Source organism: Vicia villosa, linkage group LG3, assembly GCF_029867415.1.
Source record: "Vicia villosa cultivar HV-30 ecotype Madison, WI linkage group LG3, Vvil1.0, whole genome shotgun sequence".
NCBI classification, from domain to species: domain Eukaryota; kingdom Viridiplantae; phylum Streptophyta; class Magnoliopsida; order Fabales; family Fabaceae; genus Vicia; species Vicia villosa.
The window spans coordinates 45,901,745-45,973,833 of record NC_081182.1 but is presented as its reverse complement, the minus strand read 5'-3'; the positions used below and the strand labels follow the sequence as shown (position 1 = coordinate 45,973,833).

General features: G+C 35.0%; 3 protein-coding genes and 1 long non-coding RNA gene across 8 annotated transcripts; 2 read left to right on the top strand and 2 right to left on the bottom strand.

Moving 5' to 3' along the window:
- Positions 1-5,263: 5,263 nt before the first annotated feature.
- LOC131661257 (uncharacterized) lies at positions 5,264-12,685 on the top strand. 5 transcript variants are annotated; one of them, XM_058930722.1, is made up of 16 exons: positions 5,264-5,677; positions 6,437-6,487; positions 6,566-6,802; positions 7,049-7,147; positions 7,243-7,298; positions 7,393-7,501; positions 7,860-8,039; positions 8,341-8,610; positions 9,540-9,752; positions 9,836-10,039; positions 10,134-10,244; positions 10,919-11,176; positions 11,282-11,380; positions 11,671-12,158; positions 12,279-12,311; positions 12,419-12,685. In XM_058930722.1, coding segments are annotated over exons 1-16 (2,532 nt in total). In that variant the 5' UTR covers positions 5,264-5,554; the 3' UTR covers positions 12,420-12,685. The 5 variants fall into 5 exon arrangements, with proteins under 5 accessions (XP_058786705.1, XP_058786706.1, XP_058786704.1 ...); XM_058930723.1 differs by having other exon boundaries at positions 5,265-5,677; positions 6,572-6,802; positions 7,390-7,501; XM_058930721.1 differs by having other exon boundaries at positions 5,265-5,677; positions 7,390-7,501.
- Positions 12,686-20,496: 7,811 nt separating this feature from the next.
- Positions 20,497-21,634, top strand: LOC131655610 (uncharacterized). Its single transcript, XR_009299832.1, has 3 exons — positions 20,497-20,574; positions 21,152-21,226; positions 21,302-21,634. It is a non-coding gene; the product is annotated as an uncharacterized LOC131655610 (long non-coding RNA).
- Positions 21,635-45,717: 24,083 nt separating this feature from the next.
- Positions 45,718-47,973, bottom strand: LOC131655609 (transcription termination factor MTERF8, chloroplastic-like). Its single transcript, XM_058925445.1, has 2 exons — positions 47,649-47,973; positions 45,718-47,569 (listed from the first exon to the last, which is right to left on the bottom strand). Exons 1-2 carry the CDS (start codon positions 47,869-47,871, stop codon positions 46,500-46,502), a joined length of 1,293 nt encoding a protein of 430 aa, XP_058781428.1. The 5' UTR covers positions 47,872-47,973; the 3' UTR covers positions 45,718-46,499.
- Positions 47,974-49,185: 1,212 nt separating this feature from the next.
- Positions 49,186-52,019, bottom strand: LOC131655608 (GRF1-interacting factor 3-like). Its single transcript, XM_058925444.1, has 4 exons — positions 51,856-52,019; positions 51,349-51,425; positions 49,743-49,836; positions 49,186-49,660 (listed from the first exon to the last, which is right to left on the bottom strand). The coding sequence occupies exons 1-4, from the start codon at positions 51,907-51,909 to the stop codon at positions 49,316-49,318; spliced, it is 570 nt and encodes a 189-aa protein (XP_058781427.1). The 5' UTR covers positions 51,910-52,019; the 3' UTR covers positions 49,186-49,315.
- Positions 52,020-72,089: the final 20,070 nt, after the last annotated feature.

The following is a 72,089-nucleotide window of genomic DNA, read 5'->3' as shown; positions in this document are numbered from 1 at the left end:
AAAGTTATCATCCTTGCAATGGGACTGGTCCAGAATTCCCGTATGCAGAATTTTCCAAAAATCAGCATCAGACCCAAATATTAAAATGCACTTTTCTTCCTCTTCACAAATTTCCTGAAGACAAATCTTATATGCAAACTATAGGGAATTTCGTAAGCTTTTCAAAAAGTCCAGAATCGCTTCAATCAGAATCACGAGTAAAAAGTTATGCCCCTTTTACTGACAGTTGTTCCATAATTGCAAAAATCAGAATTTGAGGTTGATGGACATAAGTTCCATCTATCTCTCTTGCTTCCAAGATCTACCAACATCCTTTCTTCATTCAAGACGCTCCAACTTGTCAAACAACTAAAATCTTAAATCCATGCTACCTCGGAAAACAACACAACTTAAACAATACTTGCACTGTAGCCAACTGCAGCACACCAACATCTTACAACTAAATAGATCCGAGAAGCACCGCTTCTCCCCCACTTAGCTTCGAGCCAACTCCTGCAACCAACAACTAGAAAATAAACAAGTACCGATAGTGTTTCACACACTTGTCGCATACAAAAGGATAAATAATATTAGACAACACTGGCCGGACAGACCGACCTGCTCTGATACCAATTGTAACACCCCAAATCTACCCAACGAATATTTAATAAAATCAGAGTGCGGAAATTCAACATACAATTGGGATGTCACATTCAACGTAAAACAACAAACAACTTAATCACATATATCATAGATACATAGCACATAACTTGGATGAACCGATAAAACCTGTTTACTCTTTTAAAAAAATAAAAACAACTTTTATTAATAATAATATCAATTATTCAACTTCACTTCGCATAATATTTTTATTAAACTAAAACAACTTCACCAACATCATATTACTTCATAAATTCCACTTAAAAGTTAACAACGTATAGTTATAACAACAATTAAAAGACAATCGTTCATCCCCCCGAGTGCTACGTATCAGAGCAAGACCCAACTCGAACTAACGGCAACTAAAGACTTCATAAAATCACTTCAAACTCCCACCGCTATCTTGAGTACCTATCCATTTCTCATGGTAGGGAAACATCATTCAGAAGGGGTGAGATATCCAACAATATAAACAAGCGTATGATAAATAATATATTAGGATTAAATCATACAAAATTATCACTTCACAGTCATAAAACTATAAATCACTTCACATCGCAAAAATCAACTCATGTCATTTCAAATGAGACACAACTGTGCATATGCATGTGGTACCCAGGGCTTCAGCCCCCATCGCCAATTGCCAGTTAAACAGAGGCATCAAGGCATAAGCCTTCGTCGCTAATTTGCCAATCCAGGCCGTCGCCAAAATATGCAATGTATGCAACTCGATAATGCACATCACACAACATACAACATAAACAACAAATCCTCGTCGCCAGGCATAAGCCTATATCACCAATTCATTTACCAATAATTAGTGGTAAATATCGTCACTGAAACATCCTGCAACTTCGCATAAAACAACAAAATATAGCAACATACACATCACTGATAAATCCCAAAGAAAATAGCAGCCCATCATATTCAACATAATGCACGAAACAACTAATATACAACAACGTCATAATAATTTCATACTCATTCAACACTCTAACAAAATATTTTATTAACTTATTCTATACTCTTAACTCGCGAAAATTTATAATAATTAATAATTATAACTCGACAGAGTTTCCAAGAACTCTAAATAATTCTATAATAATCTCTACAACTCTAAAGTGCCAAAAAAAATACTCTACTGACAACATCTAGCAATTTTCTGCAACTAATTCCTCAATAATAATAATTATAAACCCTAGGTTAATTTTCCACCACCATTGATTGAACTTTTATAACCTTATTCACCAACGTCAATCAATTTCAACATTCAACAATACAATCACAACACACGAAACAGAGGCAATCATACAACCATAACCCTCACATATCATTCATCATAATCCTGTTTATAGAGCTAGAACCCCACCCTTACCTTGGATATGGGATTGCTCTACTCTCCCGGTTGCCATAGCTTATGTCGCTGCTTCCAACTTTTCTCCGAAAATCTTTTCTAACAACGTGCAGAGACGCACCAAAAACCTCTACGAGTCTGGAACATTGTGTCTAAGAACCGCGACGATCCAACGGTTGGATTGGGAGAAACGTCCGTTTTACTAAGGTGTCTCACTGCAGAAACTTGCTGCGAAAATTGGACTTGCTTTTCTCTTCCGCCATGGCTCTCTTCTTCACCTCTCCTCCAAACCCTATTCCTCTTTGTGTTATGATAGCTCTTCCTTCTTCCAATTCTAAATCCAACATAATAAGGTTATTTTATTTAATCACTTAAATAACTTAATTGGGCCTAAGTGACATACCCCCTCCTTACTTCACAACAACTTAAATTAACCCCAAAGTTATTTTTAAGCTCATTAATAAAATAACACTTCAACTTTATTTCACCAAATTAATCCGATTAATTACCATGCCAACTTAATAAAATAATTCCGACTTCGTTGATAAAATTCGAATTAAATAAAAATATTCCAATATTAATAATAATACTATTTCTACTATTATTTCTTCAACGAAATCAACTTTATTAATTCTCCGACTAACCGAATAAAATCCGACTTTAACTTAATAATCCAAATACGCTTCCCAAAATAATACCGACAATTCTGATTGATCCACAAACTTCGATTAAATCCAATGATTAAATTCTTAAATAATTTAATTAACTAATTAATTAAATTCGGGGCGTTACACGGTGGAGTTGAGCGGCACACGGTGGACCTTCGCAAAGGTGTGGTGGTGAATTGAGATCACAGAGGGGTGGCTCGTCTGGCGGTCGGAGCTGTGTGATTGTGTTGCTTTTGTTGAATTTCGCAGGTGGTGATTCGTTGTTGCTGTGCGTCTGAGGCTGAATCGGTGCTGCAATTTGCGTGTAGCTGGTGCGGAACAATGATATTGATGCGATTTGCAGGTGGATATGCCAGTGATACCGGAGGTGCGTTTTGCTCTGATTCGGTGGTAGTACTGCTGAAGACGCGATTCAGCTTTGAACGAAGATCGTTGTTATGCGTTCGCGGAGGCGGCTGGGATCGTTGTTCGTTGTTGATGATGTTGTATTACGAATCGGTGATGATGATTGGTGGCATGAGAAAGGTTGAAGGGTGTGTTGAAGTTTTTGCCGCATCAATGGTGAACGATGTTGATGCAACGATGCTGGTGAATTTTCTTGCCCATTTTTCTTGCAACAATCACAACAAAAATTTAAACAGAGCCAAGAATTCAAGCAAAAACAAACCATTAATATGAAATTGAAAAGAGATGAAATTAAACGAACACATTCAACGGAGGCAGTGATTTCAGGAGCGGTTTCGTTTTGCGCCCTTCAGCGTTGTGTCTTTTCGTGGGAGCGAGGATGGTGACGATTCACTTCTGTTCTTCATCTGCTTCCTTTTTTTGATTGAGGACTTCAGTGAACCTGATCCAATATTTCATGGTTTTCCGGGCAGACTTGATATGGTGATGAAACTTGGCTATTGGCCGTAATGATCGTGCGTGTTCTTTGGAAAGGTTTTGTGTATGAAAAAAAGTGGGAGTAAGGGTTACTGTACCTGTCGTCAGTCCGTGAAATTGTTAGTTTATATAGGAAAAATAAATTAGGTTAATGAAAAATAAAATATGGACCCTAGTTAAAATAACTCAAAGCCCAAAGATCAAAACAAATAAAATAAATAACAAAGATTAAATTAAAGATATTCAAAGTTTAAACAATAAAAAAGTCTCTTTTTGTGAGAAACTAAAAGTAAAGTAAAAACAAATGTTAGTGGCTAGGATTCAAACCTGAGACCTCTCACCTATAAGCCTTACATTTTTTACCAATCGTGCCAACTTATTTATTCGAAACTAAATGGCATTTAAAAATATATGAACGTTATGCAATTAATTGTTATTTAAAAGATACGAATAGTTTAAAGTAAACCATCGTATATTTTACATAAGCAAGATTAATTAATGTCAAGGCGTCAGTAACAATAGACCAAAATCTTCGTAAAGACCAAGCTTATAATAATGTGGGCAAATTTTGGGGTATGATAATTAGTGAAATCTTTTGCAGGGTCACATAACTCACCCCTACACGGTATATGAAGAAGACAAGAATTATCGTCCAAAGTAATGGCCATCTTGCCAAATGTCATATGAAACGACGATGTTTCTGGATGCCATCTATCTATAAAGTGATATTAGATTTTGATCTATCCTCGACAAAGTAGTTCTTTGGAGAGAGGATAAACTAGAGTCAGTAAACCAAGACTCTATCACTGGTGGGAGACTATGTGGAACCATCCTATCAATTTGTTGCCAAGTGCAACAACCTTTAATTCTTTCTTCAGATGTCTCTCCTAAAAAGAATTTATAGCTTTGATGTTATAAAATATAAGTACTTACAATTAAAAATGATTCACCAGAAGAGACATGACCCTAATACCTCACTAGAAGAGACATATCAGTCGATTATCCGAGGAACCCCAGCTGTTGCGGTCTAGCCTTAAGAGCAACCTTCTGAAGTCCCTTTCCATCCCTTACCGCCTGTTGACGTTGTCGTCCTTCCCTTCCTCGCATACTCTAGTCGCTCAGGCCCCCTCTTCTGCGAACCACTAAAAAAAATAACAAAATGAGAACCGGATAACATATGAGAAAATTATCCTAAAAAAACATAACCAAAGAACACAAACATAAGTTATCCCGTTTGAGTGTTTGTAAATCATAAAACCTTTAGCTAAGTTATTAGGTTGGTAAAATTAATCGAATTAAAACCGGATAACTTACTTGTAAGGTATTCAGTGTGTGTGAATTATGAGCTAGAAGTCTTATCTCCTTATTCTTCGGTTTGAGAGTTGGATGGTTCGAAAAAATAATTGTTATAATCTCTGGCTTTTTGCTCTCGCGGTGCAAGAAAATGAAATGGAAAAAAGTGAAAAAAATTTATAATCTTGGTATTTATGCAGGTATATTTTGATCCAAACTTATAATTTATAGGTGTAGAGGAATAATTGATGGGTTATCGGGTAAAATTTTCTTCAATTGACATTACAAGATTAAACAAAGGCCCAAAGAAAAAACTAATACTACAAAAGAAGGTATGATACACGCGCTAACAGGTAGCGTGAATCGATAATACGACATGTAATGTAAGTATGGAGTGAAAATGCCCTATATAACGTTGTTCACACCGTGCCGGTCGAAATTCGCCATAGCCAATCATCTTTCTCTTGTCCGGTTCTCATCACCCTCAACACTCTCTTCGTCTCTCAAAAACCCTTTTTTCGCATTCCATTTGCCTCACTCCTAATTCCTCACTCATTCCCCTAATCGCAATCGTTTTTCTACTTTAGAGCTTTTTTTTTTCATTTCTCTCAATTTCTAGGGTTAGGGATTTCTTATTTTCCATTTCTATTTATTTTTCCTTTTTTCTACTCGGTGTTTTCTTCACTAACGTGAGGGCACCGTCGACTGTTCTTTTTCAATGGAGGCCACGGCTGCCGCAGCCGCTGCTCGCGGCGTATCGCTTCAGTTGCAGACTCCGCCTCGGAAAGAATGGCGCGCTGTTGCTGAACATCATCATTCCGCGAGAAACCCTGACGGAGAGGTACGGATTTCACGCGGAAACACTTCACATTGTTTTTTTAGTGTTGTTTGGAGTGTCAGAGAAACGCGCGTTTTTCAAATTTCTGGGTGTTGTTTAGACATTGATTTGGGATTAGGGTTTATCGTTTATTTAGGAGTTTAGTGGCATTTGATCCGACCAATGGTTTTAAGTTTAGGTCTTTCTTGAGTTTTCTTAATGTTTGGACACTTCAGCTTCTGTAAAAACCCGGTGTGTGCCTAGGTGGATATTATGATTCTATAGCTGTGGGGTTCAGCTGTGTTTGGAGCTAAGATTTTACTTTGCTGACTTTAATTCCTGTTGGGTTCAGCTGTGTTTTATCTTTCCATGATTGAACCCGAAATGTCATTGAAATTGGAATGTGTATCTAATTTCAAGTGAATAGACATGATTCTTTCAATCATGATCAAAGCAAAAGGGGATTTTATAGGAAATAGGAATCTTTTTGATCATATGATCCTGGACATTTGAACAATTTCAAGTTGAATGTAGTCTGATTGCCAATTTTAGGTTGAATGTACTTCAATTTCAGACTCTTGTGGTTGAAGTTTAAGGTTGCCTTGCCACCTCATAGGTTTTGAACTAATGGTTTCATTTTGGAGTTAAGTTGTTAGTATTTTAAGGCTCTGAATATTTGATAGCTTATTACTGTGTCATTGGAAGTGTTTAAGGGTGCGTTAAATTTTTGTTGCTGTTAAATGTAATGTGTTTGGTTGATAAAAAACATTTTCTGAGGTGCAGGAGTTAGAAAACCCAAAACTAGGGCAATCAGACGAGAGAACCATATATGAGGTAAGGTGATGGTGTGAGAAGCTAGTTTTTAGTTAAGGAATTTATATCCTGAAGTTAATCTCTTACTGTTTTTTCAAGGTGCAGCAAGGAAGAGAGCCCGTGGATGTTGACTTTTGTTCGATAACAATGGATGGATCATTAGACAATGATATTTTACAGCAACAGATCCATACTGTTGTTAGACAAAGGCATGAAATACTGCAGATGGAGATTGAACTAAAAGCTCAAATTATTGCCAGATCTGAGATGATGGAAATGCGAAGCTCCTTTGATGCTCAACTCAAGGAGCATGCTAACAATGCCAACAAGTTCCAGGTGTGTATTCAAACATGACCGGGGGACTAGAAATTTGTTTCCTAAGGTGTTGCCAGATGACGATTAGACTATCTATCAGATGCTTTGTTGTATACTTAAATATAACACTTTGGGGACTATAACAATTTTATACACATAATAGTTTGGTGTAGCAAATGTAACTGTATTTTGATTATGCTTAATATTTGGCCCTCCCACTGGTTAAGAATTGTTGGTAGCTTTTAAACTTTTTTTCTGGCCTTTCAGGAGCAACTTTTAGAAAGGGAACGAGCAATTCATGAACTGGAAAGGAAAATGGAAGAGAAAGACAGAGAGCTGCATAATATTAAGTTAGATAATGAAGCGGTATGCTGAATGCTTCTTACTTCTATTATTTTAATCTTCTGGATCTTATTGAAATATTTTGATTGCATGCTAATTTTCTTCAATTATTCCATCAGGCATGGGCAAAACAAGACCTTCTCCGTGAGCAAAACAAAGAATTAGCATCTTTCAGGTTTTTCTTTTGTCCAAATTTATTTATGTGATGCTTTAAGTTTTGCTTTTATACTCTGCTACTTGCTTAATTGGGCAAATCCTTTTTGCAGAAGGGAGCGCGATCACTCAGAAGCTGAAAGAGCTCAACATATACAACAAATACATGATCTGCAAGAACATATTCAAGAAAAAGATAGACAACTTATTGAGTTGCAGGAACAAGTAGGCCGCTTATATTTATATTTATATTTATGTGTATAATTTATTTCCAAAATGTTAGGCGCCAAAGAATTGAACATCGAAAAGAACTATTTTATTGAAATACTAAAGAATGCATGTGAAGGTCAGTAGGGGGATCTCCTTCACAATAGATTCACTACTCTATTCAGTGTTTACAATATTTGCAATGATGATCTCTATCCTGTATTCTCCTGTTTATACAAATGCTCTCTAACAAAGTCAATAACTAACTGACTATAACATCCGTAACTAATTCTCCTTTATTCTATGTATCCTATCACATAAAAATTTATTTATGGTTTATTCGCTTACGGGGCCTGCTGATGTTTCTTCCTTTCAGAATAGGGTTGCTCAGGAGACAATTATGTTTAAAGAGGAACAGGTTAGAGAGGCCCAAGCATGGATAGCCCGTGTCCGTGAGATGGATGTTTTCCAGTCAACAACGAACCAGTCATTACAGGCTGAATTGCGAGAGCGCAATGAACAATATAGTCAGCTATGGATGGGTTTTCAGAGACAGGTTGATGATATACATTTCTTTTATGCTACAAGGATAAAGTTTCCTTTTTGTATTCCCACTATTATTTTGCGTTCTTATGTATGTGTCTCGGTTTGCACCGTTTTGAATTAGATATTCACCATTTAATTTATAGTTGTGATTTAGTTTTGTAGATTCTTTGATTTATTTTCAAAGAATTTGAATTGTTGTATGCTTTATAGGCATGTTTTGTATCTTAAAAGTATGTTATGTTAATTTTGGCCATTTACTAAAAGTAATGGTATATGCTGCTTGACTTCATACTCGATTTTGGTGGTGATAGTACGCAGAGATGGAGAGAGTCCATTTGCATACTATTCAGCAGTTACAGATTGAGCTAGCAGATGCAAGAGAGAGAACCGGAACTTACAATGATGACTCCCGAATCTCCCAAATAAGTTCAAAAAGTAATGTAGCTCAGTATGGGCAAGAAAATGGAAACCAACTTGACTTGAATGGAGGCAATGCTTCAGGTGGAAATACTGGTCTCATTACAAATGAGAACTCAGATAATGGTCCCCCATTTTCAACTTCAGGCAATCCGTCAGTTCAGGTAGGTGCTTCAATAAATGAATGATAGAGAAACAACTAATCATATTACTTTGTTTTATTCCCAGAAATTTTATTTGCTACATGTCTTATATGCCAGGTCATGCATTTTAAACTTTGCAAATTTTTTAAGATGTCATTTGAGATCATCCTATGATTTAGCTTATAAATGTCTGTTATGTAAAGTGTCATGTTGATTTTCATCACGTATCAAAGCACAAGAGTAGTTTGTAAATATTCTCATGTATCAAATTTAAGGGAATCTGCTCTTCTAAAATTAGGATCTTTTGAAAAAAGTGAGATGTTAACGCCATTAATTGAAAGTTTAGATCTAAACAATTCATGTATAGGCACTCAATTTCATTTGTTGATATTTCCATAAATAGCTTTCACTCTCACTTTTGCCTCTTTAAGTGAAACCTCATTTTTTAGTAGCTAAATATGGTCGTATGTGTTGTTTTGCTGTCTTGGTTTGGTGAATTGAAAATTCTGTACCCAGGCAAGGAAATTTAAGGTAAAATTGTTACGTTTTCAATGCAAACAATTGAAAAATACCCAATATGTAACGGTTTGATTTGAAGATTGATATAGATATCAAACAGACCTCAAACAGGAATATTGAATCTTTTGGTTGACAGATAGTACTGAAAGTTGCATGTGCCCAATGCTTGAAAGTTATGGTATCTTGTTCTTTTAGTACGGATCTGGATGCTAATTAATATATTTATATTTATATAGATACAAATAGCAGAATCAGCCCTATTAATAATTTTTTATGAAATACATCAAACATTGTACCCATATTATTAGGTGGTTATACCTTTTGGCTTTACTCCATGCCCTTGTACTTGTTATAATCGATGCCTTTCTCTGATGTAAAATGTGATAGATTGTTGTAATCCATGCTTTCACTTTGTGGTTATTTATTTCTAGAGTGATCATGTTCACGGTGTCGCCATTGCTCCTTCTCCTTTGATTGTCCCCCACTCATACCTCCCACCTGGTCAAGTTACTGCATTGCATCCATATGTTATGCATCAACAAGGAGTGCCAAATTCTGTTGCATCACATGTCCCTCAGTCTCATGTTGGACATTTTCATCCAATGCCCACAATGTCACATCTGCAACAGTGGCAAAATCAACAGGTATCTACTGTTAAATATAAATAAGTTCCTGTATTATTTTTTTTAAGTTTTTGTTGATTTAGAATTTACACTTGTTTCTACAGGCTGTTTCAGAGGGTTTGCAGGTATCCATTCAGGACAATCCTACGTCATCCCAAGCTGATCAAAATTTGACCAGATCAGATGCAAAGTTTAATTATGAAGTGCCTGTTAATGGGCAAATACTTCCTAGAGACTACTTAGATGCTCATGTCCCCAAAGGCGAGGAAGCACAAACTGTGGTTTCATCATCCACCGGGGAGACACAGGTTTTATGACTAATGATTCATTTTTTACTTAGAATTATTTCTCTCAATATTTGTCTATAACATTGATGAATAATTGAATTTTTATGTTCTTCAGTCGGTTGATAAAGATCAACTTATTGCTTCCCAACAAAGCTTACAGCAGATTTCTTCTCACTTCTCTGAGGCGTTAAGATTGAACTCTTTTAAACCAAATGGTGAAATGAAGGTTTGTTTGGAATTTCCTCCCTGTTTAAGGCTTTACCTGTATTCCTTTATTTGATATACTAAGTTCATTTTGGGGGAGGTGGGGGTGTCAATGCTACTCTATTTGAGTGATAGTTATTTTGGGTTTTGCACTAGCTTAAAAATTCTAAGCTCATTGTAAATTTTTAAAGATGTCGAGATTTTTTTGGTTTTACATAGCTTCTAGAGAGTTTTGATGCTTTAGACGCATATTCAGGAAGCAGCACAATATTTTTGAAGTATTAGGCTATGTTTTGAAGTCAGTAAAAAGGGCATATCCACCTTTGATTTTATTCAATACGCTTTCTTTACCCATTAGCATTCTAATGTGAATTTACCCTTACTCTCTTTAAAGATAAAATCACTTGAAAGGAACATTTTACCGTTTTTTAAGTGCCTTTAAGGAAGTTATTGAGCACGTTTTTTTGCTGCTGGGTATAAAGCAATTATAGTAATTCTCTTACTGCTGAGAGAGGGTCGAAGCTAACAATTCTCTTTAAAGATAAAATCACTTGAAAGGAACATTTTACCGTTTTTTAAGTGCCTTTAAGGAAGTTATTGAGCACGTTTTTTTGCTGCTGGGTATAAAGCAATTATAGTAATTCTCTTACTGCTGAGAGAGGGTCGAAGCTAACAATTTTCTTTCCACATAAGCAGAATCCAGTGACACTATCAAATGATGGACCTGCGACTCAAGTATTATTAACTGAGCAAGGAAGTTCTGCTGCAAATGCACCATCTGTTGGTGAAATGATTCAGAATAATTCTGATACGGTCTTGTCTGAAGCATTGGCTTCTACTGGGCAGACAACCATTCCTAAGGTTCCAGAGACTGCTCTGCTTGATGAAAGGTCATTGTTAGCATGTATTGTCCGTACTATTCCAGCTGCTGGCCGTATTCGAATTAGTTCAACGGTTAGTGTTTTGTGGGTTTAAGTATGAAACTTCTGGCTTTCTATGAAAGATGGCTTTTCCCCTGCTTACCCTATGTGATTGATTTGGTTTATATTTTAAAAACAGCTCCCTAATAGACTGGGCAAAATGCTTGCACCTCTACATTGGCATGATTACAAAAGAAAATATGGGAAGCTGGAAGATTTTGTTACTAGCCATCCTGAAGTAAGTTTTAAGAGATACAATTTGGACAGATATAGTTTTTACAGTGGTATGCCACCAAATGTATTTGGCCATAATTTTATACAAATCTACTAGATTAAAAGCTGATTATTGGATGCAATAAAGTGGTGGGAACCACTCATCCATCCCTGACCACTGCATGCCAAATTGTTGTGTATATTTTTGGTTGTCTAGTGATTTTCATTCAGTTATCTGCTCGTTCAACTTCACATTGCTCACTAGCAACATATTTCCATTAGAGCCTAATAGGTTTTCCCCCCTAATCATTTCAGTTATTTTTGATTGAGGGAGACTTTATTCAACTCCGCGAAGGGGCGCATAAAATGATAGCTGCAACCGCTGCAGTTGCTAAAGTTGCTGCAGCTGCTGCTGCATCTTCTCCTTATTCTTCGTATATGCCCACTGTAGCAGTTACACCAATGGCTCAATCTCACCGCCTAAAGAAATCTCCTTCAACTGACTCCAAAATGATCAAAACTGAAAAGGCACTTCAGGAATATACTGTCTTCTCTTCAAATATGAGTGACGACCCTTCTAAATTACCAGTAAATCAGTATCAACAAACCAATGGTGCACACTTCAGCATTGCCGGAGGTCTTTCAAATGTCAAAATTTTGAGTAAACCCAAGGATCCTCGTGAAATGAATGGCCCTGAAAATAGCGCGGTTCAGCCTTCTGCACAATTATCTGTTGGAAATGGGGGAAGCCTTGACAGACCAAGTATGATCAGTGCCCAAAATTCAGGTCCAGCAAATGGGAGGTTAGTTTCACATTTTATTTCTTCAACAACAGATTCGGGTTAACATTGTCTATTTAAAGATGTTATGATGATTATAGTTACATGAATAAGCAAATCATACTTAACTTTTTCTTCCAACAGGCCAACTGCTGCAGTGTACCCTTCTCGAAGATAGTGAGTCTTTTACTACCATTTGCTTAGTATTTAGTTTACTTAAAATATAGTTGATCAGTTCATGCTACACTTATTAATTTCGCCATGCTTTTGCTGTTTATATACAGGGAAGGGAGAGGGACATAGATTATCCTGTTACCAAGGAGGATGGAAACATATATGGTCCTGTTTTGTGGGAGAATTTCTTAAGCATTACCAGAGAGTACCCCAAGCAAATTATGATTATATTATGCAGTAATTTATTTCTCCCCTTAAGTTTTAATTCGGTGTGCTTCCGATGATTTGAGCCTCATGTTTTGATATTATGCATGCATTGCATCTTTTAACTGATTTTTTGTGAATGCTTGAAAGATTAATCAACGTAATTATCATCATTTCATGCTTACAAGAGAATATCATTTTCAGTTTGCCAGCACTCCATTTGTGAATGCTTGAAAGATGATTAATCACCATAAGTATCATGTTCAGTTTGACAGCACTCCATTTGTGTCTTTTAACTGATATTAGTTAAGTGGTCTTTGTTTAGCAAGGAGGGGTTAATTTATTAATTCGAATCCTGGTTTCATGTTCAAGGATATTTAAATATCTCAAAAATATATTTCAACATTTCATGTTTACAAGAGAATTGATGCTAATGGTTGAATTTTAAGTGATAAAAATTCATGTTTTTGGAGAAATTTTATTTTTATTAAGGAAATATTTGATTTTGAATGTTTTAATTTGTTCGATAATTGAAAAAATGCATTTACCTGAACCTACTTTGCTTCCTCAATGCTGTACCTGAAACTACATCTTTTCAAATTTGTTTATTTGTTTACATTCCAATAGGAGTACAATACATGAGTACAATGAGTGTACTTTGTTAGTCAAATTACTCTTTCAACTTGGCATGCTATGTTGGAACACTTGTCTGACCAAGTAGTGAACTGTCAAATTGTCCTCTACCAAAATTTCCATCCTTTGTCTTTTAATTGTCAAGAATCATCGTTATCTTTTGATTTAACTCACTGTGATGCCTGGGATTCTTTTAGAAAAACTAATCTATCTATGATGTTTGCCATTGTTTAATAACAAGTAATGATGTTGATTAAATTGTACGAACTCAGTTTTACAGTTATCAAAGAAACTCACAATAATATTACAAGAAAATTACAATTGACTACTTTTATACAAAATAAAGGGGGCGATAAGCCAGTTTAATGCTGTCTAAACAACCCCCAACAAAACTGTGGTAGAAAGGAGGCATAAACGTCTCTAAAATGTTTCAAGAGAATTGTTGTTCTAGTTCAAAGTTCTTTTTATATAGTTATTACTTTAATATTTTGAGAACATACACTTAATTTTATATTTGTTCCTATAAGAGTAGAGTAACACTTTGAAGGTCAAACCATTTTTATAAGAGTAGAAAAGAGTGGGATGCAGGTGGGTATACAAAATTAAATATAGAAATAACGGGTATTTAGATAAACACAAAACTAGATTACTTGCCTAAGGGTTCACTTAACTGGAAGGTGTTGTTTATTCTCTAGATACTTTTTCTCCTGTGGACAAACTTACCAGTGAAACAATTCCACTATTTATTGTTGCACAAGAATAAAGCTGTTTTGTCCAGTTACACATCAATAACATTTTCCTTAATGGGAAATTATATGAAGAGGTTTATATACAACTTCTTAAGGGACATCTAATGAAGGGGAGAACTTGGTATGCAAGCTTAACAGGTTCTTATGAGTTGAGAAAATGACTTTTAATCCTTCGAGTCATCAACACTCAAAATACGCAGATGTCGTTAACATGTACAATTCTTCTTTTTGAAACTTGTTCATTTTAAGTCTTCTCAACAATTTAATGATTCTTTCGTCATCAACACTCAAAACACGCAGACATCGTTGACATGTACAATCCTTCTTTTTGAAACTTGTTCATTTTAAGTCTTCTCAACAATTTAATGATCCTTTCGTCACGATTTTGTCCAGACCTCTATATGAATTTCATGCGTTTAAGTGTGGAATGATAGACATATATCTTCTAATATCTTGTAATTTGAGTGGGAGTATTATAGATTTGTATAAGTTAGTCGTTGATTAATTTTCAATTAAATTCATTTCATCCATTATTTTGTATAATCATATAATTTTAAAAAAAATATATTCACTTAATCCATTATCTCATATTTCGTTACAATTTTTCACTAATACAAACCCAAGATTTAAATAAAAATTACGAACCCAAGAGTTAAATAAAAATTATGATTAAGGAAATCATATATTGGAAAATCTTACATGAATCATTCAGACAATCAAAGAAAAAAAATCTATAGTCAATACAGAAATATACTACTTTATTATTTTTTAAAGTATATCCTACCCATAATTAGCATAATATGTAGACATGTATATTTTCCTTATTTACGAAATTAAAGCGTGCATAAAATTTGTCTTGTTTACAGAATCATATTGTGCATTAAAAACTTTCTTGTCTATTATTAAAAAAAATAGTTTTGTTTTATTATTCTTTTCTTAAATGATCCAAATAAAACATTAATATCCTACCAACTTTTAAATTCAAAGTCTAATTAAGAGTTATATGGATAAGAGTATGAGAATCTCCAATGGGAGAATTTACTTTTGGTTGCTTGAACTATTTTTTTTAAGGATCGATTGTCACATTACATTTAAGTAATATTTAAGCAATTTAAATCAATTTTACTCCAATGATAATTTAAATAAGTAATCTATATGTGGTCCAATCAATTTATAAACCCAACCAATTGACAAGATTAATATTATTTAATGCTAAACAACTTACATTTTAGATTGCTTCATGTTAGAGATATGCAAAATATCTCTATTGTTTGTAGTGTGTATGATAAGGGTAGTGTGTATGGTAAGGGTATGAGTATCTGCTCTTAATGTAACAATGTATGATGGAAAAATAATTTCAGAATGTAAAACTCTCTATTATGCAATTCTACAAATTCTAATATGGTATCAGAAGTGGTTCAGATCTAAACCACACTTTCCCTCATCTTCTTCTTCTTCTTCTTCTTCTCTGCCAAACCAAAACCCTAAGCTCCTCTCACCTCAACCATGGCTGACTCTGGTTCCCAAACAGGCGCTCGAGATTCGTCTCACAACTCACAATCGAATTTCTTCAATCCCAGTTCCAACAACGCCTATGGACCGAAACTCTCCATTCAACTGAAAGACAACAACTATCTGCTCTGGAATCAACAGGTTGAAGTGTGATCTTGACTCAAAAGATGCACAAGTTCGTCGTTAATCCTCAAATTCCGGCAAAATTCAAGACTGATCAAGATTGAATGCAGAACATTGTCTCTGCGGAGTACGAGTCTTGGATTGTTCAAGATCAAGCCTTGTTCATCTGGCTTCTCTCAACAATTTCTGAATCGGTGCTCCCGCGAGTGCTTTCTTGCAAGCATTCATAGGGAATCTGGGACAAAATTCACAAGTTCTTCAATGCTCAAATGCGATCTAGGGTTCGTCAGCTAAGAGTGGAACTCAAATCCACCAAGAAAGGCAACAACTCAATCACTGAATTCGTGCTCCGAATCAAAGCGATTGCTAACTCTCTTCTTGCGGTTGGTGATGCTATTTCAGAGCAGGATCAAATTGATTCCATCCTCAATAGATTACCAGAAGAATATAATCCATTCGTCAAGCAAATGTATGGGAGTCCTGATACTCTCTCTATGCGATGTGGAAGCATTGCTATATGTGCAAGAAGCACAACTAGACAAATTTTGCCAAGAACTAGCTATGGCACAAATCTCTGCAAATGTAGCACACACTGGTGGCTCCCAAGGCACTTTCAACCAGGCAAGAGGCAGAGGACGCGGCTTCCGAGGTCGAGGTCGTGGTAGAGGACGTCTCACTCAAGGCAATAGAGCTATGTGCCAACTATGTGGGAAACATGGTCATGTGGTGATGAATTGCTGGCACAAGTTTGATGAATCGTTCAGCCCTCATAACTCTCAGGCTCAAACTAGTGAAGCTCAAAAGAGTAAAGTATCTACAGGTGAAGGATCCTCTAAGTCAGACTCTGCAGCAATGGCTATGACAGTGACTGCACAACAACCAATGACATACACTCAGGAGTACTCACTACCATCTGACCTAGACTCTCAGGCATGGTTTGTCGATTTAGGTGCTTCTCATCACCTTACTCCATTATCATCTTGTTTACATAATAGCAAACCCTACACAGGAAAGTGCCAAGTTCATGTAGGAAATGGCCAAAGTCTACACATAAAAATATAGGCACATCTTACCTTAAGAATAAACTTGTGCTAACTGATATCTTACATTTCCTGCTATTACTAAAAACTTACTGTCAGTCTCAAAGTTCTCAATTGATAATCGTGTCCCATTTGAATTTGTGTCTAACAAGTGTTATGTCAAATCCCAGGGTTCTAAGGAAGTCCTTCTTGAAGGTTTTCTGGAATCCAATGGACTCTACTGCTTCCCAAATATCCTCTTGAATAAGAACAAGTCTGATGTTCATTCCATTAGCCAAAAAAATTCATCTGTTGTTTCAAATTCCAATAGTGTAGCCAATTCTGATGTATTGTGGCACTGTGGACTTGGTCATGTCAATTTCAATACTGTCAAAAGCGTTCTTAAAGTTTGTAATATACCTATACATAATAAGACTTCTAATGAATTTTGTAAACCATGTTGTTTGGGAAAGTCTCATAGACTACACTCTCCCTTGTCACTGAACAGTTATAACAAACCCTTTGAGCTTGTGTATACTGATCTTTGGGGTCCTTCCCCAATTTACTTCTTCATCTGGTTTCAACTATTACATAGCCTTTGTGGATGCTAATACCAGGTATACCTAGTTCTATTTACTTTAGCAAAAATTTGATGCTATGAATGCCTTCAAAATGTTTTCTCAATATGTGCACACACAGTTCCATACTAATGTTAAAGCTGTACAATCTGACTATGGTGGTGAGTTTAGACCTTTCACAAAATACCTCACCAGCCTTGGCATAAATCACAGACTAACATGCCCACATAGCTCACACCAAAATGGATCTGTTGAGAGAAAACACAAAGCCATAGTTGAAATGGGCTTAACATTACTTGCCCATGCTCACATACCACTCCAATACTGGGATCACAATTTTATGACAAGTATATACTTGATGAATAAGCTTCCTACCACTGCATTGTCTAATAATATATCACCTTTCCAAGCTCTATATGCCAAGACACCTGACTACAAGTCCCTAAGAGTTTTTGGTTGTTCTTGCTTTCCTCTGTTAAGACCTTACAACAAACACAAGTTGGAACTTAGAAGCGCAGAGTGTGTATACCTAGGACCCTCACCACAACATAAAGGTTATAAATGCCTTAGTCCAACTGGAAGAATCTATGTGTCTAAAGATGTGGTCTTTAATGAAAGTTGTCTTCCCTTTCCAACTTTATTTGGTGACAAATCTGTCTCAGCTCAGGGCGTGGTACATAGGTCCTTGTCTTGTCCATCATATGTGTCTCCTAATCCTGGCACAGCTAGTACAACTAGTGAAGGCCCCACCAGTACAACTAGTGAAGGCCCCACCAATACAACAACCTTTACCTCAGTCACCATCTATTCCTCTTGAAAATGACAACACTCCTACTCCTCTAAACATCCAGGTTGAGTTTGTCTCCACCTCTCATATTGAACAAAATAATGCTCCAACATTAACAAACTCCCCTCCTTCATCATCCCCATGACAGGTTCAAATGAGTCTCTCTCTATGTCTTTTCACAGTCTACCACCACCTGCTTCTCCTCCACAAAATACCCATCCTATGCTAACAAGAGCAAATACTGGACACTCTAAACCTAAAGCCCTTACAACACAAATAGAACCAACAACTGTCAAACAAGCCCTGTTGAAACCTGAGTGGGTGCAAGCCATGAAAACTGAATATAATGCTCTCATGGCTAATCATACCTGGAGTCTCACTAAACTCCCCCTCATAGACAGGCTGTGGGTTGTAAATGGGTGTTCAAAGTGAAGGAAAACCCAGATGGAAGTATCAATAAGTACAAAGCCAGGCTGGTAGCCAAAGGCTTTCATCAACAACCAGATTTTGATTTCACTGAAACATTCTCACCAGTGGTCAAACCTACCACAATCAGGATTATCTTAAGCTTGGCTATTACTTATGAGCATACAACAAGCTGACATCAATAATGCCTTATTGAATGGCACACTTCAACAGGATGTCTATATGGTGCAACCTCCTGGATTTACTCATGAAAACAAGGAATTGGTATGCAAACTTCACAAAGCCCTCTATGGGCTCAAACAGGCCCCTAGGGCTTGGTATGACAAGCTGACACAAGCTCTCATGAAGTTTGGATTTCTTCACTCCAGGTGTGATCATTCCCTCTTTGTGTATTCCAAGCAAGGTATTACACTATATGCTCTAGTCTATGTTGATGACATTCTGGTTACTGGCTCTTCAGCAAAATTAATACAGGATCTCATTGACAAACTCCATAAATCCTTCTGCTCTCACGAAGCTTGGCACTCCATAGTACTTCCTGGGCATAGAGTTTATCCATCAGAATAATGGCTCCCTGGTTTTAACTCAAAGAAAGTGCATCAAGGATGTTCTTGCTAGAGCTAACATGGCTCAAGCAAATGGTGTACCAACACGAATGCTTAGCACATGCAAGCTGAGTAAACATGGTTCTCCACAGTTCTCTGATCCTTCCTTATACAGGTCAATTGTAGGAGCACTGCAATATGTCACTCTCACCAGGCCAGATATCTCCTATAGTGTAAACAAGGCTTGCCAGTTCATGTCAGCTCCTCTGGATACTCATTGGGCTGCTATTCGCAGAATTCTCAGGTACTTGAGTGGCACCATCTCTCATGGCATTGTATTCTCTCCTTTTGTTATGAATCAGAAGCTCTCTTTAAGGGCCTACAGTGATTCAGACTGGGCCAGTGACCCTGATGATCGCAGGTCCACGTCTGACTCATGTATTTTTCTTGGTTCTAATCTGGTTGCGTGGAGTTCCAAGAAACAAATTTTTGTGGCAAGATTGAGCACAGAAGCAGAATATCGAGCTCTTGCTCACACAACCGCTGAATTGGTTTGGATAGAATTCTTGCTGACTGAATTACAAATTCCCTTTCATCCACCTACCCTATTGTGTGACAATTTAAGTGCTGTTTTGTTATCACACAACCCGATTCTCCATGCTCGCACCAAACCCGTTAAACTCGACATTCACTTTGTTCATGAACGTGTTGTGGCTAAGCAATTGTTAATTCAACATGTCCCAACATTTGCACAACTGGCAGTCACACTTACAAAACCCCTTGGGACTGCTACTTTCCAATACCTCAGGTGCAAGCTCAAGGTGTTCCCCCCTTGATCTTGAGGGGGCGTGTTAGAGATATGCAGAATATCTCTCTATTGTTTGTAGTGTGTATGATAAGGGTAGTGTGTATGGTAAGGGTAGAGATAGCAGATTGTCCATAACAATGTAATAGTGTATGATGGAAAAATAATTTCAGAATGCAAAACTCTCTATTATGCAATTATGCAAATTCTAATACTTCATAATGTAAAAATGTTAAGTTCTGGAACTTATAAATTCTAGTGTATATCAAGCAACTTGCATTGGAGATGTTGGCGTTTTTCGTTCTAACAATTCTAATAATTTTCATACTCGAAGGACTTGCACATGATAGGCTGAAAATGTTTCTTATTTAATGTATAGAGACTATGCAGTACCACTTCAACTACCTACCCATTAATACAACATGCTACCAAAACCCCTAAATTGTCCTTTTTGCAAAATAATATTGCACTTCAAAATGCCCTTTTTTGTAATTAATCAACTACCTACCCATTAATACAACATGCTACCAAAAACTCTAAATTGTCCTTTTTGCAAAATAATATTGCACTTCAAAATGCCCTTTTTTTAATTTGCTAATTCAGATTTTAATTCCAACCAATTAGATTTATCTAATAGTCCAAGTGGCACTCTCTTTTTATAAAACTTGATGTTACATCTTAATATCCATTGGGTTTTCCCGCCACATTTTAAAAACCTATGAACAAATGCCTTCTCCTCTATATCCTTTAATTTCACAATCTCAATAGTTCACTTTCATTTTCATTCGTTTTCTTCTCTCTGCAAATTCATAACCAAACGCTCTCTCTCCACATTCAAAACCCAAACCCCACCACCAACCCACCTCGTCTCCCAAATCCTCTTCGGTGAGATTTTGTCTTCATTTTCTTGGTAAAGTTTATGGCTTTTGTATTGGGTGTGTTCTTCTTCACAACATATTAAAAGTTTCCTGAAATTTTGTTTAGGTTTTCTTCACAACTTTGTGTTATTCACAAAGTTTCTTGAAAAAAAGTTTACGTTTTTGATATTTTTTGTTTGCGTTTTCGGTTTCATGTTTCAGCTTCTCCGAGATTTTAGAGTTTGTATACCTTCTGTTCTTATTTTCAATGTTATGTTATTTTTGGGTTTTCATTTTTACACGTTTTGGATTTTCATTTTTATGGCTTTTCTATTCGGTGTGTTCTTCTTCACAACACATTAAAGTTTCCTGAAATTTTGTTTAGGTTTTCTTCACAACTTTCTGTTCTTCACAAAGTTTCATGAAAAAAAGTTTAAGTTTTTGATATTTTTTGTTTACGTTTTCGGTTTCATGTTTCAGCTTCTCCGAGATTTTAGAGTTTGTATACTTTCTGTTCTTATTTTCAATGTTATGTTATTTTTGGGTTTTCATTTTTACACATTTTGGGTTTTAATGTTCCATTATGATTTGTGACTTGGTACCAGACCAAAATGTATAGAAAATCATTGTTGGTGTAGTGGACATTGAAGCACATTGAAGCAATTATTGAAGACGGGAAGGTAGTTTACATAACAGTTGCATTTTTTCCAAGCATTAGCATTGTTTAACTATTTATTCTGTTTTTGTAATGTTAGGCTGAGCAAATCCATGTTGTGACTCGATGAAGAGAACTTGAGCTCTGGAACAAGACATTTCAGGAGGGTCAAACCTACATGGTATAGAATCATGAGGCTCTGGAACAAGAACAAAGCAAGTTGAAAATTTATGTAGTTTATGTAAAGTCAAGAATGGCATTTTGGTGACAAGTTGTTGCATTGGGATTTACCAGCTAAAACTTATCTTTTGGCCCTAACCTGCCTTTGTTTTATCTATAATTATGTTTAGTTGTCTTTGAAACAATGTTTTATTCTTCAATTAGTTTCTGTTTGGAACAATGTTAACAAATGGTATGTAAGAATTATGTTGAATCATGCTACTTTATTCATCTTAAGTAATTGAATGCTTCTATCATTCACCTATTAAATTTCATCTTAAATAATTGAATGGTTTGCTCTTGCTTAAGTTTGTTTAGATGTGTGTCTGTTAGTTGTTTTAAAATGGCTGACAATAGTTTATAGCTTCAAGTTCTTTGGTAGTCCTCTCTATACTTTCAAGTCAGCAGGGATGGTGAGATTTTCTTTACCTCAAACCAAGCTGTGGTGTGTAATATGCTGCTGTTTCATAGTAGGTGCAATTGTAAATCGTCATTTCTTATGCCCTTGCCTAATAAAGTTTCTTTCTTGGACTTCAAAGAAAAGAAGTAATTGAATGCTTATATTCAGTTATATGGCACAGGACGTGGGATAAGCGAATTTAAACAAAACCAATGTGTACCTATTAAATAAAACAATTGAAATAATAAAATATGTTCTACATATCAAACAAGTTATGTCTTTTATAAATCCTCAAAAGTGTTTTTGTCTTTTATAAAACCTCAAAAGTAATTTTGTCTGTTGGCCAAAAAAAAGTAATAGAAGCAAGACGTAAAAGTGTTTTTGACAACCGCCCAAACAAAAGTTGTAGCATAAAAATAAGATTGTTTCCTATTATTTATATATATGTGACTAGAAAAAGCAGTCAGCAACAATGTGATGATAATTTGTTGTCTCTTAGCTAGCAACTAGCGTTTACACTTCATAAAAAATTGGAAGTTCCAATATAAGTGAAAAGCAAGTATAAAAGGTACACAAATACAGCCTGTCACCGATTTATGTGCAAACTTTTTCATCATACTGCTTGCACAAAAAGTACACAATTGTATTTTTTAAAATCCATCTACAACCTTTCTGTTTCAATGAATCAAGACAAGCTTACCCAAGCTGCAGTTGTCCACCAGTTCATTTTCAAGACAAGCTTCATCCAGACAAATTTATTACTAGATGTGATTTAACATGATAAAATACTATCTATGTATCATTTTGGCAGATACACAAAAGTATCACTATAACTTAGAAATGTATTTAACTCCTCTGTTAGCATACTGAATATTTTTAAGGGCATTCTCTTTGAATGTTTCTTGAGTCATTTATTAGTAACCCAACAGTAATAGAAAATATTCATCACACTTAATGGTTTTCACCAATGAATATAATTTAACAAAAGATATAGGTATTAGCCAAAATTGTAGGGTAGCATTACTCTCAATTTGAGTACATGCCAAAAAGAACATTAATAAGAGAGTATGGTCTTTTGTTAGATGCTGTTATGTGATTTTTCTTTTTCCATTTTGTATCACCCATTCATTAATAAGAGAGTATGGTTTTTTCCACTAAGTCAAAATTATAGACCATCTCATTTCCTAGCACAACATTTCTCATCATATAGGTCCATAACATTTGGTACTGGTGTTAGGAGTGAATTATCAGTATTTTCATGTGTTAAAATTACTACCTTTTGATCTGAAGTTAAGCATATCGTATAATTTTTAGTGATTTTATGGTTAGAATTGAACTCTAGAAGTTTGATTCTAGTTGTAAAGCAAATCGAATCACTTTGGGTGTTATTGATGCAGGTATTAGGGCTGAGAAGTAATGATGAGGAAACATGAAGGCGTAAGAACACTGGAGACACAAAAGCACAAAGAAGTGAGATAAAGCAAAGGCCGCGCCGCAGCAGATTTGGGCGAGGCGCGCCAAACTCTCTGGTCCTAGTCCGCGACGCGCTCTCCCGTGCCGCGCCGCGGTTGCTTTGTCAAAAAGAAATATTGTTATAAATAGAATCCCTAATCCTCATAACTCAGGGACTTTGGTGAGCGAAATTCAGAGAGCAGTCCTATTCCAGAGCAGAAAACAACATTCGACGAAGAATTCAACATAAATCGAAGACATTCCCTTGATTAGGATGAATCCCTCTATGAAGTTTTTTGTGTTCTTCATGTCTATGGAGAGCTAAACCCCATTGTGTTGAGTTTAAGGTAGTAGTTAACCTATGAAGATGCAATAACTTTAATTAATTCCTGTGAACAATTGTTAAGTTTTATTATCAATAAAGAATCTTGCTTTTAATTTATATCATTGTTGAATTATCAATCGAGAGATAGGGTTCATACTTTTGCCCTAGGTTTTTATATTGGCTTGTTCTTAATTCGCAGAGATGGGATTGTGAATAAGTTTTCATAAATCATCGTGTTTAATTCCCTTTATCTTTATTGTTATTCTGAGAGATCGAATATCATACCGGTAGAGGTGGCTCTAAATTGACCTTAGACATAATATCAGTTTTGAGGATGAATGAAGATAATAGCTTATATAATGGTTCACTTGTGGATTAATTGATAAATTGCATATGAATAGGTTGATGAGCCCTAGAACTTAACATATTCATCATCATTGTTAATCACTTTTCAAGCTTTCAGTTTGATTATTTATTACTTTCTTACACGCACTATTAGAATAAACAATCAAAACCAATGCTTTTTACCATTCATTATAATTCGACTATAGAACGGAAGTAATATTGAGTCAATCTCTGTGGATACGATATATTAGAAAATATTTACCCGAAATACTTTCAACAACTGGTCAAAAAGTACAGGTGTGCGAGTTCCTCTTGCAAAGGCAGAGGGATTAAAAGGCCTTTGTAGGTATATTACGTTGTATGGTGATTAAACATTGTATGATGGTGTTTTATAGTGATTTTAGGAGTCCTACTCACGTGGAGTGAGAGGCTCGTTGGATGAACGATATGCTTAGGTATAAGCTACTTAGGGGAATGATCAATATGAGTTATAATTTGGCTAAACACTATACTTTGGGGTGTAGTGAAATGTCTTGCCTCCTATAAGGGAGGTGCATATATAAAGGCGTTTATGGCCTAGGGTTCTCTTGGGAAGGTCATCACCCACTCAGTCAATGGTGGACCGTTGAATCACTATTTCAAAGGAGGATGTGGGTCAATTGACCCTGACTTTTCTTTTCCCTAGAAACGTCTTTTCGTGATCGCCTAGGCATCACACCATGGGAGAAGCCCTCCCTATTTTGTAAAGTTTCACATAGAGCAGGGTGTACCTGCCACTCTATTTCAAATCCTTTTTGCTTATCTCTCGTCTAGTGGAAGTTCGTCAGACTTTAGATAATGTAGTATTGGCGACATCCATCTAGGTTATGGGATAACTTCCTCAGAGTACACCTCCTCCACCTCAGTACTAGGGGATGCGAGAGGCTCATGGATAAGTGTTTTGTTGAAATCACTTTATTCAATGGGTCTAGCTTGGACATGATGTCTACTATAAAGTTTTTCTCATTAGGGACGTGATCTATTTTAAAACAGGTGAAACATGAGGAAAAATTGTGTACCTTTCATAGATATTTCGTCAACTGTGGCTCCTTGACTTGTTATTACCCAAAGACTTGGTTGGTGACCAGGTAGGAGTCACTTTTGGCCTTCATTCTAGAAGCTCTAATCTTTAAGGCAATAATTATTCCAACAATGAAAGCCTAGTACTCTGTCTAGTTGTTGCTAGCAGTGAACTATAAATTTAGTTCCTGCTTAATGAGCATGTTGCAAGGTCCTTCTAGAACCATCCTGACACCACTTCCTTTTACGTTGGAGGTGCCATCTACAAATAACGCCCATTCTACAAATGTTTCCTCGACTACAGGAAAGTTGAATTGTGCCACGAAATCTGTCAGGGCTGGTGATTTTATGCTTCGCCTTGGGACATATTGGATGTTGTATTCTGATATTTCCAATGCTCAATATAATTGGTTTTTATGTTGTGACCATGAAAGTATGGTATTAATTTCCTCGTCGCAACGACGATGACTAACGCTAGTTTATTAATCTTCTAATAGCGCACTTCGATGCCTTTTAACACATTACTTACGAAAATTCTCCTCCCTATATATTTCCTAGACAAAGACTGAGCTCATCGCCTGATTTGTGACTAAGAGATAGAGGAGTAACAACAATTCGTCTCTCGGGCGAGTTAGGACGGGGTGATGTGGGAAAATTCTTTGAAGGATAGAAAAACACTTAGAAAGGGGGGGGGGGGGGTTGAATAAGTGTAGTCAAAAAACTTGGACGATAAAAACAAATTGCACAGTTATTTTTATCCTGGTTCGTTGTTAACTAAACTACTCCAGTCCACCCCCACGGAGTGATTTACCTCACCTGAGGATTTAATCCACTAATCGCAACAGATTACAATGGTTTTCCACTTAGCCCATGACTAAGTCTTCTAGAGTATCCTGATCACAACCTGATCACTCTAGGAACAAATGCTTAGACACAAGCTAAGACTTTCTTAGAGTATCCTGACCACCACGTGATCACTCTAATTACAACTGCTTAGACACAAGCTAAGACTTCCTAGAGTATCCTGATCAACACTTGATCACTCTAGTTACTTACAAATTAATGTAATCAAATAAGAGTTTTACAATGCTTCTGAAAAGCTATAATCACAACAGTGATATTTCTCTTAACGTTTAAGCTTAATCTCACTAATATATTACAACAGCAATGTAGTGAGCTTTGATGAAGATGAAGTTTCTGAGCTTTGATTTGAACAGCATTTCAGCAAGTTTTTCAGAATAAGTTTATTCAGAATTGGTAACCTTGCTTCTCATCAGAACTTCATTTATATAGGCGTTTGAGAAGATGACCGTTGGGAGCATTTAATGCTTTGCGTATTCCGTACAGCATTGCATTTAATGTTTCACGCTTTTGTCAACTACCTCGAGCCTTGTTCACGCTGTGTCTACTGACGTTGCCTTTAATAGCTTTCAACGTTCCTTTTGTCAGTCAGCGTAGCCTGCCACCTGTACTTTCTTCTGATATGATGTTTGAGTATATAATATTTGAATATCATCAGAGTCAAACAGCTTGGTGCATAGCATCTTCTTGTCTTCTGACCTTGAAGTGCTTCTGAGCGTGATACCATGAGAACTTCAGTGCTTCTGCTTCTGATCTCAAGTTCTTCTGATGCTTCCATAGACCCATGTTCTGATTCTGCCTTGACCATCTTCTGATGTCTTGCCAGACCATGTTCTGATGTTGCATGCTGAACCTTCTGAGACAAAGCTTCTGAGCGCTGATTTGTGCATACTCTTTATATATTTCCTGAAAGGGAAATTGCAATGTATTAGAGTACCACATTATCTCACACAAAATTCATATCCTTGTTATCATCAAAACTAAGAATATTGATCAGAACAAATCTTGTTCTAACAATCTCCCCCTTTTTGATGATGACAAAAACATATATAAATGATACGAATTTGCGATCAGAAAGAGCAGACGGCTAAAGACAAATTACACAGCTATAGCATAAGCATGTGAATATGTCTCCCCCTGAGATTAACAATCTCCCCCTGAGATGAATAATCTCCCCCTGAAATTAATACTAGAAGAATTTTATAAATGAAAGACTTCCCTGATTATTTCGGTAGAGACGTTCATAGTGCTTGATCTTTAGAACATTCATGACTTCTGATTTCTGCTTCCATAGGACAGCTTCAGAACATTGAATTTCTTTAGATCCTCAGAACATTCACAGCTTCTGATTCCTGCTTCCATCGGACAGCTTCAGAACTTGAATTTCTTTGATCTTCAGAACATTCACAGCTTCTGACTTCTGCTTCCATCGGACAACTTCAGAACTTGAATTTCTTTGATCTTCAGAACATTCACAGCTTCTGACTTCTGCTTCCATCAGACAGCTTCAGAACTTGAATTTCTTTAGATCTTCAGAACATTCACAGCTTCTGACTTCTGCTTTCATCGGGACAGCTTCAGAGCTTGAATTTCTTCTTACATCACTTCATGCTAGATTGTATCAGAACATTATTGAATGTACCAGAGCATCATCAGAGCATCTCTACATCCTGAAATGTTACAGAACAAAACTAAACGACAAAAGTCAGCATGAATGAATCAGAATATAAAATATGTTTCAGAACACATAATATGTATCAGAGCCATATAAGCCATATAGAATGTATCAGAACAAATAGACATTCAGAATCAGATCATATTCTATCATTAGAATATCTGAACATTCTTCCTTCTTGCTTCTGATTCTGAAGCTTCATAGCACTCAGCTTGCTTCAAGAATCCAAGAACTTGATTCATCTTGTTGCTTCTTATGTTGATCTTGAATCTTCGATTCCTGCAACAACACAACTTAAAGCATAGAACTTTGCAAGTTCTGTTAGTAGTGTGGGGCCTTTTTACCCGGTAACTGATAATATTTAATCAGATCATTTATCATATATTTTCTCCCCCTTTTTGTCATAACATCAAAAAGAATATAAAAGATTCAGATGAAGAAAACGACAAAGGAAAGAAACAACATTAAACTTTTCATTGATTTAAACAAGCAGGATTACAAAAGATGTATGCAGAAAACAAATGCAACAAGGAAAGAAAACTACAAAGACCAAACGACTAAGACCCTAGCCTAGACAAAATCTGCGCCAGAATGTCTTGAACCCCGTCAGTGCTTGCAGTTTGCCTTGCCATGAAGGAGCGAAACTCAGCATTGGCTGCTTCTTGCGCGTCCATACGAGAAGCTAGCAAAGCTTGATTCTGATTCAGAGCTTCCAAGGTCTCCATCAGAGCTGAGGGTGCACCAGAAGAAGAAGCACCATAGTTTCTGCCAACAGGGACAGCAATCTCAGCAGGACGATCTTCTGGGATGTCTTCAGCTTCTGTACCTTCCATCTCAACATCCGAGTCTGACTCAGGACCAGCCTCAACATATTCTGGTTCAGGCAACTCAGAAGCTCCAACTTCCAACGCCTGAAGAATAGCTGCTAGGTTTGTTGGAGGAGTAGGACCATCAACTTCAGCAGGATAAACCACTTCTGGAAAGACCATGTGAGGAGCACTTTCAGAAGGGTTCATTCTGAACCAATTGAACAGCCATTGAAAATCTCCAGTCAGCACTGGAAACCTTGGTCTCCATACCACAATGTCTCTGCAGGGGTTTCCTTCTTCCATCTCATCTGCAGGTATCCTCTCTTCAAGAACTCTTCTGTTCCTGATGAGATGGTGATAGCTGCTTTCACCAACTTCTAAGAGACGACCACGAGCCCCAGGTGCTTCAGTCATGATCATTCTCTGGACATCCGTAGCCCTAACCAGAAAATCCTGGCGAAAGGCTTCCTAGAGGTTGCAGGTAGCATACTCATCCAGATGATTAAGGTGAGCAGCACCCAGAATCTCCAACCAGCTATTTACATCAGAATGTAAAAGCTCTAGAAATGATTGAGTGGTAGGTGTTGGAGGGTTGACAGTGAATCTGGAGTCAGGAAACAAAAAACTGTAGGGGTTAGGTGTTCTGGTGGGAAAAGGGTGTGAGAGAGATGAGGAGATGTCTGTGGGATGGGTTGTAGGAGAAAGGATATCAGATGGTGATGATGGTGATTCCAGAGAGGTGAAAGAAGAGGAAGAGGTGGTGGAAGTCTGTGAAGAGGGAGGTGATTGAGGGATACCATCCAGGGGTTGATACACACGTCTAGAGTAGTTTCCAGACATCATAGCTTCAAACGGGTTCACTTTGAGAGGGTCATAGGTGATCCTTACTCTTTTTGGTTTGATTTCTGGTTCATCAGTTGCCTTTCTCTTTTGTTTACGATCAGTTTCTTGATTTGCAGAACTTGACGAGGGATTCATGATGAAGTTGCAGATAGTGAAAACTGTTAGGGTTTACGATATGAATGCAAAGAGAGAGAGCGGAAAAGAAACTAAATGCAAGAGAGAGAAATATAAGAGGAAAAAGAAACGTTTGAAGAGTATTAAAAGAAAACGAAATAAAAGGAAATGATGGATAGCATTTAATGTTACATGACGTGAGGAGAGATAATAATGACAAAAGAAGTGATTAGCACAGTTACCTAAGTAGGCGTCCCCTCAACTGCACGCACGCTTGTCCAGAGATAGTGAACACGTGCTTACCATCTGGATAGCTAGTTACAGCTGTTTTACTTTTAAAGAGATTATGAGTCAACTTAGACAATGAAACGTTAGTAATAACTGAATCACTACTTCTAATTGATTACAATCAGAACTTCTTATAAAAGACTAATCCAATCTCATTTCAGAAGATACTCATACATAAGATCTTCTCATCTTCTCATTCTGGGCATAAATCCATACTGATATTCTTCAGAATGAACTTAAACCTATCTTCAGCAAGGGGTTTTGTAAAGATATCAGCCCATTGATGGTCTGTATCCACAAAGTTTAAAGATATAACACCCTTCTGAACATAGTCCCTTATGAAATGATGTTTAATCTCAATATGTTTAGCTTTTGAATGTAAGATAGGATTCTTAGATAAACATATAGCAGAAGTATTATCACAGAAGATAGGAATGTTACTCTCATATATCTGATAATCTTCTAGCTGACTTCTCATCCAGAGCATTTGTGTGCTACAACCAGCAACAGCAACATATTCTGCTTCTGTTGTTGAGAGGGCAATAGTAGCTTGCTTCTTGCTGTACCATGAGATCAGATGACTTCCAAGAAATTGACAACTTCCAGAAGTGCTCTTCCTTTCAATTCTATCTCCAGCATAGTCAGCATCAAAGAATCCTACTAAGTTGTAATCTTTGGATCTTCTGTAAACTAAACCAACATTAGTAGTACCTTTCAGATACCTCAGAATTCTCTTAACCGCAGTTAAATGAGATTCTCTCGGATCTGATTGGAATCTAGCACACAAGCAAACACTGAAGAGAATGTCAGGTCTAGAAGCAGTTAGGTATAGAAGAGATCCAATTATACCTCTGTACAACTTCTGATCTACCTTCTTACTTACCTCATCCTTACCTAGGACACATGTTGGATGCATAGGAGTTTTGGCTTCTTTGCTTTCAGAAAGATTAAACTTCTTCAGAAGTTCTTTCACATACTTCGTTTGATGAACATAAGTTCCATCAGAAGTTTGGTTGATTTGAATCCCAAGGAAATACTTGAGTTCTCCCATCATGCTCATTTCAAATTCAGCCTGCATAGACTCAGCAAACTCCTTTCCAAGTGTAGCATTAGATGTTCCAAAGATAATATCATCAACATATATTTGACAAATTAAAATATCCTTTTTAAATGTTTTACAAAAGAGAGTAGTGTCCACTTTTCCTCTAGTGAAACCATTTTCCAGAAGGAAAGAACTCAAACGTTCATACCAAGCTCTAGGAGCTTGTTTCAATCCGTATAATGACTTCTTTAATTTAAAAACATGATTTGGGGACATGGAGTCTTCAAAACCAGGAGGTTGATGGACATAAACTTCTTCATCTATGTAACCATTTAAGAAGGCACTCTTAACATCCATCTGATAAAGAGCGATGTTGTGTTGAGTGGCAAAAGAAATTAATAGACGAATAGATTCTAACCTGGCCACTGGTGCAAAGGTTTCTGTGTAGTCAATCCCTTCTTGCTGACTATAACCTTGAGCGACCAGTCTGGCTTTGTTTCTTACCACTTCTCCCTTCTCGCTTAGCTTGTTTCTGAACACCCACTTAGTGCCGATGATGTTAAATCCTTTTGGTCTAGGAACCAAGTCCCATACATCATTCCTTGTAAACTGATTTAGTTCTTCTTGCATGGCAATTATCCAGTCTGGATCTTCTAGAGCTTGATCAACAGAAGTTGGCTCGATCAAAGAAACAAGACCTAATTGAAATTCTGCATTGTTCTTAAGGAATGCCCTTGTTCTGATGGGATCATCTTTCTTACCAAGGATCTCATCTTCTGAATGAGCTGAGGCGAGTCTAGGTGATCTTCTGACTGTTGGTTCTTCAGAAATCCTGAGATTCTCTAAAGATGCAGCAACTTGATCTTCTGATCCATTGCTTCTGAGACTGCCAGCTTCTGCAGCTTTGCTTCTTGGTTCTACTGCTTCTGATATATCAATATCAAAATCTGCAAAATTCTCAAACTGCTTTGGTTTTTCAAGACCAAGCTTATCATCAAACCTGATATTGATTGATTCTTCTCCAGTCAATGTTTCAGTATTGTACACTCTGTAGCCTTTAGAGCGTTCAGAATATCCAAGAAGGAAACACTTTTGTGCTTTAGAATCAAACTTACCAAGATGATCTTTAGTATTCAGAATAAAACATACACATCCAAAAGGATGGAAATATGAAATGTTGGGCTTTCTGTTCTTCCACAATTCATAAGGAGTCTTATTTAGAATAGGTCTGATAGAGATTCTATTCTGAATATAACACGCAATGTTTATTGCTTCTGCCCAGAAATGCTTAGCCATATTGGTTTCATTGATCATGGTTCTGGCCATTTCTTGTAGAGTCCTATTCTTTCGCTCTACAACTCCATTTTGTTGTGGAGTTCTAGGACAAGAGAAATCATGGGCAATACCATTTTCTTTGAAGAACTCCTCAAAGAATTTGTTCTCAAATTCACCACCATGATCACTTCTGACCTTTATGATTTTGCACTCCTTCTCAGATTGGATCTGAGTGCAAAATTCAAAGAACACTGAATGAGACTCATCCTTGTGTTTCAAGAACTTTACCCAAGTCCAGCGGCTATAATCATCAACGATGACTAATCCATATTTCTTCTCTCTGATAGATGCTGTTTTGACTGGGCCAAACAGATCAATGTGCAAGAGTTCTAACGGCCTTGAGGAAGAAACAACATTCTTAGACTTGAATGCAGGTCTGGAGAACTTGCCCTTCTGACATGCTTCACAAAGAGCATCTGATTTGAATTTCAGATTTGGGAGTCCTCTAACCAGATTTAGTTTGTTAATCTGAGAAATCTTTCTCAAACTAGCATGTCCTAATCTTCTGTGCCAGACCCATTGCTCTTCAGAAACAGACATAAGACAAGTCACCTTCTGCTTCTCAAGATCAGAAAGATCAATCTTATAGATGTTGTTCTTTCTCTTGCCTGTAAATAGGATTGAGCCATCCTTCTGACTTACAGCCTTGCAAGACTTTTGATTGAAGATTATATCATAACCATTGTCACTTAATTGACTTATGGACAATAAGTTATGCGTTAATCCTTCTACAAGAAGTACATTAGTTATGGAAGGAGAGTTACCAAGACTTATGGTTCCAGAGCCAATGATTTTGCCCTTCTGATCTCCTCCAAACTTGACTTCTCCACCTGGTTTAAGCACCAGGTCTTGGAATGTAGACCTTCTTCCCGTCATGTGTCGCGAGCACCCAGAGTCCAGGTACCATGACATTTTGCTTTTTGTCCTCTATGCCGCCAAGGATATCTGCAACAGAAATTATCTTCTCCTTAGGTACCCACAATTTCTTGGGTCCTTTCTTGTTAGTTCTCCTCAAGTTCTGATTGAACTTGGGTTTAGCAAAATATTTAACAGGAGGAACAACATGATATTCTTTAGTTTTGTCAGCATGATATTTCTTAGGATGTGTCACAAGCTTCTTGGTGTGAACAGTGTTAAACTTCTGTGCATGTGAAGTGAGCCTAATATCATGAGCATGGCCATATTTGAACTGATCATACAATGGCTTGTATGTGATCTTCAGATCATCAATAGGTTCAAATTTATGTGAGGTATCACCCTCATAGCCAAAACCAAACCTTCTGTTTCCAGAAACACCATATATCATAGAAGCAAGATGACTTCTGCCAATACTTCTAGATAAGAACTTTCTGAAGCTCGAGTCATATTCTTTCAGAATATGATTCATGCTAGGAATGGATTTTTCTGTTTCAGAAGGAGATCCACTATCTTTGGATAGATTTAAAACTTTTTCCTTCAGTTCAGAATTTTCCAATTCCAGCTTCTTAGTTTCAAATTCAAACTGCTTTTTCAGCTTTTTGTATTTGATACTAAGATGAGCCTTGAGTTCCAGAAGTTCTGTTAAATTGGAAACTAACTCTTCTCTAGATAGTTCAGAAAATACCTCTTCAGAATCTGATTCTGATGTAGATTCTGATCCATCATCTTCTGTAGCCATCAGCGCAAAGTTGGCTTGCTCTCCTTCAGAGTCTGATTCTGATTCTGATTCAGAATCATCCCATGTTGCCATAAGACCTTTCTTCTTATGAAACTTCTTCTTGGGATTCTCCTTCTGAAGTTTTGGACACTCGTTCTTGTAATGTCCAGGCTCGTTGCACTCATAGTAGACAGCCTTCTTCTTGTCAGATCTTCTGTCACCAGAAGATTCTCCTCGTTCAAATCTCTTTGAACTTCTGAAGCCTCTGAACTTCCTTTGCTTGCTCTTCCAGAGTTGGTTTACCCTTCTGGAGATCATGGACAGTTCATCTTCTTCTTCAGATTCTGATTCTTCAGGATCTTCTTCTCTAGCCTGAAAAGCGTTAGTGCATTTTTTAACATTAGATTTTAATGCAATAGACTTACCTTTCTTCTGAGGCTCGTTTGCGTCCAGCTCTATTTCATGGCTTCTCAAGGCACTAATAAGCTCTTCCAAAGAAACTTCATTCAGATTCTTCGCAATCTTGAATGCAGTCACCATTGGACCCCATCTTCTGGGTAAGCTTCTGATAATATTCTTTACATGATCAGCCTTGGTGTAGCCTTTATCCAGAACTCTCAATCCAACAGTTAGAGTTTGAAATCTTGAGAACATCTTCTCAATATCTTCATCATCCTCCATCTTGAAGGCTTCATATTTCTGGATTAGAGCAAGAGCTTTAGTCTCCTTGACTTGAGCATTTCCCTCATGGGTCATTTTCAATGACTCATATATATCATGGGCAGTTTCCCTGTTAGATATCTTCTCATACTCAGCATGAGAGATAGCATTCAGCAAAACAGTCATGCATTTGTGATGATTTTTGAATTCTTTCTTTTGATCATCAGTCATTTCACTTCTTGTGAGCCTTACACCAGTAGCTTTAACAGGATGTTTGTAACCATCCAACAGAAGATCCCATAGATCAGCATCCAGACCAAGAAAGTAACTTTCCAGTTTATCTTTCCAATATTCAAAGTTTTCACCATCGAATACTGGTGGTCTAGTGTAACCATTGTTACCATTGTATTGCTCAGCAGAGCCAGATGTAGATGCAGTTGGATTTATTTGAACTTCACCAGCCATCTTTTACTGAAGCATTTTTCTCTTCCTGAATCTTTTCTAAACACGGTTAAGTGCTTGCACCTTAGAACCGGCGCTCTGATGCCAATTGAAGGATAGAAAAACACTTAGAAAGGGGGGGTTTGAATAAGTGTAGTCAAAAAACTTGGACGATAAAAACAAATTGCACAGTTATTTTTATCTTGGTTCGTTGTTAACTAAACTACTCCAGTCCACCCCCACGGAGTGATTTACCTCACCTGAGGATTTAATCCACTAATCGCAACAGATTACAATGGTTTTCCACTTAGCCCACGACTAAGTCTTCTAGAGTATCCTGATCACAACCTGATCACTCTAGGAACAAATGCTTATACACAAGCTAAGACTTTCTTAGAGTATCCTGACCACCACGTGATCACTCTAATTACAACTGCTTAGACACAAGCTAAGACTTCCTAGAGTATCCTGATCAACACTTGATCACTCTAGTTACTTACAAATTAATGTAATCAAATAAGAGTTTTACAATGCTTCTGAAAAGCTATAATCACAACAGTGATATTTCTCTTAACGTTTAAGCTTAATCTCACTAATATATTACAACAGCAATGTAGTGAGCTTTGATGAAGATGAAGTTTCTGAGCTTTGATTTGAACAGCGTTTCAGCAAGTTTTTCAGAATAAGTTTATTCAAAATTGGTAACCTTGCTTCTCATCAGAACTTCATTTATATAGGCGTTTGAGAAGATGACCGTTGGGAGCATTTAATGCTTTCACGCTTTTGTCAACTACCTCGAGCCTTGTTCACGCTGTGTCTACTGACGTTGCCTTTAATAGCTTTCAACGTTCCTTTTGTCAGTCAGCGTAGCCTGCCACCTGTACTTTCTTCTGATATGATGTTTGAGTATATAATATTTGAATATCATCATAGTCAAACAGCTTGGTGCATAGCATCTTCTTGTCTTCTGACCTTGAAGTGCTTCTGAGCGTGATACCATGAGTACTTCAGTGCTTCTGCTTCTGATCTCAAGTTCTTCTGATGCTTCCATAGACCCATGTTCTGATTCTGCCTTAACCATCTTCTGATGTCTTGCCAGACCATGTTCTGATGTTGCATGCTGAACCTTCTGAGACAAAGCTTCTGAGCGCTGATTTGTGCATACTCTTTATATATTTCCTGAAAGGGAAATTGCAATGTATTAGAGTACCACATTATCTCACACAAAATTCATACCCTTGTTATCATCAAAACTAAGAATATTGATCAGAACAAATCTTGTTCTAACATTCTTGACCTTGGTGAAATCCTCCTCACATTCGGGGTCCATTCAAACCTCTCCTTCTTCTTTAAAGAGACAAAGAAGATGAAGGTTTTTTCGCCTGTGCAGGAGAGGAAGTGAGACAGCATGACACTTATTTGGGCTAGGCTCGATGCCATCACCCGTATCAGCATAAATCCTAGAAATTTGCCCGCTTGAACACCGAGAGAACACTCGGCGGAGTTTAGGCGCATATCATGTTTCTTGACTGACTGCAGGACATCCTCCAAATCTTCTTCACGGTTGTGCCCTTTGATAGTATTAACTATCATGTTGTCGACTTAAACCTCCAGGTTCACCCTATCTGGTGGAAGAAGACGATATTCATGAGCCATTGGTAGATGGAAACGTCGTTCTTATGACCGAAGGACATGACATTGTAGTAGTATCCGAGTCCGTGGAACCATGAAAGCAAGTTTTCTTCCATAGACACCTCGGTATGGGAAGGAGCCTTGGTTTAAATGGGATGAAGGCCATTACTTCAGAAACGTGCTCTTGTAGAAATGGGAAGATTCAACTAGGGAGTAGCAGAAGGTGAGATAAGCCTCTAGCATAAGGGGTTTCACCAATAAGAAATGCCTAAAAAAATCTCCCTAGTCTTTGGTGAAGGATTCAAACCAGTGATCATCCGAGTGGAAGCTAATAAGCCTCTGGTCATAATAGTCACTCTGAGAAGTACGAGCCAGGTATAACAAGTTGAAGAACATCCGAAGTGAAGGCCTCCAAGAACTACGCTCCATGCACAACTGGAACAACTTCATGTAATCCTAAGATCTCAGATGCAACTAAGGATGAGTTTTGTTAGATATGTGGTTTTATCGTTGGCATTAATTTTGCTAAAACATGGTTCATAACTGATGTTCATCAAGATGTTGTAACATTTTGACCAACTGTCATGATAGGTTCTGCTGTCACGAGTTTTGATAGATGTTATGCCAAATGTTGTGACATGCTATATTAGAACATCATAATAGTGTCAACTGGTTTTAATCCTTGAAGATTTGATTGAAAAATAGGAGATTCTAGAAGATTCCGACACTCATAGAGGCACATCCAATCAAGAAGTTTGTAGGACAAATGCAGATTTGATTGAGTTTCATAAAAAGGATCTTTGAGACTTTTTTAAGAAACGTAGATTTAATTTGATTTGATTTGTTCCTATTTTCTGTGAAGATCTTGCAGCTGATTGAAAAAGGAGAAGATTGGATTTGTTTCAGAGTCCAAACCCATACTGCAAGAGTCTACAAATAACGACTTGTTAAACCTAGTATAACAATCATTCACAAGAAGAAATTGTGATTACAAACAAGAGTTTAAGTTTTAAGAGGAGTTCTAGTTCTTCGTGTGTTTTGTTTGTATTTCACTCACGTATCTTTTGACACATTGAGGTATACTGATTGTTTTCACTCTTGAAACTTTTAAGCAAAAGATTTGAGTATTGTTCTTGATTGGAGATTTTAAGCAAGATCAAGTATTATTTATTTGAAAGTATAATCTTTCTATTTTGGTTTTTCTAGTCATTGGGATTGTGACTGGTTTTGGAACAATTGTTGGGATTGTAATTGTCTTTAATCACTGAGGTGATTGTGGAAAGTGAGAGGGGATTCTCATATCTAGGAAGTTCCTAGATAGAAATTGCATAGAAGTAGTGATTAGGTGATAAGTTGTAAACTGGGACTGTGTAGGCTTTGAACTAATACTATCATAGTATATTTCCTTCTTGGCTTGGTAGACTCCATATTAGGTGAGTTTCAATGAACTGAGTTAACAATTATCTGTGTAATTTATCATTCTGCAGTTTATTTCAGTTTTGATACATTTGTTCTGTCAGTTCGCAGATGTCATAACATATGTCTTGACATTGTGTTGGTGTTAGGACATCAGTCTTGACATTTATATTGTAAGTGCCAAAATTTCAATTGGCATCAGAGCAGGTACTATCTTCTGTTTATTCGGTGAGCTCCAAGGAGAGTAATTTCCGGTACTATGGATATAGAAGGAGGATACAACAACATACCACCTCTATTAGATGGTTTAAATTATGACTGTTGGAAAGTCAGAATGGTGGCTTTTTTGAAATCCATGGACACTAAAGCTTGGAAGGATATTTCAAGTATGCCTCTGGTTCAATCTCATAATCCTCAAAGAATCAGTCAAATGTCACTTTGTCCACCACATATGTAGAATTTGTTGTTGTTTCATCTTGTGTTTGTCAAGGAGTTTGCTTGAGAAATGATCTAAGTCATTTTAAGGTAAATAAGAATAAGGGTTTAGTCATTCTTTGTGATAATAATTCCTTCATCAAGCTATCAAAGAATCATATTATTCATTGGAGATGCAAACATATTGATGTTAGATTTCTCTTACTTAGAGACATCACTAAGGATGAAGTAATTGGGCTCAGACATTGTAGCACACATGACCAACTAATTGATATAGTTATTAAGCCATAAATCTTGACTCTTTTTAGAGATTAAGAAATGGCGTAGGGATGAATGGTTTGTTTGATAAAAATTGATTATTTGGTTATAAAGATAAATGTAAGAGAAGGTTTGTTAATGACAATTTATTTATAGACCTTCATGCCTTCTTGCCAACCCATAGCGAAATTCCATAAATGTCTCTATAATTCGGAGATGCATCTCCGAATACGTAAATAAGAATTATTTCAGAGATACATTTACAAAATTATTATTTTTTTGAAAAAAAGGTGTTTTCTAAGATGCATTTCCAAAATAACCCTTTTTTACGTCTTCGGAGATGCATCTCCGAATTATGCTGCATTTTTCTATTATTTCAAAACAGTCACCCCACTCATTTCAGTCTACCCAAAACATCAAAATTTCACCACCACACCCATTACTCCAAACTTTCTACACAATATAAAGTTGCTCTACAACATCAAATGACTCAAAGGCTCACTCAAAGGCACACTAAAAGCTTCAAACAAATTGTAAGTTTCTAAACTTTAAACTCTATCATTGATAATCTTGTTAGGGCTGTTAGAAATTAACAAAATGTAGTTAGTTGAAGTTATTAGCAACATGTAGTAGTGTTTGGTTGGTAAAAATTGGATTTTTAATGGTTTAGGGCAAGAAATGGGGATTGCAAAAATGGAGAATCGCGGGCATTTTCGGAAGTGGATTTCCGAAATCACCTCTGATTAGTTTCGGAAATGCACTTCCGAATTTAGTTTGAACTATACTTTTTTTATTTTCTGAATTGTTTCAACATCTTACATGGTCCAATTTTTTCAGGAAAATGTCAGGAAACCAGGCACACTTAGACAGGATAGGAAGACCCATACTTCATCGGCTCGACGGGAGCAGGCTACACAACTAGCAGCGACACGGGGACAGGGTCGAGTACGAGTGCCTGTCCAAATGGTTGAGGCGTCTGCAGGTTCCTCATCTGGCTCGAACGACTTCCTCCCGTAAGGATGAGGTACGTGAGGATGAGGAGGAGGTGGGAGTTAAGGAGGAGAATGAGATACTCGATGTTCACCCTGAGCTCACTGAGGATGATGCGGAGGATGAGGGCTACCCGGGAGGGCCTGCAGACACATCTGTGTTGATTTACTATCATGACCATGTCGCTCGACGAGTTTGGACGTGTGCAGATGATACGAAGGTCTCCGTTTGAGGTTGCTCCTGACACAGTTATCTGCCGGGACATCACTACTATATTTGAGGATTGGACGCATCATTTGGTGCCTGAGGAGTATCGGCGTATTGTGGCCACCCAGAGTTGGCACTGTGTAGATGGGTATGTGACATGATTTTATCGGATGTCACATTCTTTGATGACACTCGATGCTCCTGGATATCCACCTAGGTCAGCACATGAAGAGATCTTGGAGAACCAGCAGGCCGAGGATGCGATACGATTGATCTCCTGCCGATATGCCAGTGGATACAAATGCTTGGGAAGGATGCATTGGACAGAGGTATCATTGAGCAGGGAGGTTCAGAGGCAGTTGCCATTGTGGAGAGGATGGTCAGTGACGCGGCTGGGATGGCGGCGTATAGGAGGCAGAGGAGGTCGCAAGGTGTTCGCATTAGGCATACTCTGTAGCAGTTGCCTATTTATGTTTTATTCATGACTTTTTTGTACTCGTGTTGTAATATTTTGACACTAAGCACTTACCCGTACAACTATTTTCGTATTTATAATATTGGTATTTTATTCTAATTTACGTGTTTTATTTTGTCGAGAAAGAAAAAAACAGAGTATATTTCAGAGATGCATCTCTGAAACTGGTCTATATGTTATTTCGGAGACGCATATCCGAAAACACCCAAAAATGGATGTTTTCAGAGATGCATCTCCGAAATAATTGAAAATGTGAAAATGGGTGATTTCAGAGATGCATCTCCGAAATCTAGGGGTATTTTGAGGTTTTCAACAGAGGTCTTCATCCCATGGGAGTCTATAAAAAATTGTCTTGTTAATTAGGTTTGCGTTTGGAATTGTTTTGGGCCTCATTTGTGTTTTGTAACTTGTTCATTATACTAGTTACTCGCCTATATAAGGCCTTGTACTCTTATGATAGAATGAATTGATGGCAATTTGTACCAACAATAGACTTGTTTGATTTAACAAATTATTTGCAGTAAATAACACAAACATTTATCAAAATAAGTACTTATAAATAAGTTTATATAATTTATTTCTATAACAAAAGATAAAATAAGTTTAAGTTGATTTTATAAATGTTATAAGTTGTTTCTTACGTTATCTTGTAAAAAAAATTATAAAAAAAATTCAAAAGAAATTATTTAAAAATTTATTAAATTGTTTGTTTATTTATTTATATTCAAATGAAATTGACTTTTATGTAGGCTATCAGGTCAACCGATCCTTCGAAAAAATCACATTTAGGCGTTAAAAATGAGAACATGAGAAACCAAAAGCCATGCTTAGGCCTTGACTTTTTCAATAGACCAGACTTAGATTTGTCAAATACTAACTCATTTCAACCTATTCCCATCTTTATTTTTAGTTAGTTATGCAAGGTTTATCAAGTTGTATAATAGATCCAACACAAGTTGTATAATAATAAATAACAGAGGTGAAGAGCTAGAAGTAATGGAATATATATTGCTGAGTGTGACTAGCTTCTTACAATAGAAATAGTACTAAGATGGAATAAAAACTAGCTCCTTACAAAATGATAAAGGAAAAATACTAATATTCTCAAAAGAGAATATTCCTACTGATAGTGAAAACTCTATCACTACTCAGCCATCAAATTCCATCTCAATACCATAATGTCTCACAACATTCCTCATATCTCTCTTTGTTTCCTTTTATCATATGTGCTCACCGATTTCCTAAATCCCCTCTCCCACTCTCTAACAGTCACCTAAACATTTAGTTATTTTTTTCAATTCCACTATAATTTCATGACTCCTTCTTTCTATCATCACTAATTGTTTCCCACACGCACTTATACCTTCCCTGCCACTTGTAGCAACCTGCCCTAAAAATTTAGAATTTTAGAATCGCCACCTATTCTGCCAGGGCGAATAGGAAACCCTACAAGGTTTTAGAGATCTGGATAAGTTATTATAATCAGGTCAAGAAAAGGTGTTAGGCACCCTTAGCCCTTTCCTAAGGTTTTGTCTAAGGCAAAAGTTTATGGTTAATAAAGAAGGGTGACAGACAGTTAAATAGCGTAAATGTTAACCTTATTGAAACTTTGGGGAAGGGGACTCGCCTTGTTACCAAGTGCCTACGTACTTCCTTAGGGAGGATTAGAGTCTACGTAGTTCGGGATATGTAGGTGTTTTTTAGAAGTTGTATGCCTTTGAAATTTGTATGTTTCAAGTGTATTTTTAATTACCGTACGCAGTTTGGTAATTGTCGTAGTTTTGTGTAATTCACAGTTTGTGAAGATGTTAAAAGTTTATTATATGGCATACAACCCTTTTTAATATTTTGAAATTTTATTAATCGCGTTGATCAATTAATTTGATCAACATAATTAATAAATTAATAAAAAATTACTAATTATCGTAACCAATTGAATTGATTAAAACCTTTAGTAAATAGAACATGTTTAAATAAATTATTTAAATTAAAATTGAATAACTTATTATTAATCATCGTAATCAATTGATTTGATTAAAATAATTAATAAATCGACCCAAAACCTGAATTAGCTTGACAAAATTAATTTGTCACTAATTATCGTAATCAATTGATTTGATTAAAACAATTAGCGAAGTAACCTTAATTGTGCGTATAAAATTTATATTAAATATTAATATTAATTTGCATATTTTTTAATCAGAAGCAAATATTAATAATCAGCGCGATTATTAAATATAATCGAACCAAATATTAATTATTTAAAATTAATCTTTTATTAAAAACAATTAATTAGTTAAAAAACGCAGGGGGTGTATCTTAAGTTTGATAATAATCCAGAAAAAAACAAGAACCTTAACAATTCTTCAATCAAACCCCAAGAACCCTAACCCTATTCAAGAACCCTAACAATTCTTCAATCAAACCCCAAGAACCCTAACTCTATTTAAGAACCCTAATAATTTCACGAAGAACCCTAACCTTAGATTAGAACCCTAATTCCCAAATTTCCAGAAACCAAGACCAAAACACACATGCATTCGACATAATAACCTAAGCTAAGTCCGATTTGTTACCTTTTGTCTTGTATCCTAGATCGCATAAGCTCCAATCTCTTCACTAATCCTCTTCTTTTTTGCTCGCATGTGTCTTCGCAAGGTTGAAGGCTACGGATTCGCGGCTCTCCAACTCTGATTCCTCTTTTTTTCTTTTTCCTCTTAGATTAGGTGTTAGTTTATATAGCCTTAGGGTTAGATTTATTTCAGTAAGATTAAATTCAATCTGTTATAATCTTTAGATTTGATTAGATTAGATTGATTTGTATTTGATTGTAATATATTTGATTTGTTGTAAATTGATTCATGAAATAAGAATTGATTTGATTTTAGGTTTTGATTTAGGTTTTTAGGATTTGATCCAATTTGTAAATTAGATTGATTTAGTATTTGGACTTTTATTGTATATTTGATTCATGAATATAAGATTTGATTTTAATAATAATAATGATTAATAGTAATATTAATATAATTGATATAATAGATTTATTTTTAATGATAATACTAACTAAATAATAAAATAAAGATAATAATTTATATATAGTTTGTATAAAAAGAAATTAATGTTAGAAAAAAAACGTGTTTTAAATAGGGAAAAACCGAAATATATAATTTAAACAAAAAATTAAAAATTAAAAATTAGGAACAAGTTAATGGGTCTAAATTTTCAATTGGGCTCAAAGGAAATCCTATAGATAGACCCCCACATTCAATTAGAAGGTTTTTTTATATAAGAGATTTGGTTTAACAATACAAATATTAGACCCCATAACTCCTAATTTTGATACCCTCAATAAATTAATAGACGTGAATCGTATCGGGTAATTTTGGGGTATGACACCACTTCCTTTTTTACCCCTCCTCTTATACACATGTATCGAAGGTCTATCAACACTCCTCTCCACCAGTTCAATATTGGGCCCTTGGACATTTATCATGTTACGCATAATGGGGAAATTCCATCAAGGTTACTCATGCCCCTCAGCATGCTTTGTGGAGTACCCATCAGCTGTCTTTATGGTCATCCAGTTACGTAAAATGTTTGATCAACAATAAAGTACTTGACTCTTCATCTAGGGTTCATGGTGGTTTCAGATCGAAGGGTGGTATACACCACTTATCACCATGAGAATAACTTATGACACTTTACATAACATATCATGTAGTATTCTCATAGTGGGTTAATCCAGTATAAATATTACTTCTAATATTCATACATATGTCAAGAATTGATAACTCTTTATCCATGAACCATGAGATGTGATCATTAGTGGAAAGGATTTAAAAGCACAAGCATTGGCTGACTTCGTGGCCGAAATGACCTTCGTTGAATCATCGACGAGCAACGCCCAAAAATGGGTCATATACGTTGACGGAGCATCCGGCTCGACGGGTAGTGGCGTGGGCATAATCTTAGAGAGTGGAGAAGGAACTTTAATAAGATATCTCTCACTCTATACTTCCCCACTTCAAACAATCAAGTAGAGTACGAAGCTCTACTCGTCGGATTAAGACTAGCCGAGGATATCAGGGTCGAGGAGATCGAAATATTTACAGAATCCCAACTGGTCGCCTCATAGGTATCTAAGTAGTATTAGGTCAAGAATGATAACCTCGCGGAACACCTGACCCTGGTTCGAGAAAGGATAGTCCATTTCAGGTCGGCCAAAGTGAGACACGTCCCCCGAGAGCATAATACTTAGGCTGATGTTCTGTCCAAACTAGCAAGCACTAGGAAGAAAGGTGAAAACAAATATGCTATCCAAGAAGTCCTATCCCGACTAAGTATAAAAAACTGGCCACGATCCTCGACATAAACTCAATCGGGGACGCTACCTACTATTTAACCCTAGTATACAACTATTTAGCGAACAAACAATTGTCGGACGACCCTAAAGAGGTCGTCGTCATCAGAAGAAGAGCCTGCTCTTATGTGTTGGTCGGAGACCAGCTATATCGAAGAGGGTTCTCCATCCCCTCCTCAAATGTATCGATGAAACGAAAATTCATCACGTTCTACGAGAAATACACGAGGGAATAAGTGCCCAACATCTAGGAGGAAGATCCCTCGCTCAGAAATTGGAGGTAACACACCTATAGTAGAAAAGATTGTGAAAAATAGACTTAGGTGCTTTGAACATGTAAAGAGAAGACCTTTAAACTATGTGGTAAAGAGAGTGGATCAAATAGATAAGAGTCAAACAGCGAGAGGTAAAGAAAAATCTGAAAAAACTATAAAAAAAATTATTAAGAAAGATTTTAGGATTAGCAATTTTACTTAATGGGATAAAGATTAATTGTTGCTGTAATATATCAAGTATGAATTAAAAACTTCACATTAAATATTAAAAACATATAATTGAGAAGTTATGTATATAGAACATTTCAACGTTTTGAGTGAAAACACTTTGGCTCTGTTTGGTAAAAATAGTGGTTGAGTGATAAGTTAGTTGATAACTGATAGCTTATAGCTGATGATTGATAACTATAAAAGACATTTAATATATAATTATTTTATTTTAAATTAAAATAAATTATAGAGGGGAAAAATGAATTTTAGTTAAAATAATAAGAGTAAAAATGAAACAAAAAATGATAAGCTATAAACTAAAACGCTATTTTTGAAATAGCGTCTGGAAAACAAACTATAAACTAGTAATAAAAGCTATAAGCTCATGATGAAAAGATCGTTATCTAACAAATCTTTTATTATTATATGAACTTATAAGTTATAAGCTCAACAAATAACTCGCCAAACAAAATCATAAATTCACTTGAAAGATTACTTTTTATTTAATGTGATAAATCACTCCACTTTTCTTTTTTTTTAACTAATAGAATGTTTCAATATTTTATCACTTTCCGATTATATATTTTACTTTCTATTTTATTCAAAGATTTAATATTTTATCACTTTAAAATTATATACATTTTATTTTGTATGTAAGACAATAATGAATCCATTTATACTTTCTAAAAATAATTTAATAAAAATATTATTTATTTTCTAAATTTATAGAAAATAGTCAAACTAAATTTTCATTTTGGAATAGGGGGTGGCAATATTTGGTCCCCTGAGTGTGAGGAATTGACCAAATGTCTTCTTTTTCATTTAGGTCTCTTCCCTCTATCTTGAGGCATCCATAATTTATTCAATCTTCAACCGTGGTCCAGATACACTTTTTATTGCTTGCAAAATTTATAGCATAAGATTTTCACACTAACTTCCCATGTTTCTCCCAAAGATTCAAATAACATGATTACAGTATGTCCACCGCAAAGCAGGAAATATTAGCAGCAGTTGTTAGTGAATAATAAATAATTTTACAGTAGAACTAGGCTACTTCTAAAACACACTATTGTCTTGATGTCACTTTATTTTTTTATTCTTCTCTTCTATCTAACAAAATATACTCTTCTTCTTGAACTTATTTTGGGATGAAAGGCATTGAGTCATAAGGAGTACAACAAAATAAATAAGGACAGAAAAACTAATGTACACGGAAAAAGAAATTTAGATTTTACAGAAGCCTTTTTCAGCCGAGCGGCGAAGTTCTTATTCGAAACAACTAAAAGCTGATTGATGGACATTTGTCCCCCCCGCATGAATCCTTCTTTATTTCATACCTATACTTAATTCTGTCATCTAACTTGTATCCAACAAATGCAGGAAAATCCAACAACTCCTGAATGTCACGATCCATCTCCTCTGTCAAATACTCTCTCCGGCCTTATTCCTTTTTTAGATTCATTGAGTAATGAATGTATGTGGTCTGCATAGTAAATCAGATACATTCATTATTCAATGAACCTAAAAACGGAATCTTTACTTATAAATAAGGTCGGAGTAGTACTTAATCCTCTGCAGTGTCGGTGGATGCTTCTCACTCGTAGAAAAAATGTCATCAGACGACAACCCGTAATTCAAGTATACACTCGCCATCTTCTGCATACCCGCACAGCTTATTCTAGTAGAATTCGCGATCGCCATTGCCAACTCTTTTGTCCTATATTCATACCCAATCTTGACCAAAAACACAAGCTTATGAGCAAGGTTATTGCGGAACGAAACGCACAAAAACACCGGTGCTTTGATAAAGAATTTAAAGATATCAGCGCTCGAGTCTAACCCACAATCCTTGAGAAATTGTATTCTAGGACGCAGTTTCCTCTCTCTACTAAGAGTGAAGATAGTTGGAGACAGCAACGCTATCTTAAATATTTGTTGATCATCAAGTTCTGCAAAAGACCTCAATAACTCTATATGTTCCTCAAGATGTTCCGCCCTAGAATTCAAGATCTTAGGGAGCTTATTCACCATTTTCCCAACACTATCCTCATCTCCGCCACTTAACTCGGTAAGAACCCTGAATCTTGGTTTCAGCTGACTATCCAAATCATAGTTGAGAGTTGCAGGGCGCTTCACAATCAAATCAACGCCACCAAATGGTTTTAAGAAACTAATTACTCTTTCAATTTCTTCCAGTGACTTATGAAAAATTGCCTTTGACAAACTCACTCTGTTAAGCACATGTGCAATCTTATCAACCCCAATTCCACTGTCAATAAGCAATTGAACCTTCTGAAGAAAATCAGATAACTCTTTCGGCTCATTAGCCGATAAAAGAAGTTTCACCTTGGCTTCCTCAACCAGTCCTTGCAATTCATTTCTCATAAAGTTTAACAGTGGGTCAATTTCATTTGAAGTTAGCATATTTAATTGCTTTGTAACTACGAGATTGATGGACATACGACCTAACCCAAGAGATTTTAAAGAAAGAATGCGATCCCGCAATAAATCTAGTCGTATCAAGGTCAGTTCGGAAGCATTGCTCAAGAGCAAATTGGCTTCCTCAAAGCTGATACCGATTTCTTGAAACAAAGTGACAAGTCTGACTGCAAATGAAACAAAAAATAATAGTAAGAAGATTGCTTATAAGGTGTTTGAGAAAATGCGTGTGAGAAAGTTATTTACCGTCTTGAAAGTCGAGATTGGGCGTGTGGGAAGTGCAGCGGCAGTGGGTGGAGAGTCGAGATTGGGAAAGGAAATAGTTGCTGTTTGGTGGTTGTGATTTGGTGAGTGGGGAGATGAAGGGTTGGGTTGGAAGATGACGAGAATGTGAAGGAAGAAAGGTTGTTATAGAAGAAGAGCAATGGCACGGAGGATAAGAGAATAGAGGGAGTGTTGCTAGCGCCATTTCAGCAAAGAGGAAGTTTCTCTAATCAGAATTTACGATAGCGATGACAGCGTTCCACGCGCGTATGTGTGGTTTATGTGGACTGTGGGTGCAAACTGCGAAAATAATGATATGGATAGAAAATGCCCTTATCTATTGTATAAAAGGTTAAATTAGCTATGCAATTCTTTTTTTAAATTTTTAAAAGTAAAATCAATTTAAACTATAGAAGAACCGAATCTCAAAGTCTCGAATTTCATACAAAAAATTTATGTGTTGGACCAATTTAAAAAAAAAAAGTATTTGAAAAATGTCATTATGTATTCCAAAAGTAAAGTAGCAATTGTTTTCTTAAAATCAAAATATCTATCACCAACTACTTTTATCTTTGAAAGTGTTTGGATTCTAACTAGAACCCAAATCACGATGAAGAACTACATTTCATGAGAAAAAAAGTTAAAACATTTAAGGAGGTTTTATGTTAAATAATTTTTCAACGCAATTTTAATTAAACTAATGGGCATCCAAACACATGAGTTTGAATAGATGTAAATGAAATTGATTTTCAAATAATTGAGTTTAGTAAAATTGATTTTAACATAATTAAATTTAACATTTAACATAATCAATTTATGTTTAGATACATTAGTGTAAAAGTGAGTTGAATAATTAATTTCAGTGTAAAAACCACATTTAACATAATCAATTTATGTTTAGATACATTTAAATTCAAAAACTACAAATTTTACCTTCAACTCCAATTTAATCTTGAGAATAGAATCAATATTACTATAAAAGAACCAAACATCTCAAAATCATTCAAGAATTAATTCTACAGCTTTAGCATGTTTACATTCACAAGCTATAAATTTTAGTTTCAAGTTAAATCAATTTTGAGGAAAAATTCAATTTTACTATAGAAGAACCAAACATCTCAAAATCACTCGAGAATCAATTCTACAACTTTAACTATAGAATTAATTTTGCCTCTTCCACTATTACTCATTTAAAAGTTTACGTCCCAACACATATTTTCTAACCTTTCCCTAAATAATTAAGAGGCCAAATATTTATCAGATGTATCACACTATATTGGCAGGGGTATGGAAAAACATATAAAAGTATTATCAAAAACACTTTGACAGGCATTATTTTTTACCTTACCGCTGCATATTTTCTTTTACAGTGGGACTAGAAACATAGTATTTTCAATAAAAAAAATTCCTGGAGGCTAGCATTTTCCAGAAGGGAATGATTATTTTAACAGGTAAGAAGATTAACAAAAACAGCACTGACTTAACAGAACTTTGAACAAAAATTATAAATAAAAGGTAATTCAACAAAAATAATAAAACATTTTTCATTTCTGATATGAACGGAAAAGTATGACTGTAAAAAATTGGAAGACATTTTCATAGTTTTGTAAACATCCAGTTTTTTCACAAGGTCCAAATACTGACTGCTCCTAAGACCAACCAGGACCTGCATCTGAGCCCATTTGGTTGAATGATGGGGTATCTGGCAGATTAAAGGTTCTTGTTTGCATGCTACTGTTGTTAGTACCAGAAAAACTATTCATGCCTTCAGGGAAAAGTTGACGCTGTTGGATGAAAGTTGGTTGCTTATAGTGCTGCTGCTCATTCATCTGGAAAGCCAACTTTGAAGTTGAAAGATCAGGCTGTTGGGAGGGCATTGCCAAGTGTTGTTGCTGCTGCTGCTGCTCATTCATATCGAAAGCCGTGTTTCCGATAGAGAAGTCCGGTCGTTGCTGGGACATTGCTACTTGAGGCAGCCGCTGCATGCCTTGTCCCTGTGACACAATTTTCACATGAGTAACGAAATATTATAACTCAAACTTATGTTTGACTGGATAATCAAATGATCTTAACAACCTGAGAATGCATCTGTGCCTGAGGCTCAGGCTGGGAATCAAAATCAGCAAGTCTGGCAAGAAAAGTCAAGTTATCTTGAAGCTTGGTTTGATATCTGTATTAGGTTATAAGAATAACACCGTATAAATATGCCAGGCCACAAGCTTAATTATTGTTAGCAATACACAATACGATAAACCATAGATAACAATGGAGAAGGCAACCACACCATATAGTAAATGATACTTGCAACAAGCAAATTCAAATTAAATAGCAGGCTACAACTCTAAGGTAGTGTTTAGCATATGAATAGAATGGAAGTAGATATCGTTGCTTCGATTCTATGCAGTGAAGTCAAAATGTGCCACTCTTTCTTAATGTCATGTTTTATTTTATACATGCACAACACTAAACATTTTCTGTCCTGTTCTAACTTATCTACCAAGCACTACTTTATATTCATCAACGGGAAAGACAGAGCTAATTTGGGACAACAATATGAGAATCTCAAGCACTTACTTAGGCAATCCAAACCAAATACCAGGCGGCACAAACATTTTCCAAACATGTGGAAATTAGCGCATGGCACACAATTCATAAAAAGAAAAAGAAGAAAAATATTCTTTGTCCAATTGGTATTCATGTTATTTTCATTTAAATTATTCTCAACATACCCATTATTCATGGCACCATATTAGATATCAAACATGCCTTACTTGGATTAAACTCCTCGAATAGAAGAGGATGGAAGGTTTTGCCATTTCCTGAATTTTCCTATGAGTGTATGTATTCTATCATACTATTACCCATTAAACATTTTCATTTTAACACCAGTTTGATCTACTGCTAAAAATGTGTTCTTCCTAGAAATTTCTTCTAATAAACTAATACACATTTAACTAAGTTATGACCAATATTTCACCACTGCAAGAATGAACAAGGTACAAAAGGATATAATAGTTAAAGTGGAAAGATTATTTCTACCATGTGTTACTTGAACATGTAATTCATAATGGCAACCTTCTTCATCAAAATTTAAGCATCTGGATTTATCATACAATTAAATGTTAGCTGAGAATGAAACATATTTCTTTAAAACACTTTTTCAGTAAGTCCTATTTTTAACATTAACTATGTTTCATTTATCAAATCACATAAGCTACAATCTAAGAATAACCTGTCTTCCTTGTTTTTCAAGCTATGAAGCACGGACACCAGAAACACGACACTGACACTGACACGTCAATACTGATAATAATTTTAAAAAATGAATAAATTAAACGTGACAAGTGTCAGTATTGGTTTCAGACACCGACACTTACACATACACACATTTTTTCAGAAGTGTCGGCTACGTAGTTTTCAAGAGCAAGCAAGGCCCACTTGCGGTTTTTCAACACAAACACAGATAAAAAAAGGAATTACATGTTTGTGTAAATTAGAGAGGGTTTCCAAGTTAACTACCATAGAATACTAAATTGTATGCAATAAAATTCACAGAAAACAAAGAAAATGATTCAGAGACTCGTGACAGAAAAAAGAGAATGCAGCCAAAACCACTTGACAATACCTAGAAACAAACACATCAATACAACTTAAACACAATGAAAAAGAGACGACTACTTACGGCGCGATCTCGGCGTACTTCCCTTGGCTTTTTCCTTCCATTATTGCCAGTATCAACTCCTTATTCTCCTCCAAGTACTGCCACAAGAATAAAAACCAGTCCATAGGATAAAAACTCAGGTAAAGCAACCATAATCATTTCAATCAAAAGTCCAAATCCAATCTTTTCAGCAAAGTGCCTTATGCATTATGCATTCATCTCAATACAGATAACAAAATGAACTTTACGATGCACATTGGATTGAACAAATGTAGAAAATTTAACGAAAGAGGAAAAACGAATTCATAACTTAGGGCACAAGGAAAGAAACAGAGAAGAACACAACACACATTTGATGACATTTGGTGACATTTCCAAAACGCGAAAAGGACAACAGAAAATAATAACAGCGAAAGGTTACATTTTTATGGAATTCCTAAGCGTATAGATAAATCTATAGATATAGATATAACGTAACGGAAAAAAAAAACGAAGAAGAGAAATTGGTGAAGGAAAAAAAGTAGGCACCTTTTGAATCTGTTCGGTCGATAACATGGAGAGAGAAGGATCACCGTTCATCATTTTTGTGCTTCTGTTGTTTGAAGTGTGAAACGTGAATACGCAAAACCCTAGCGTTTCTTCTTCTTCTTTCCCTGAAACTGAAAGTGAAACTTTCAAATGTGGAGTTTTCGCTGTTTATTGATTTCTGCATTGGTTTAAAGATGAGTCTCTTGTAAAAATAAATAGTGATATTTAATTATTTTATTTTATTTAAAGAAAAAAGAAAAGATATTTTTTCTGACTGAAAAATTTATGAGAAAAAGGATATGCACTGTCAACCAGTCACAATCATGTATCTAATTAAAACTCAATTTTAATTTAAAAAAACTAATATGACATGGCAAGCGTAATGACTTTGATTGGTTGTATGTGTAAAGTTAGTTTACCAGTGCATTACCTTTAAACTCAAAATTTATTTATTAATTGTTAATTATGAATTTTTTAAAGTAGAAAATTAGAGAAAATAGGTGATGTTTGTAAAGTATTTTTACACTGTTAATCAATCACTATCACGTATTCAATTAACTCATTTTTTATTTAAAAAATAATTTAATGATATGACAAATTAATAGTTTTCTATTGGATGACAGTGTGAAACTATTACACTGTCGGTGCACTATCTTTTAACTTAAAAAATTATTTATTATTTATTAGTATTTGTTAATTATATTTATTTTAAAAGACATAGTGATATGTTTTGTCAATGATATAAATTTTAGGCGATCAGTTTATTACTGTTATTCATAAAAAATAATTTAAATATAATTATATTTAAAATTATAATTAAATAATTATAAATTATTATAAATATTTAACCTTACGAATAACTAACAATATAAAATATTTTTACACTACTGATATACATCAATTATACTTTTGAAAAAATAGGCTATACATCATTAGTGTAAAATAATATTATACTAATCACAATGAATGATAATGTAAATCATTTTTATACTAATATTTATATAAAAAATTTAAATATAATTATATTTAAAATTATAATTAAATAATTATAAATTATTATAAATATTTAACCTTACGAATAACTAACAATATAAAATATTTTTACACTACTGATATACATCAATTATACTTTTGAAAAAATAGGCTATACATCATTAGTGTAAAATAATATTATACTAATCACAATGAATGATAATGTAAATCATTTTTATACTAATATTTATATAAAAAATTTAAATTAATTTATAAGAAGTTATATAAAATAAGCTTTTATCTGATTTTTTACTGAAAAAAGTCTTTTCTTAAACATTAATACGAAAAAGATTAAGACTACAACATTTAAATATGTTTTTTTCAAAAAGAAATAAAGTACCATTTGTTAAAAATTATGGAATATTAAATAAAGTAGAGTTCAAAAGAAAAATATAATTTATTTTGTGTTTAGTTATCATAGAAAAACTAATCTAAAAACTATTAAAAAAATATATTATTTGTTTTGAATCTGAAAAGACTTTTCAATTAAAGAAAGTTTAAATATTATTTTCTTTGAATTAATGTATAACAATATATAAAGAGAAAAATGATTTTGGTGTAGTCTATTTTCTTTCCTATTTTACCCTCTATTTATTATAAATATTTCAAAAAAATAACTAAAGTTAGTAAGTTAAAATTGGTTATAATATTTTTAAACAAAAATTAACTTCTATCTACATGTATAAAATTATAACTTTTTAAAATTAATTTTTTTTCCACAAAATTAGATTTAAAAATTTAAATTTTATTATTTTACACGTATTTGTTCATTAACAAAAAGCAAACAGACGGGCACATGAGTGCCTGTTTGGACGCTAGTATATAATAAATGGAGAGTATTATAAAATATAGGGTTAAATGACTTTTATCCCCTGCCATATATGCGTGTTTTAGTTTACCCTTTAAAAAAAATTAAACCACACCTTAGCAAATCAAGATTCCATCGTTAAAACCGATGTTCCATTTTTTTGGACAAGATTCTTATAATCTTGCCTACATGGACAAAAATAATGCGATGACTGTGTATTTGCTGCCCACGTGACATTTTTTTATTTTTTTAAATTTCCATGTGGAAACGATGATTGTGTATTTGCTGCCCACGTGACATTTTTTTATTTTTTTTAAATTTCCACGTGGAAATTCATTTTTTTAATTTGTTTTTTAACTTGGTACTTGTAGGTTAAAATAGAATACTTCCAACAAGTTTTGGGTTAAACAATATAGATGCACCATTTTAAAACTGAACAATATAATTAGTTACAAATCTGAACAATATAATTAGTTACAAATCTGAATAATATAATTATTTTTCAAATCTTAAATAGTTAGACTATAATTATACATGATATATTAATAATTAGTTACAATATATACAATGAGTATTGAACACAAGACACAATATATAAAAAATTATTGTAGACAAAATATTTGATATTTTTGTGTTCAATACTCATATATCAAATATTTTGTCCACAATAATTTTGTATATATTGTGTCTTGTGTTCAATACTCATTGTAGACAAAATATTTTAGTTTTAAAATTTAATCTTTTAACAACCAATCAATAAAGTTTAAAAAAATATATATAAATTATTTGTTTACTGCTCTTTTACATATACATTATTTGATAAATTATTTATTTGTTTATTGCTATTTTATAAAATACTTATTTGTTTATTGTTACTTCATAAATTATTTATTTTATAAATTAATTTGAATATGAAATAATACTTATAGTTAATAAAAAAATTTATTTAATATTAATTTTATACATTACCTATATTTTTTTAATTATATAAAGTGCAATTAATATATTAACATTGGTTTTTTAATTATATATATTAAATTATTTTTTATTTTAAATTTATTTAAATAATTATATAGTAACTAGTTATATGCCACTATGTATAGTATATATTATAACTAATTATATTATAACTATGTAACTAATTATGACTATGTATAATTACTATAATTATATTGTAACTAATTAGTAATATAATTGAATTCTTATTTACCCAATTCAAAAAATTGGGTAAAGTTACCTTCCATGTAAAATGTATTGGAAACAACTAATAATTGGAGTATTTTATAATTAATTAAATGTGTTAAAATTAAATGGAATCTTATGATTGGTGGAAGGTATGTTACCTAACTTTTAGTGATGGATAAAGAAGTTGTCCCATTAATATATCATGTATAATTATATTGTAACTATTTAAGATTTGAAAATAATTATATTATTCAGATTTGTAACTAATTATATTGTAATTATTTAAGATTTAAAAATAATTATATTGTTCAGATATGTAACTAATTATATTGTAACTATTTAACATTCAAAAATATTTATATTGTTCAGATTTGTAACTAATTATATTGTTCAGTTTTAAAATGGTGCATTTATATTGTTCAACCCAAAATTTGATGGGAGTATTCCATTTAAACCTACAGGTACCAAGTTTAAAAAAAAAATCAAAATAAAAAAAACAATTTCCACATGGAAATTAAAAAGAATAAAAAAATGCCACGTGTGCAACAAATACACAGTCAACATATTATTATTGTCCATGTAGGCAAGATTCTAAGAATCTTGGCCAAATAAATGGAATAGAGGCTTTAATAATAAAATCTTTATTTGTTAAGGTCTCCTTTTATTTTTTTTCTAAGAAGGGTAAATCAAAACACGTCTATATTACAGGGGTAAAAGTCATTTAACCCAAAAATATATTTGTTTTGAAAAAAAATACTGAAAATGATTTTAATTTAAAAAAATTAATATCTATTTTCTTTAAATTAATATACAATAAACGGATGAAAACTTTTTAAAACAATTAATATATTTAACAAGACATTTTTTTCCAACAAAAATAAATAGTATGATATATAAAAAATTCTTTAAATAAATTAATTATTTCAACTTTCAATTCTTTGAATATAAGTATTTTCAAACAAAAACATACTATTTGTTTCTCAAAATATTCAATTATTTCAATTTCTATTATATTAAATACAAGTATTTCTAAACAAAAACATATCTTTTAAAACTCTTTAAGAGTGCCCCAGAGTTCTCCAGAGGACTAGTTTATTTTTATTTTTTTAAATCAATGAAACTTATATATTAATTCAAAAAACCATAAATACAAGACGATCCAATGGGCCCGGCCCACTAACAAGACAAACCAAACAAATAGTTCAACTCATCATGTGTTATATGCTTCCTAAGCTTAACACAATATCATCCTCTATATGTAATTACATTTATTATATCCCCACAATATTAGTAATATTTACATTGTTTCCTAAGACTTTAGCATTCATGTATTTCCATACACCATAAATAGTTTTTGTCATTGCAAGTTTCAAAATTGCGGTTCTTCATCCTTTCCCTTTACACCTCTGCATGATCCACATCAATTAAGTCCCTCGTTCCTTCGGCTCATGCTTCACATGGATCCAGGCCAGCACTTGTTTTCATATACCTTTCAATTCATAGCACTAAAACAAAGGTGATTGATTGTTTCTTCCTGCACACACCAGCTACATTTTTTATCTTCCACCAGGCCAAACTTAAGCATTCAACTTTTAATTGCCAACCTGCAATGGCAAGCCAACTAGAAAATCATGAGTGATCTTGGTCTTGCCAAGTTCCCTACAAACAGGTTATACCAAAGTACTTTGCTAGCAACGCTACTCAAGCAAGTATAACTCTCCTTAAAACTGAATTTATATTTCTGTCGCATGTTATCCCAGCAGCTCTGCATATCAGGTATCTTGTCCCTTTCATAATCCATGAAGCATCATAGTGTATACTAGCATTCAGCTTGGCATGTCTTCTTTAAGTAGTACTCATGCACCCACTTAACCCACAGATTAATCAGTTTTCCTACTTAGATTCCGCAACAATTTCATCATAGTAGCTTGGTTCCACACTCTGTGTCAATAATATTCAACCGTCATACTTCCTAGTGCTACATACTTTTCTCCATGCAACATTGACTCTTTGTGCTAATGGTTCCAAGAGGACTGGTTAGTATTTCCCTTATTTTAAATAATAAAAAAGAGACTCATAATTAAATCAAATTTAACTTTTTTTATGCATATTTTATTATTGACGAGGAAAATGAAACCACTACATTAAACTTTTGATCCTTAATTAGAGAATTAGAGAATAATTGTTATAAACTTTTAACGTAAAATATTTTACACAGTCAGCGTATCACAACCATTCACAAGTGATATTTTATATGTGATTTAAGAAAAAATCAAACTTCTAAAAAAATTAACGATTATGATTTACTAACACTGTAAAACTTCTTTACACCGTCAATCCATTTCAATTAAATTTTAATTTGATTTTTTATTTATACATAACATTTTTTATTTAGTCATTTGAATCTACTTCCATTTGATTTGTTTTTAAAGGAAAGGTCTAAGCCCAAACAACAAAAACTACATCATAACTAAATGAGGAATTGGCATTCCCGATATATCATCCTCTAGAAGATGATTCCATCTAGCATGATACTCATCAAAGGAACTAAATCCTTCCACTAAATTAATACCACTCTTTGCAATAACATATTGTTAGTTACCAAATTGTGTTAATATCTTGGGTAATTTTTGGTAATTTTCAAGTCTTTTTGTGATTAATAATAGTATTTTATTATCATTTTATATATTTATATTCTTATATTTATATTATTGTCAAATAGTGCTTATCTTTGCAATTTGTGTTGGATTTTATAGTTTTTGCTAGATCAATGGAAGCTTGGGCCATGGAAAATGAATGGAAGATATTCCAAGACCAAAAACCAAGGATTGCTGGAAAAAGGTACCGTGCTAAGCGGGGTATAGGCGCGCTAAGCGCGGTTTTGAAGAAAAGAAGGAAGTTCTGGCAGAAACTTCCGCGCTAAGCCCGGTATGGAGCCTGCTTAGCGCGGTTGGGCGGTTTAACCATTTTGGGATAGCGCGCTTAGCCGACTGCACCGCGCTAAGCGCGGTCTGCGTAATTCAGTTTGGTTGTTTAAGGGGCAGAAGTGTTTTTTGGAGGGGGTGACATAATCCTAAGACCAAAAAGAGCATATTCTACTATAGCAAGTGAAGAATTAGAGATTCGAAGCTTTGATCGTCGATTAATCGCCGTAGATGCTTGTTGATCTTCATCCTTTCCTTCTTGAGCAAGCTACCATTTTCATGGATAGCTAATTCTCTTTTGTATCAAGATAAGATGTGATCTTCCTAGCCTTTTGTATGTATTTCTTGTGAATATATTGTGTATGAACAAGCGATGATCAATATAGATGGTTTAGTTTGTTTATTAAAGCTTTTCTATGGTATAAGTGTTTGAGACATCAATGTTTGTATCTAGACCTAACTTTATCATCTATCAAACTATAAGTTGCAGACATGGATTTAGAGTTTGATGTTTACTTAGTATCGGTTTTAAAACGTTATTTGTATTGTTTAAACGGTGGAGAAATCGTCGGTTAAACAATACGGTAAATCTAACTATATCGTTGCGGACACGAACGATATAGACGTCGATACGTAATTATATTGATCGTTAACAAGTTCATATACATATATTTGCAGAAAGACATACAGATTTAGGTCGATGAAATCGAATCTTGATACATTTTCTTTAACTTAGAACTTTCATTAATTTACTCTTTGCTACTAATATTGTTGAATGATCTTTTGCAAACCCAAAACTAAAGTAACATTAACTCAAGACAAAATAGGCTATAGAACGGCGGTGATATCGCAATAATCCCTGTGGATACGATATAAACGAAAAGTAGACCACAATACTCTTTCAACAAAATGGCGCTGTTGCCGGGGATTATTGTTTAGATATTGCAAGCATTGCAATAGTTTGTTTTGTATTGAGTCTTATAATTAATCTCTTGTTTCTAAATTTATTTTCCTTGTGTTTGTTAATTTGCTTGGTTAGTTTTTCAGATTACAGTTTATGCGAGGACGTGTACCTGCAGATCAACTCCTTTTTTATCCTGAGATTGAAAGGACTGCGCGTAGAGAGAATAACAAAACTCGTAGGAGGAGACTACTAGCTAGGGAAAGAAGACAACAACAAGAAGCATCTTCTTCTTCAACTCCGGTTGAAAACTTGGTTGAGGAAGAAATGGCTGTGGATCCTAATGTTCCAGCGCGAGGGCCTTGTGCTAATAGCCCTCGTCTCAATGCACAATTTGCTCGTGATCAAGCCAATGGAAGAAACTCCGAAATGAAAACGGTGTTATCAATTATTATACCAAAATCCGTTCATAGGGGCAGATCACGAGGATCCGTTTACTCATCTAACAAAGTTCTACGAGATCGCCGGAACAATTGGTGCTCCGGAAGCCGAAGAAGACCAGGTGTTCAGGAGACTCTTTCCTCATTCCTTAATTGGAAAAGCTAAGGAATGGTACCTTGATCAACCAAATAATGTCATGACAAATTGGAACGAGTTAGAAGAGAAATTTCTGGATCGGTTCTTTCCTCACAATAGGTTCATGGAAGCGAAAACTTCTATAGCGGTGTTCTCTCAACTTCCGAATGAATCTCTCAATGAAGCATGGGAAAGGTTCAAGTCCATGGTTAGAAAATGAAAAGGTCATGGGTTTGATGAATTGTCTCAAATCCATATCTTTAGAAATGGACTCCAACCTCAACCAAAAACTCTTTTAGATGCTACCGCGGGTGGTTTGTTGATGTCAAAAACTGCTGCAGAAGCGATTGCTATCATTGATATAATGGCTTTGAATGACCATCAAGGGCAACATAACCGTAGTGCATTGCAAAGAAAGCCGGGAGTTCTTGAATTGAATACTAGTGATGCAATACTTGCTCAAAACAAGTTATTGACACAACAAGTAGAATTGCTCACTCAACAAATGTCAAAACTTCCTCAACAAATCAAAGAGATAAGTGGGATCCCTTCTAAAAATCAACAGGTGATGGGTTGTGAATTGTGTAGGGGTGACCATCAAACGGGTTTTTGTCCTCCACCGGGCGAAGAGGTGAATTATGTGTCTAATCCTAATCAAGGCTATGGTGGGAGACAACAACAACCTTACAACAATAACCAAGGTTACCAACAAAGAGGTAATCAAAGTTATCAAGGATGGAGGCCGGATGCGGGTCCACCATGAAGGATAGAAAAACACTTAGAAAGGGGGGGTTTGAATAAGTGTAGCTTTAATAACTTGACAGATAAAAATAAATTGCACAGTTATTTTTATCCTGGTTCGTTGTTAACTAAACTACTCCAGTCCACCCCCGCAGAGATGATTTACCTCAACTGAGGATTTAATCCACTAATCGCACGGATTACAATGGTTTTCCACTTAGTCAGCAACTAAGTCTTCCAGAGTCTTCTGATCACACACTGATCACTCCAGGAACAACTGCTTAGATACCCTCTAAGACTTTTCTAGAGTATACTGATCCACACGATCACTCTAGTTACAATCTGCTTAGTTCACTCCTAAGACTTCCTAGAGTATTCTGATCCACACGATCACTCTAGTTCCTTACAACTTAATGTAATCAATTCTAAGAGTTTACAAATGCTTCTTAAAAGCGATAATCACAACTGTGATATTTCTCTTAATCGTTTAAGCTTAATCTCACTAAAATATTACAACAGCAATGTAGTGAGCTTTGATGAAGATGAAGATTCTGAGCTTTGAATTTGAACAGCGTTTCAGCAAGTTAATATGCGTTGTTTATGTTCAGGATTGTTAACCTTGCTTCTCATCAGAACTTCATATTTATAGGCGTTGGAGAAGATGACCGTTGAATGCATTTAATGCTTTGCGTGTTCCGTACAGCATCGCATTTAATGTTATACGCTTTTGTCAACTACCTCGAGCCTTGTTCACGCTGTGTCTACTGACGTAGCCTTTAATAGCTTTTAACGTTCCTTTTGTCAGTCAGCGTAGCTTGCCACTTGTACTTTCTTCTGATCTGATGTTTGTGAATACAATGTTTGAATATCATCAGAGTCAAACAGCTTGGTGCATAGCATCTTCTGATCTTCTGACCTTGAAGTGCTTCTGAGCGTGATACCATCAGAACTTCAGTGCTTCTGTTCTCTTGTTCTTCTGATGCTTCCATAGACCCATGTTCTGATTCTGCTTCGACCATCTTCTGATGTCTTGCCAGACCATGTTCTGATGTTGCATGCTGAACCATTTGAGACAAAGCTTCTGAGCGCTGAATTATGCGTACTCTTTATATATTTCCTGAAAAGGAAATTGCATTGGATTAGAGTACCATATTATCTTAAGCAAAATTCATATTATTGTTATCATCAAAACTAAGATAATTGATCAGAACAAATCTTGTTCTAACACACCAAATCGTCCAAGTCCTTATCAAGGTGGTTACAACCAACAACTTCAACAACCTCAACAAACAAAGCTTTCAATAGAGGACACTCTTAGCCAATTCATGCAATTGCAAATTGCGAGCCAAAAGAGTACGGATGCCGCCATAAAGAACCTTGAAACTCAAGTCGGGCAATTGTCAAAGCAACTTGCCGATCAAAACAAAGGTCCTTTTCCGGCTACTACACAAGAAAATCCTCGTGAGCATTGTAAGTCAATTCTAACTCGTAGCGGTAGAAATATTGATATGGGTGTGGGAGAGATAGTTGAGGAAGAAATTGTTAAAAGTAAAAAAGATAGGGTGATTGAAGTAGAAAAAAATGTTGAGGGTGATTTAGTTGAAAATGAGAAAGAGAAAGAATTAGTAGAAAAAGAGAGAGAAAAAATTGAGTGTGAGTGAGAAGGGGAAGATGAAAGAAAACTCAATTCATGTGAAGAAACTACCTTACCCTTCCGGTCCGTCAAAGAAAGAGGATGCAAAGCACTATGCTCGGTTCTTGGACATCTTTAGCAAGTTGCAAATCAATGTTCCTTTTTCCGAGGCATTAGAGCAAATGCCGATGTACTCTAAATTTATCAAAGACATCATCACTAAGAAGAGAAGATTCTTGGATCCGGAGGTAGTAACAGTGAGCTCTTGTTGTAATGCGTTAATTCAACGCACTACACCAATTAAATCAAATGATCCCGGACGGGTAACCTTGCCGGTGTCTATTGGAAATGTTCAAATAGGCAAAGGGTTGGTGGATACCGGTTCTAGCATTAATTTGATCCCATTGTCTATGGTGAGAAGGTTAGGAATTAATGACTTGAAGCCGACTAGAATGACACTATCATTAGCAGATAAGTCCACAGCTCATCCTCATGGAGTTGCGGAAGACTTGCTTGTCAAGGTTGACAAATTTTGGTTTCCTGTTGATTTTGTCGTCATAGACATGGAAGAAGATCCTGATATACCTTTGATCTTAGGAAGGCCTTTTATGAAGACGGTCCGAATGATGATAGACATTGATGATGGCTTAATGAAATTAAGGTACCAAGATGAAGAATTATGTCTTGATCTCTTTGAAGCCATCAAGCATCCGAGTGATGATGACGATTGCTTTAGAATCGATGCTACAGAAAAAGCTATAATGAAAGTGGAGAATCAGATGCACTTGTCGAATCCCCTTGAGAAAACTTTAATGGAAGCTCTCGAAGTTCTCACCAAAGATCAAGAGAAAGAAATTGAAGATTGCTTGAAAAATTTAGAGGCTTGTGATGAGATGAATCCATTTGAAACTCAAATTGAAGAGTTGAAAGATGAGCCTAAAGTTGAAGAGCAAAAGGTGGAGTTGAATGTGTTACCGTCTCACTTGAAATACGTGTTTCTCGGTGACAATTCAACTAAGCCGGTTATCATTAATAGTGGTTTGTCTAGCAAGGAAGAGCATCGATTGAAGGAAATTTTGATAAAGAATCAAGAAGCAATAGGATGGGTTTTATCCGACTTGAAGGGTATTAGTCCGGCCTATTGTATGCATAAGATTATGTTAGAAGATGATTTTAGGCCCGTGGCACAACCTCAAAGGCGATTGAATCCAACCATGAAAGAAGTTGTTAGAAAAGAGGTTGTGAAGTTATTAGAGGCGGGGATGATTTATCCCATCTCCGATAGCGAATGGGTGAGTCCGGTGCATGTAGTTCCTAAGAAGGGTGGATTGACGGTTGTGAGAAATGAGAAGAACGAGTTGATCCCTTCGAGAACGGTGACCGGGTGGTGTATGTGTATTGATTATCGAAGGTTGAACCAAGCAACAAGAAAAGACCACTTTCCATTACCTTTTATGGATCAAATGTTAGAGAGGTTAGCCGGAAGAAACTTCTATTATTTCCTGGATGGTTATTCAGGATACAATCAAATATCAGTGAATCCGGCGGACCACGAGAAAACTGCTTTTACATGTCCCTTTGGCGTTTTTGCTTACCGAAGAATGCCATTTGGACTATGTAATGCTCCTGCAACATTTCAAAGGTGCATGCAAGCTATCTTCTCAGATTTGATCGAGAAAAGCATCGAGGTGTTCATGGATGATTTTTCTGTGTACGGGTCGTCATTTGACTTGTGCTTGAAAAACCTTGATGTGGTGATGGAAAGATGTATTGAAACAAATTTGGTTCTCAACTGGGAGAAGTGCACTTTCATGGTAACGGATGGGATAGTTCTTGGCCACAAGGTTTCTTCAAAAGGGCTTGAGGTCGATCCGGCAAAAATCGAAGTTATTGAAAATCTTCCCCCTCCGGTGAATGTGAAAGGCATAAGGAGCTTTTTGGGACATGCTGGGTTCTATAGAAGATTCATCAAGGATTTCTCCAAAGTAGCAAAGCCTTTGAGTAATTTGCTCAACAAAGGTATGGAATTTAATTTTGATGAATCATGTTTAACAGCTTTCCTAGAACTCAAAGAAAAATTGACCACCACACCCATAATTGTCGCTCCTAATTGGTCGCTTGAGTTTGAACTCATGTGTGATGCTAGTGACTATGCGGTTGGTACGGTCTTAGGCCAAAGGAAGAACAACAATTTCCATGCTATACATTATGCGAGCAAAGTTTTAAATGAGGCATAGGTTAACTATGCCACTACTGAAAAAGAGTTGCTCGCAATTGTATTTGCATTGGAAAAGTTTCGTTCTTACCTTATTGGTTCTAAAGTGGTGTGTTATACCGATCATGCCGCAATCAAATATCTTCTCACCAAGCCTGATTCAAAACAGAGGCTTATTCAGTGGATTCTTTTGCTTCAAGAATTTGATCTTGAAGTGAGAGATAAGAAAGGTACTGAAAATTTGATTGTGGATCATTTGTCTCGGTTAGTGAATACCGAGGTTACTAAACATGAAAAAGAAGTGAGGGAAGAATTCCCGGATGAGAAACTGTACATGGTTCAAGAAGTTAGACCCTGGTTCGCGGATATGGCTAACCACAAAGCATCCGGCTGGATACCAGAGGATCTAACTTGGAATCAAAAAAAAAGTTTTTGAACGATGCTAATTTTTATGTTTGGGATGAGCCTCACTTGTTTAAGTTGAGTAGTGACAATCTTTTGAGAAGATGTGCCGCGGATGAGGAAACAAAAAGCATTTTGTGGCATTGCCACAATTCGCCGTATGGTGGTCATTTTAATGGTTTGCGTACGGCCACAAAAGTCCTTCAATCGGGATTTTGGTGGCCTACTTTGTTCAAAGATGCTTACCACCATGTTGCCTCATGCGACAGTTGTCAAAGAATTGGTGGAATAGGGAAAAGAGAGGAAATGCCCCTCCAAAGTATTTTAGAAGTAGAAGTATTTGATTGTTGGGGCGTTGACTTTGTTGGATCATTCCCTTCCTCAATGTCTAATGAATACATCTTGGTAGCTGTGGATTACGTGTCTAAGTGGGTTGAAGCGATTGCTTCACCCAAAGCGGATGGTAAGACCGTGATCAAATTTTTGAAGAGAAATATATTTTCGCGGTTTGGCACGCCAAGAGTGTTAATTAGTGATGGCGGATCTCATTTCTGTAATGCCCCGCTTGAGAAAGTGTTGGAGCAATATGGAGTAAAGCACAAGGTAGCTACTCCATATTATCCACAAACTAATGGGCAAGTTGAGAGGACCAATAGAGAGATAAAGAGAATTCTTGAAAAAACTGTGTCTAGCTCTAGGAAGGATTGGTCGATGAAACTGGATGAAACTTTGTGGGCGTATCGGACTGCTTTTAAAGCACCGATCGGTCTTACACCATTCCAAATGGTGTATGGTAAAAGTTGCCACCTTCCCGTAGAATTAGAACATAAGGCATATTGGGCCTTGAAACTTTTGAATTTTGACCACAAGTTGTGTGGTGACCAAAGAAAAATCCAACTTCATGAGTTGGAAGAAATGAGATTGCATGCCTACAAGTCTAGATCTATCTACAAAGAAAAGACCAAATTCTATCATGATAGTAAGATTAGAATGAAAGACTTTAAGGTAGGACAATTGGTGTTACTCTTCAATTCCCGGTTAAGACTTTTTCCGGGAAAGTTGAAGTCGAAATGGTCTGGACCGTTTTTGATCAAGGAAGTTAGAAGCCAAGGGGCTATTGTGATAGAGGACCAAAAATCAAAGCAAGAATGGGTAGTTAACGGTCAAAGGTTAAAGGTTTATCGAGGAAGCGATTTTAATTGTGAAACTTGTGTTTTATCGTTTGGTGATCCTTGATTGCCTTTGACCGTCAAGCTGACCGATGTTAAACAAAGCGCTTATTGGGAGGCACTCCAATTTGTAAATATTCAGCTTGTTTTATGTGCTTTTTATCGTTTATGTTTTTTGCATTCTTGTCGAGCCAAAATCAACCTACTGGTAAAGTTACACTTGCTGGTAGAAGAAAAAAAAATTCTGTTTTCTGTCACAGGCGCTAAGCGCGCTCCTAGCCCGCTTAGCGCGCTTTGAGGATTTTTGAAGCCTTAGTTCCAGAGAGTTGTGCGCTTAGCGCGCTTCACACCCCGCTTAGTGCGGTTTGGTTTTCAGGAAAAAAAATATTGGAATTTTTTGGCCCTTTGTCCTTGACCCGACCCAACACGAATTCTGGGTGAGGGAAGTAGGGTTTTGAGGTCTTGTTGCCTAATTTCTCCCATTTTCTTCTCCTAAATTTCTTTCTTTCTTTGCTTTCTTTTTATCTTTGCTAATTAATCAAGGTCTTTGCTCTTTCTTCATCATCACCAAGGTAATATCTTCATCTTCTTCTTGTTATTTCTTTTCTCTTATACTTGCTTTATATATATATATATTAAGGTTTAGATTTAGATTAGGAATAGGAATGATGTGGTTAGGGTTTTGTGTGTTGAAAACTTAGTATTAGAATCAATTTCCTGTGCCTTGCTATGTGTTTGAAACCAATTTTGGGTGCTGGAAGTGTGGGGAGGAAACCCTGGTTCGTAGGGCATTTTTTTCTGCAAATTTTTTTGCAACCAAACAATTTAAGAAAAACCAATGCCAAGATTATAAGTTATATAATATGATGAGAGTAACAATTACAGATGATACTAAAAAAATGGAAGTAGTGGTTTACCAAGTTTAGAAAAAAATGAAACTCAAATGACAACATTTTCAATGCAGTATCCCATCATTTGCAGCCACACCAAGATTGAAATTGCAATTACACATATAGTGTTAAGTGGCCGCACTTGTGATCAACAGATTAGTTGGTAGAATTTTTGTCTTTTAAGTCTCTCTGAACTCAGACCTAAAACAATAACAACATCACACAACTAAAATCAGAAACTAAATCACTTTATAAGCTCGATGAATTAAACTTTAACAAATGCGAAAAAAATTAGATCAAACAATTTCCACCTTAGAAAAAAGTGGATTAGGAAAAAGGATGAAATTCTCTCCTCACCAGACTCTCTCACTCTCCCTATATAAAGACATGCTCATACACTGAAAAGGGGGAGGAAAATCAATAACGAAATGCTGAAAAAATGAACCAAAGAAAACTCTCTCCTCTAAATTCTCCATAAAATTGATCCAAAAATTCATCACAAGCTATAACCTGATTCACATCGCCACCTTCATACTTTCAAATACCAACACTCCACGACTCATATAATCATCACAACGTCCATTAAATCAACCTTCAATCCTTAACATTGATAACTTGCAAAAATCTGAATCGATCACTACAACGTTTTCGCACAACTTCATCACCAAACATCTTCACTCAACACCAACATCAAAACCAATCTTCAATCAGATCCAAATCCTTTTCCAAAACATGCAAAAAGAACACACATCATACTTTCATCAAATTCAATAATCAGCAAAGCCATAATATCCTTCTTCGAACCGAAACTGCACCCATTCGTGCAACAAAATTACAACAATTGGAACATCTCCTTCGGCAATTTCATCCATCGTTTTACACAGCACCTGCAAAACAGAATCGGACACTACAATAACAGAATCAGAGCGTAGCAAGTTCTCAAAACACATCACATTGTTTTAAACTGAACCTTCATTTCATCTCCTTTAACTCTCGATTCTCTAGCATTCACAGCATCAGTGACACCATCGCACCTTACAAAATGCCAATCCATCTTTACCACCGATTTAGGTTCGCCTTCCTAGCAACGACGCTTAACAATCTACGCTGAATCGCATCCCCAACCGCCTCGACCTCATCGATCCAAGCTTCAATGCACGAACCAATAGAGGAAGGAAGAAGAAGATGTAAAGAGGAGGAAGCAGAAGCATAGATCGGGAGATGCGTCACCTGAATTTCATTGCTTGATTCATTATTTCCATAGCCATGTAATAAAATAGAGGAAGAGGAATAGAGCATAAGATTGAAAGAGCGATTGATTCACCAAAAAGAGAAAGAAAAGTTAAATTGTGAACAATTGAAACAGAGGGAGGCGAACAACATATGTTTACCTAGGGTTTGATTTTGTTTGTTTCAAATTGATGTGGACAATATATTGTAGGCTTAAGAAGAAGAGGGTGGAATGATTTAGAGGTTAGACCAGTTGCAATCCATGGAGTTTGTTAGCGGATTTGAGTGAGAAAGCATGGAAAATGAAAATGAATTGTGAAGAAGAAGAGAAGACGGAAGAGAGAGAAGATGGGAGAATAAGAGATGACAGAAGACAGAAAGGGATGGGAAAAGAAGAGGTGTTTGGATTCTCAAAACTATTTGATTCCCAATTGATACCCTTTCAATTTTCTATGTAAAAATTTCTCAAATGTGACTATTGAATTGACCTAGGTGTATCGGGTCATTATTAATAAAAAAATTCCTTTTATAGTAACCTCACAAAAGATGATAATCGATGCGAGCATGACACTTGTCAAAGTTGCCCACATTTTGTCCTAATATTAGCCGAATATTCAAGGTGCTAATTAGATGTCTATTAATGAGCTATATAATCTTTAACCTTCTTTGTTGAAAAATCAATGTGTTACTTTACGAGAAACCAAACCAACATTGCAAGTTTGCAACACACTGCAACAAGAAGAAGCCATGGATATTTTATCATTTTAAACCATAATCCATCTTTCTTATATACTTCAAGGAACATCAATTGGAGTATCCATAGATAATACACGTTTGTTTTTGTATGTTGTAGTGTTGGTTTTGTTTCTTATATTTCAATTCAACTTAATTTCAATTACAGAGCAAAAAAAATCATATACTATGGTTCAATACACCACCTATATTTCAATTCAATTAATTTCCAATTTAGACGTAGAGCCAAGCATGTCCTATCATGTGGTTCAATACACCACCTTTATTTCAATTCAATTTCATTTACGCACAGATCCAAACATGTTCTTTGAATTAGTTTGAAATCTATTAATTAATTACGTGACTCTAAACATTTTAGTAGAACAAATTAATAATTTTTAAAATAATATGTTCCTATAATCAAAATACATACGTTGATGGCACCGTTATAAGTTCATCTAGTTTTGTTAGGTTAATATCTCAAGTGCAGTTGGAGTTAGCACTCATGATCTTACTGTTCACAACAAGATTTTATCCAGGCTATCCCACCTAATCACAACATACTTAAATCAAAAACAAAAACACAGTCTAAAACATTGTATTGGAACAAACACTCATCCTTTATTTTAGAGAAAAAATCTACCCATAATAGAGGTATACTTCCAATGAGCAAGATTCCCACATCGTTTTTGTTAAAGTTTCAATCAATATTTATATAACTTACTCAAACTCCACACTTGAAATATAAACTTGGGTTGGGAAAAATTGAATATGATAGGGCCTTGCGCTGTATTTGATCATGTAACTAGGGTAATGAGAGGGAAGAAAGACTTTAAAACAAGATTTTTCATATAAAAAATATAATTTAATTTTATAAAAATATTAGATAGAATATTTAAAATATTATTAATTATATATTAAACTAATTTAAATTGATTTTATTATATTTTTAAACAAATAAAATAGAATATCTTAAAAAGCATATATAACATAGCAAAAAGAAAAATAACTACACCCTAATCATAGAATTAAACCAAAAAATATCTAATTATCAAATTATATATTTTTTTACCAAATTGTTATATTTTTAGATAAATAAACTAGTTGAAAAATCATATATGACATAGCAAAAATTTAATTGGTTTTTTCTAGTTATCTTGACTCAAATTTAACAAGTTATCTTTTTTAATGAAAACAATTAAATATATTATAAAAGACTGTTTTTTTAATGAAACAAACATCAATTCAAACATTTTACTTAATCCAACACAAGATTATATAAACAACTTTGAGAAAAAAGTGAAAAATAATCTCTATATTCTCTAATCATTTTATACATTTTCTAATTTTAGCATATAAATAAACATAATGGTAATAATAAAAAAGGAGTTCTATAATCCAATAGAAAATAAGATACATGTATAATTTTTATTAAAAAAATATTAACAAAGAAAACTCAGTGCAGAGCAATAAATATGAGTAAATATTTATATGACACAAATTGCACATACATTTTTTTACTAATATGAAGAACCTCATGATATATATATATATATACATTTTTCACACAACTCCATAATTAATATATCATATAATACTAATGAGTTAATGTTAACCGTTATACACGATATTTAGTGTTCTCAACTAGGCACATCTTAATTTTTTGAAAACTTTTTTATCTTTTAATTTATTGGAGGCTCTTTCTCTTTTGAGGATGGCAAGCAAACTCATAATCCGCAGGATCCATCCGCACTTAAATCCGAGTCAACAGGTAAAAACTCGAGTTGATTGAGTTTGAATTCGGGTGCATGTTTGAGTAGTGTGAAACCCGCACCCGAAAGCACACCCGCTTATATATATATATATATGAAAATTGTAGGAAAAATATATTTTATGTATTTTGTTGTGGGTTTGGATTTGGGTGAAAAAAAACCGAATTCAACGGGTGTGGACGTGGGTGTCATTTTGCCACTCAAACAACTTTTGAGTTTAGGTTCGAGTTCGGATGTTGATTTCAGATACGAGTTTAGGTAGTGTGAAACCCGCACCCGACCCAATCCGTTGTCATCCCTACTCTCCTCTAACCATATATATTAGTTTGTCACTAAAAATACATTTCTACATAATTGAATATTTGATGTTTATATAATTAAACATTCAATAATCAATAGAATGCTAAGCCCAATACATACACAAAGAAAGAAAAGCGTGACAAAAGTGGGCATATGGAATATCAAACCTTCTCTCGCTACCCTTAGGGTTTGTTTGGTTCAAATGAGGGGGAGGGGGAGGAATTTTAATGGAGGAAGGGGAAGGTAGGTGAGGGGATTTTTTTAATCAGATAGGTGTTTGATTCAAACGAGGGAAGGGGAGGGGAAGAGATGGATTATAATTAAAAATATGTTTGGTTCAGGAGGGGAGGGGAGAAGTTTTATTAATAATTTACATTTTTATCCTTATTATCTTATATAAGTGATACAATATGATATTCAAATGTGAAAAATGTATACATATTTTTTTGTTAGTAAAATTTTTAATATTGAGTGACTAAAATGTTATAATTTACTACATAATGTTAAAAAATTGAGTTCACTTAATTAGAATAAAATGTTCAAAAACAAATTAAACTATATGTTGATAAAAACTTTTAAATTGTAATGAATTATTTAACACATCAAATACATAAAATAATTTATTATTAAATATAAATGGTTTAAATGTTTTAATAAAATTAAAAAAAATTAAAATGAAAGATTTAAAGTTTGATATAAAAGAAAATATGATAGGATACATAACAAAATTAGAAAAAAATATATAAATAAACATAAAAGAGTTATAAAAAAATCAAAAAAGTACAATGATTATGATTTATATTAAGGAAAAAAATTTAAAATAATTTGAAAGTGGAGAATAATTATAATAAGTTGATAGAAGCAATCAAGAAAAATCACAATCGAGAAAAATTACACAGAAGATGGCAGTAATACAAAAGAAAATGAATAATTTTGAAATATTAAAATAAAACTGAGGATATTATAGTAATTATAATAAGTTTTAAAATATCAATGTTCAGATTCTCTCCCCTCCCTTCCAAATCCCCCGATTTGGGGGACGCAAAAAGTGTATTTTGGAGGGATTTTGCTCTCATCCCCTCCCTTTCTCTCATAAAATTTGAACCAAACACATTTAATTAGAACTATTTCCTCCCCTCCCCTCCCCTCCATCTACCCTGAACCAAACACACCCTTATAGAAAAATATTATACACCGTAAAATTTATCCTGCGACCAGCCGCACTTCACACTCATTTACATATTTTAATTTTTAACAAACTCTTCTATTTAAAAGATGAGCGCATCATTTTCAAGTATGATTTTCACTCTCTATTTAAAATTATAATATTCATTTTCGTCAATGACTTAAATATTATAATGTCACTCTCTATTTAAAATTATAATATTCATTTTCGTCAATGACTTAAATATTATAATGTTAACCGCACAAGTCAGTCTCACTCCTTTACATTAGAATTCAGCTCCACCGTGACGCAACAATCAATTCTATCTCTCTGATTATTATTTTGTTCTCAAACAGAATAACATTCATTCGAAAAAAATTTGAATTAAAAACCTAAAAAAAATTAACTTATTCTCCATCCTATAATTAAATTCAATTTTTTTAAAACAAATTCAATTAAATTCATACGCGAGAAAAAAATTAGACAAATGTTTATTGAAAAATATTCATTAAAATAAAAACAAATGAAACAATAATGAAACTAAAATGTAACTATTTTC

What these genes read in the sequence shown, in the direction of transcription:
- LOC131661257 (XM_058930721.1), top strand. Translation starts at nt 5,555, where the DNA reads ATGGAGGCCACGGCTGCCGCAGCCGCTGCTCGCGGCGTATCGCTTCAG. An exon ending in CGAGAAACCCTGACGGAGAG is followed by an intron (nt 5,678 to 6,436) that starts GTACGGATTTCA and finishes TCTGAGGTGCAG; the next exon opens with GAGTTAGAAAACCCAAAACT. An exon ending in TTAAGTTAGATAATGAAGCG is followed by an intron (nt 7,148 to 7,242) that starts GTATGCTGAATG and finishes TTATTCCATCAG; the next exon opens with GCATGGGCAAAACAAGACCT.
- LOC131655609 (XM_058925445.1), bottom strand. Translation starts at nt 47,871, where the DNA reads ATGGCGCTAGCAACACTCCCTCTATTCTCTTATCCTCCGTGCCATTGC. An exon ending in CAATCTCGACTTTCAAGACG is followed by an intron (nt 47,570 to 47,648) that starts GTAAATAACTTT and finishes TTTCATTTGCAG; the next exon opens with TCAGACTTGTCACTTTGTTT.
- LOC131655608 (XM_058925444.1), bottom strand. Translation starts at nt 51,909, where the DNA reads ATGATGAACGGTGATCCTTCTCTCTCCATGTTATCGACCGAACAGATT. An exon ending in CGACCGAACAGATTCAAAAG is followed by an intron (nt 51,426 to 51,855) that starts GTGCCTACTTTT and finishes TTCTTGTGGCAG; the next exon opens with TACTTGGAGGAGAATAAGGA. An exon ending in AAGTACGCCGAGATCGCGCC is followed by an intron (nt 49,837 to 51,348) that starts GTAAGTAGTCGT and finishes AACCTAATACAG; the next exon opens with ATATCAAACCAAGCTTCAAG.